Raw genomic sequence first — 53916 nt, 5'->3', positions numbered from 1 at the left:
GCCCAGTAATGTAACTCCTGTAGTGTCTGTAGCCCTTGGAAGACACAATCAGACATACACTTATGTGCCTTACTGACAGGATCCTTCAGGCTGCATCACTGAAAGTCTTAAACATACAGTACCATCCCCATCTGCCTGGGTAGGAAGGGCAGAAACCATGGTTTGTCTGCGCTGCTGTTTGTATATAGGGGAGTGAGATGGGCTTGAGCCCTCGTGCATTTATACCCTTCAAAGGAGTGCTGCTGGGCAATTGGCAGTGCAGATAATTCGCTGACAGAAGAGGGGAAGCTGCAGAAATTGCTCGGTTAGAATGAAAATGGTTCTAGGGTGTTAGGGCTTTAGCACACGGGCAGATTCGGGGAGATTTAGTCGCCTGTTGACTAATCGCCTCTTCTTCATGGCAACAATCTCCCAGAACTTCCTTCCCCCTGCTAAAATGAAAAATCGCCTGCGGCAATGCACTCGCGACGCTTAGAAATCGAAGAGCCGCAAGTGCATTGCCTTCTTTATAAGAAGGAGAACCCTAACTTATAAATAATGGGGGGGGTAGCACAATGTGTTACCAAAACATTCTTTTTCTGCATAGTTACTCACAGAACAGTGCAGTCTCTCTTTGGCCACCAGATGGTGTTGTTGTGTTGAGGTCTATTGGGGTGCTGCCAAACACTGGAATTAAATATGACCAGAGAAGTAATTTGTTTGAACAAGTCAGAAAGCAAAAAGCAGATTGGTTGCCATGGGCAACAGCACTGGTAATAATTATGTCCAATGTTGGTAAACGGGCCCCCGAGTGAGCTACAATTCTGCTTGCCATGGCATAGGCGGGCTTCATTTAATGTCCTTCTACAACGTACAGTAACCCAAATTAAAGAGAAGCACTACTTTATTGAGTTGGGAAGCAGAGACCCTCCAAACATAGTGAATTACAGCTCCCGTACTGGATGGCCACCTATTAAAGGATCACTCCATATTTGCTCATCTTTAAATTTCACTGCCAAAGGCTTCAGACACCAGCCCTATAAATCCTCAGGACTATAAAGACCCCACTCCCTAAAAATTGGAATCCTAAGCCTGTAGCTTCAAGGGTTTTCTGTGACCAGTCTCACTGGCAGAGAGTGGGGCAGAATGAAGATGGCACGTTGTGAGCCGCGTAGCCCTGTTGGCAAGTGGGCTTATAACTGTGCAGAGCATACCAGCAGAACTGAGGGCATAGGGACAAGGGTCTGGGACAGGTAGAACTGTTTTCTGAGTTTATCCTCGATGTGTATATTAAATTTCCCCCCTCTGCATACACAAAGATTGTAAATATATTTAGCAAAGTCTGTTCACATTTAAGAATGTATATCTCAAACAATAAAAAAAAGTTCAAAGTTCATCTCTTACACCCGCCGTGGTTTTCTTTCTCCTGCTTTATCATCTCTTTGGCTACAAAGTCGCGTTCATATTTAACATGTAATAATCAGGGGCTGGAGGTGGGGCTTATATGCTTGCAATAGACATTAACCATGGTATAACTTACCTCGATGTTATAGCCCCCAGCATTTCCACATTCTATTTGTTTCATTGGCCCACACCATGAAAGGTCTCAGCACTGCTTTAGCCTACCACAGTGATGAGTTAAAGGGGTTGTTCACCTTTGAGTTAACTTTTAGTATGATGAAGAGAGTCATACTCTGAGACAATTTGCAATTGGTTTTCATTTTTTATCATTTGTAAGTTATTTCGCTTTTTATTCAGCAGCTTTCCAGTTTGCAGTTTAAGCAATCTGGTTTCTAGGGTCAGATTACCCTAGCAACTATGCATTGGTTTGAATAAAAGACTGGAATATGAATAGGAGAGGCCTGAATAGAAAGATGAGTAATAAAAAGTAACAATAACAATAAATTTGTAGCCTTACAGACCATTGTTTTTAGAAGGGGTCAGTGACCCTTATTTGAAAGCTGGAAAGAGTGACAAGAAGACGGCAAATAATTTAAAAACAAAACTATAAAAATAATTGGAAATTTGCATAGAATTGACCACTCTATAACATACTAAACTTAAAGTGATCCACCCCTTTAAAGGAGAAGGAAAGGTTAAAACTAAGTAAGCCTTATCAGAAAGGTCCATCTAAATATACCAGTAAACCCCCAAAGTAGTGCTGCTCTGAGTCCCCTGTCAAAAGAAACACTGCATTTCTTTCCTTCTATTGTGTACTCATGGGCTTCTGTATCAGACTTCCTGCCTTCAGCTTAAACCTCATTGCCCTGGGCAAGAGCATGCTCAGTTTGCTCCTCTTCCCCCCCCCCCTTCTCTACTGTAATCTGAGCCCAGAGCAGGGAGAGACTCAGGCAGGAAGTGATGTCACACCACATTAATCCTGCAGCTCCTATCCTAAACAAACAGAGAGCTTCTAGAGCTTTTTACTCAGGTATGGTAAAACATTCTACAGAATAAATATAGCATTCTAGCTTGCACTATTGCAGCTAATCTATTGGCAATAAAATGCCTCCGTAGCTTTTCTTCTCCTTTAATAGCTAAAATATAGGAAGTTCTCTATCTGCCTCTACTGTGGGATTCTATTGTGCCCCACCGTATGTTTAGAGTTATTGTAAGCAAATAAGGATTTAGAAAACCATTCCATTTGCCACAAGGGAAATAATTTACTGAATACGATATCTGTAGAGCAGCCATGACAGCAGTCGGCACAAGATAACCCTAACCTTTTCTCTTTTATAACCGCCATGACTGAGACCTCATGCACTCACACATGTTATTGTATAGGTATGGGACCTGTTATACAGAATGCTCTGGGCCTAGGGTTGTCTGGATAACGGATCTTTCTGTAATTTCGATCTTCATACTTTGTCTACTAGAAAATCATGTAAACTTTAAATTAACCCAAGAGACTGGTTTTGCTTCCAATAAGGATTAATTATATCTTAGTTTAGATCAAGTACAAGGCACTGTTGTATTATTACAGAGAAAAAGGAAATAATTTTTAAAATTTGGATTATTTAATTACAACTGAGTCTATGGAAGGCGGCCTTTTGGATAACTGGTTTTTGGATAACTGATCCCATACCTGTAGTAAATAAGAGGTTTCATTGTTTATTTTTTTTATTATTAATTAGTTGCTTTTTTATTTCTTTATTAACAAAAAGATTGGGTTTAACAAAAATAATTATTTGGCTGACTGCAAGCTTGTTGCCCCAAAAAGAACATCCCCACCCACCATATCTATGGGGTGAGCTGTGATGAACGGCCATGGTCCTTCCGTGTGCAGAATGCTGGGAGTCAAGCTGCGCCTATGGAAAATAGCACCTTATTCTATAAATACTGGAGCACATCTGGAATGGGGAACACATACTACTTATTTAAAGTTGTGTATATTAAACAGCCAAGTCCTTAAACACCTGAAAAAGCCATAGGCCTTGACCAACTGTCATAAGTGTTAAGAGCAACCAACATTATTCTGCAGGACCTCCCTATGTTTGCTTCTTTGGACAGTAACACCCACTAGGACTCCATTGTAAATTTGAATCATTTCTGGCTAAGGCTGTAATATCTTATGTTCATGTTCTGTCGTCGTCCCCCATGGCTGTGTTCAGCACATGTAAGGAATTGTTCCAGTTTATGATTTAAGAAGTGCATCTAAGTGTATTTAATCCAATTTTCTGTGTCTGGGGTTTCTCCTCTTTGACATCCCACCATCCTCTGTGCAGAGTAGACGCGGCCGTGGTATAAAAGTACCGAGCTCTCATTAATGGCTCTAAAGCTCGGCATACACACATTACTAATATGAAGTTGTTCCTTAAAGGGACATACATGTAATAAGGGATGCACCGAAAACCGGGATTTGGCTTTTTTTAAGCAGGATTCGGCCAAATCCAATTGCCTGGCAGAACGGAATCTAAAAAAATCACATGCCTTTTCTTCACACAAACAAGGAATCCAACAATTCCTTAGCTGTACATGAGTCGCTTCCCCCCTCCCCTTATTTACTAATGCAAATTAGGGTAAGGTCACACTGGGAGACTTGGGGAGATTTAGTCGCCTGGCGACTAATCGCCTCTGCTATGGGGCGACATCTCCCCCCTGAACTGCTTCCCCCTGTCTTCCGCCTGCTACAATGAGAAATCGCCTGCGGCATGGCACTTGCGGCGATTCGTTTTCCCGAAGTCGCCCGTAGTTTCCACGTGAGTGCCATGCCGCAGGCGATTTCTCATTGTAGCAGGCGGAAGCAGTTCGAGGATACTAGTCGCCCCAAAGAAGTGGCGATTAGTTGCGGGGCGACCAAATCTCCCAGTGTGACCTTACCCTTAAAGTCCCTATAGAAGCAAAGATCTTTCGTCGATGAACGACCGAAAAATTATCGGTCCCGGTGAAATGTATATGTTTGCAGGGCCAAACGGGCAGCTACCCTTGGTTTTGCTGACAATATCGCCTGAAATGGTCTTTTTAGTTGATGGACAAATGGTACAATTAAACGATCGTTTCGAGATAATCGTGGTCTCACAATAACGAAAAGATATTTTAAAGATCTTTACATCTGTGGCCAGCTTTAGGGTTCAGTGCATCCCTACTTGTAGTATTTAAGATAAACTATACCATCTTTCTTTAAAAATTTACATTGCTCTTTAAAAGTTTGGGAAAGCTCAATTGAGACCAGTGTGTATTCTCTTGCTATAATTATAGGCCACGCCTGCTGAGGTCAGTGGGAGGAGCCAAGCAGCTTTTTCCTGTGATTTGATTGCTAATGAGCTGCAGTCAATACTCTGTATGCCACAGTCCTAAGGAAAACCTGAGTTCCTGATATAACACTATCTGTGCCACTCAGAAATGCCTGTGATTAGGCAAGAATGCTGATTAGGCCCAGCCGACGCTGATAATTAGCAGTCACAAGTCCATTTTACATGAAATAGAAACCTGAGCAGTAGGAATGAAAGGGACTCGAAGTCTGTTTCGCAAATAGATTAATTTATAATGAATTGTTCATTGTTACCATTGGGGAAAGAAACTGCTGTATTAAAGGAACAGTTCAGTATAGAAATAAAAACTGGATAATGGGCCGTTCAAAATAAAAAATGTTTCTAATATAGTTAGCCAAAAATGTAATGTATAAAGACTGGAGTGACTGGATGTCTAATAAAACAGCCAGAACACTACTTCCTGCTTTTCAGCTCTCTAACTCTGAGTTAGTCAGTGACTTGAAGGGGGGCCACATGGGACATAACTGTTCAGTGAGTTTGTAATTGATCCTCAGCATTCAGCTCAGATTCAAAAGGCAACAGCTATAACCCACGTGGCCCCCTGATTGGTTACTGCCTGGTAACAAATCAGTGGAAAGCAAGAGAGCTGCAAAGCAGGAAGTAGTGTTCTGGCTATTATGTTAGACATCCAGTCACTCCAGCCTTTATACATTACATTTTTGGCTAACTAACTATATTAGAAACATTTTTTTATTTTGCACAGCCTATCTGTTTGCCCAGTTTCTAGTTTTATACTGAACAATTCCTGGGATGGGGGCTTAAAGGGTCATAAAGCGTTCAGATCACATGTTGTGACTACACTGTGTAGAAGGCAATAAACTATCCCGTGTCCCTTAAAATAGAATCCTGACACTGTAAGAGAGTGTGCTGCTCAGCGAGCAGTTGCTTGCACTCCGTTGGCTTGCAGGCAGCAGGATTCTTGCTTCTAATGAGCCGACTCTGATAATGTTCAGTCAAATTCCCTAAATTAGAAATGTACAATAAAGCAATGGTGGGCAGGACTGGTACAGAATATTTGATGTTAAGTCAGATAGACATGATTGTGAGTCTGTCCCACTGTGCCCTTCCTTAACCTCAGCTTCTCATCAGACACCGCTGCTGCTGCTACTCCCAGAATGGCAACTCCCATGAGCCCTTGCTGCTTATGAAACACTTGCACCATGCTCTGTTGTTACTTTGGCCCATGGGACATGACTGCATCCAAAGCACTTGAAAGTGATAAGGCAAGATCATATTAACTCATTGCCTGCCTGTAACATCTGACAAATATATTTGTTGTGTATTAAAGGGATACTGTCATAGGAAAACATGTTTTTTTCAAAACTCATCAGTTAATAGTGCTGCTCCAGCAGAATTCTGCACTGAAATTCATTTTTCAAAAGTGCAAACAGATTTTGTTATATTCAATTTTGAAATCTGACATGGGGCTAGACATATTGTCAATTTCCCAGCTGACCCCAGTCATGTGACTTGTGCTCTGATAAACTCCAATCACTCTTTACTGCTGTACTGCACGTTAGAGTGATGTTACCCCCCCCCCCAGCAGCCTAACAACAGAACAATCAGATAACAGCTCCCTAACACAAGATAACAGCTGCCTGGTAGATCTAAGAACAGCTCTCAATAGTAAAAGCCAAGTCCCACTGAGACACATTCAGTTACATTAAGTAGGAGAAATAACAGTCTGCCAGAAAGTAGTTCCATCCTAAAGTGCAGGCACACGTCACATGACTGGGGCAGCTGGGAAACTGACAATATGTCTAACCCCATGTCAGATTTCAAAATTGAATATAAAAAAATCTGTTTGCTCTTTTGAGAAATGGATTTCAGTGCAGAATTCTGCTGGATCAGCACTATTAACTGATGTGTTTTGAAAAAAACATGTTTTTCCATAACAGTATCCCTTTAAGGGATTACACCAATAGTATGGAGACCCATAATTACCTATGACAGTCCAGCCAGCAGAGGCCTTGCTCTCTCCCAAACACACCCTTGACTGTCCCTAAAAAGTCCCCAGGCCCCACTCTGTTGACTACAAAGCTGATTAGCAGGGTTTCTGGATGCCATAACCAGTACTAGGGAGCCCAGTAACTTTTTGGAAAGGCACCAATTACACAGAAGGGTAAATACGGTTCTGGCTTGTGAATGATTTGCTTTATTAGTCAATTTAGGAGCCAAGTCAATTCACAGTAATTAAAACTCCTCAATAATTCTAATTCTAAAAGCTCACAGTAGCAGCTTCATTAACTTGTATACAGTATAATGGAGCTAATGGCTATGGCACACAAGATATACAAGTAGGGGGATCCGTTATCCGGAAATATTAACCAGAAAGCTTATATATTACTGGAAGGCCGTCTCCAATAGATTCCATTTTAATCAAACAATTCAAATTTTGAAAAATGATTTCCTTTTTCTCTATAATAATAAAACAGTGCCTTCTACTTTATCCTATTAAAATATAAAGGCTAAACTATCTTATTGTGTAAAGATCCCTTATCTGGAAAACCCCAAGCATTTTGGATAACAGGTCCCATACCTGTATTGTCTGCCACAGTCATCCAACAGAAACCCACACTCTGCCTGTTATCATGGCTACTACTAGTGAATACAACACTACCTATTGGATGTAAACAGAGCAGTAACAAGCAGAGAGGTTAGTTTTGGGGACCAGATAAAACATCCCTGTTGCCATACCCTTATTAATAGCAGTATCTGGCTAGCATTCTAGCTTGGTAGACTGAGGAACAGGGAGATGAAGTCAGCGCTGTGCGATGTGTTGGTGCTCTGAAAAAACATAATAATAATAATTAGCTGAAAGTAAATCAGGCTATATGCTGAGATCACACAGATAATGGTGTGTGGCTCCATTTCAATAAAAAAAATAAGCAAAAAGTGAAAAAATAAAGAGAGAAAAAAAAGTAAAGGAAGTACCAAGGAACCCCCCAGTACCAAAGGTTTGGCAAACATTTTTGCAATTTGTAGAAAATGTACATATAGGAAGAGACCTGCTTCATCAGTGGATCGTCTCTTCCTATACGTGAATTTTCTACATATACAATGAGATCCACTTGTTTGGCAAGGAAGTGGAACTCTGCCTGGTTTGGCCACCTGCAAATTGGGCCAAATTAGATCCCAGGTTGAGGGTAGGGTTGCCATCTTTTCTGGATAAAAATACCGGCCTTCCTACAGTATACATTTATCTTTTTTTCCCTATGGATAACATTGGGATCAACCATCATTTTTACCGGCCAGGCCAGTAAAATACTGACCAGATGGCAACCCTAGTTGAGCGTGACCATGATCTGGGCCCAGTTCATCTCCCATCTGTTGAGGAAAATCGGACCCAGTGAAAAAAAATACCGGCCTTCCAATATAAAAATCTTTTCCCCCTATTAATAACATTGGGATCAACCATACTTTTTACCGGAAAGGTGGCAACCCTAGTGGGTGGGAACATCCGGAGGATTTTTTGGCCAGATATATGAGTCAGGCCCCTCAAGACCAAGTGGACGGCTAATCGGCTGACAGGACCAGAATGAAGCATTTGTATGTGGGACCTGTCCTGCCAGTGCTATGTATATTCAGCAGACTGACTGTCCCATATAACAGCACTTTTCACTTACCTTTTCCCAAATACAGGGGAGATTATTGTGTTTGTGTATTGTATGCGCTGTACCAGGTTAGAGATAATGGCCCTGGGTATATACAGGGCCGGATTTACATAGTGGGCACCCCTAGGCCCACTGCCGTTCGTCCATCCCTCCAGGGGGACAGGAGCAATGAGGATTGGCGCACGGGAAATTAAAAAAATGATTGTAGCTCCAGTGCATCCCCACTGTTTTTGAACCAATGTGGGTGTGGTTGGGCAGCATGCCACCCCCTAAAATCCTGCTGCCCTAGGCCCGGGCCTAGGTGGGCTTTCCATAAATCCGGGCCTGGGTATATATATATATATATATATATATATATATATATATATATATATATATATATATATATATATATATATATATGGTTGCCACCTGGCCGGTAAAAAAGATGGTTGATCCCAATGTTATTAATAGGGAAAAACGATAAATATATAAGAAAGCTGGGGTCCATCACCTGTGCCCCTTCCGCTGTTACTGAACTACAAACTCCAACACCCACATGTTAATTAACCCCTTGTGTTTATTGGGATAATGACCCACTCAGACCTTATTTCTCATTACCGTTTAATGGGTAAAAAATGTGATTATTAAAAGTCCAGGAATGGATTATCCCCACAAAGATATCAGTGGGTTACAAAGGAGAAGGTGGCTGATAAAGTAAAAATATCACACAAGTCACACAATTGCAGTTCAGATCTCCCAAACGGTCCCTGAAATGTTAGTGGCCCAGGTAAACTGCTCCCTTTGTCCTGTCCAGACAAAAACTACAATTCCCAACATCGCACAACTACAAAGGCAATGGCTGTTCGGCCACTACCATTTACAGCTCTCCCTTTACAATACTACGTTTTGATGTGCAGCAGGCAAGAACTACAATTCCCACGAGTCGTCGCGCAATTTGCCTATTTGCGAGGATAACTTCCGGGTTGTGTTCCGTACGCATAGCTTGATGGGATATGTAGTTCGATTCCTTAACATAAAGCGTGACCTATTGCTCCCGGAAGCAAAGCTTCTGCCATGTATGTTCAACAGCGATGCCGGGGAACCCGGCCGTACCGTAAGTCTGTTAATACCCGTTTTGTGTTTTGGTGGCTTGTTGCGACGATGCCGTTGAAATAAAAGGGATATAGTGGTTCATCAGTGATTAGTTCACGCGACATCTACTACTGTTGGGTGTAGCAAGATGGCGGAGGTAGATTTCCGGATCTGTGGTGACACGTGCGTGTTTGTGCATAGTAAGATGGAGGAGGTTTTTGTGAGGTGGTTTGGTGGAACTGTGATAGGGATCGTTTAGAATGAGATAGAAGCTGCGTCCCTGTAGAGGTTGTTATTAAAGTTACAGTACCAATCCTAGTTACAGGTGTACTTAACATTTTACTAATTAGTGGAGCTGTCAGGGGCCATTGTAGCATTTGTAGGGACAATGTATGACAAGACCGAAACAGTCCAAACTAAAGCCTTCCTTCCAGCTGCTGTTGATATCTGTCAGGTGTTACAACAACAACTGGAAGGTTGGAAATTGGGCATCCTTGTCATCCATTATTATTGTTTTTTCCTTTCACATTGGGGCCCCTGCCTTCCTTGACCACGGGTACCAGTCACCCTGTCAGTCTTAAATCATCTGCTGACATTGAAAATTAAGTGGGACAACTTATGCCACAGCAAACCCCATCTGGGGTCATCATCATGTTTCAGACCTGCCAGAAGGCCTGCCCCAACCTTCCATTAAACCCCTTGCCCCAACCTTCCATTAAACCCCTTGCCCCAACCTTCCATTAAACCCCTTGCCCCAACCTTCCATTAAACCCCTTGCCCCAACCTTCCATTAAACCCCTTGCCCCAACCTTCCATTAAACCTCTACCCCCTTTTTGGTCAGTGGTACTGTCCCATTTAAATGAGGACCATAGAGAGGTATGTGGGAGGAAAGTTTCATTTTGGTCTCACCGCATTGCTGCCTACATTCCATTTCTTGATGGTTAGATTTGGTGTTGTAGGAGAAGCACTTTAATGTATAGGCGGAGAAACTATGATGAAGAACACCTCTAGTCCCATACAGAACCACCATCAGAAATCGCAGGGCAACATACGACAAAATTTCCTGGGCCCCCTGGGCTGCACCCACCACAAGCCCCATCTACAGGTCCGCCCCCCACCACACAGTAAAAAAAATATTGGTGGCTAGGGTTCCCACGTGTTAATAAAAAATAAAAAGATATTGGTGGTCAGGGCCCCCCATAAAAAAAAAATTGTGGCTAGGGCCCCCCCCATTAAAAAATATTGATGGCTAGGACCCAACATGAGAAAAACAAATTGGTGGCCAGGCCCCCCCCCCCACATTATGAGAAAATTGGTGGCCCGGGCCCCTTAAACGTCCATGCCATCCCAAAGTCAGCAGCTCTCAGAAAGATGGGGGGGCCGGCTAATCAAGTAAATGTTGCGTGGCCAGGCCCCCCTTACCCTCGGGCCCCCTACAACTCTCACCCCTGTCCTCTCCTGATGGCTGCCCTGGTCCCATAACCCATCACATACCCGGAGATTATATAATACTGCTGATTCACTGCCTTGATTATGGTGACATGAGTAGTAGTGGATCAGGACAGTGTGCATGGGGTGCTGCACGTGTAGATTGTTTCCATTCTGACCTTCCATTCTTGTACATCTTCCACATTATTTGTGCAGGAAACGATTATTGCCCTAGTCAGATAAGCCATATGTATATAAATGGAGCTATTGCATGATGTCGCTGGTGTATAATATGCTGGGCAGCCACTTCCATCCTGTGCTGCTCAGACCAGGCTGACTGGTTTTATTTTGAAGTGTGGACAGGTATCGTATGTGTTCTGGTTCTCCCACTTTCTGGGGTTGCTGCAAGCTCAGTATGACAGGTAAGAGACATTGCATTGGTGGGGGTTGTAATATCGATTTATCCATAAATCCTAGTATTATTATTATTATTATTATTAACATGTATTTATATAGCGCCAACATATTGAGTAGCACTGTAAAGTAAATGTGATTATACAACTAAATCACATGAATTATATACAAAGAACATATGGAGTTACATACATCACAATCAAACCAGTACAAAAGGTGAGGAAGGCCCTATGCAGAAAGAGCATACACTCTAAAGGGAAGTGGGCAAGATTGAATTAAGTGGGTGAGAAATGTGGTACTGTGTGGTATTGCATTTGGTAGTTAAGCAGAGTGAGGGTAGGCTTCTCGAAAGAAGTACGTTTTAAGAGATTTTTTGAAAGCAGAAAGGTTGGGAGAAAGTCGGACAGACCGTGGGAGAGAGTTCCAGAGGAGGGGTGCAACCATTGCAAAGCCTTGAATGCGAGCATGTGAGGAGGTAATGAGAGAAGAGTTGAGTAGCAGGTCAGTAGAGGAGCGTAGTAAGCGATTGGGTGAATATATAGAGATGTGTTCAGAGATGTAGGGTGAGGCAGAGTTATGAAGTGCTTTGAATGTCTGGGTCCTTAATTTGATTCTAAAAGGTAGCGGAAGCCAGTGCAGGGATTGACAGAATGGCGAGGCAGAGGAGGAGCGGTTGCTGAGGTGTATGAGCCTCGCAGCAGTGTTCATTATGGACTGGAGAGGTGACAGTCTCTGGAGGGGAAGGCCAATTAAAAGAGAGTTACAGTAGACTAGACTTGATATGACAATATAAATGATTTCTTTATTTTTTTGTCTTCTCCAGCTGTAACAACCTATAAATGTAAAGAATCATTCTCCATATTGTCCATTCCCAGAGTGGCTTACATGGGTTGTTTTTACCCAGAATGTTAGAGGAGATCTGTATGTTTTATTGGTTCTTGAGTTTTGGTAATACTGGGTCCTTACTGTTAAAATACCCATAAGTGACGGGCAGTAGGTTGAAACAAAAGGGCAATATCACACTGTCCAAGAAATGCCACATCCTAAACATAAACCATAACAAACAGTATCTGTGCATCATGGGTATTTATTGGTTTATCCAACATGGTGTATCAGCAGATCTGTCAGCCCAGACTAATGGAACAATAGAATGGTCTCTATACTATGGAACGATTTGGCAGATACCATACAGGATCAGCCAGTGTATAGCAATCTTCAGGGAGGAAAGGGTGGATATACAATTTAATAAGGTTACTTTTCCATCAGTCTTCTTACTTAGAGCAGTTGAATAACCAAGAGATCAACAAATCCCATTGCTCTTTATGTTATGTCATAGTCATAAGCTGAGGCCCTGCCTTCTGTCCATCCTCCAGAGTTGGCAAAAAGGGACTCTAATTTGGGCCACAAACTGCCCAATGGTAATATTGTATATTGGGCAGAAGGGAAACTGCTGAGCAGAATGTTGAGAGGTTAGTAGACAAAACATTGCTTTTATATAAACATAGCAGTAATGGCAGACTGTACACGTTTGATTGGCTCCAAAATGCAATGTAAGAAAATATTCTGGGTATTGGAACCATATGTTCAGATTTGCACCAAAGGGTCACTCTTGTATTTTCTGGGTCTGCAGGTGACCTGTGCCATACATATTACATGCCTGATTTTAAGTCCTGACACACCAACTGTGATCAGATTGGGACTGCAGGACGGTCTTTGTCTGAGGGGTTATCACATGGGGCAGTACCTGAGTAATTTGGACAGGACTGACAGAACTTCCCCAGTAAACTGTTTGTTTTGGCAGCCATGGGTTTGAGCAAGGGAACAAAGATGACGTAAATAGAAACAAGCAAAGCAAAAAAAAAAGAGAAATTTATGTTGTGTAGACAGAAAGAATTTTGTTTATGCTACCTTGGTGGCATTTTTTCAGGTCAACAGCATCCTATAAGTCTTAACCTTCTTTATCTGTTTTATGGTACTGATCATATGGCAGCACACAATCCTGAACAAACACAGAGCATAGAGATATCTGGGATAAAACCATAGTTTTTTCCCTATAGATCAGATGAAATAGTTTGCATAGGACTGTCCAACTGACCCGCCAAGCCATTGTTCTGGCCCCATCAGCCATAAGATATGTTGTTTGCTTAATATCTGTGCCACAAACATGCTCATTGGTTAAGCAAGCATTCCTTTCATCACATAATCTCTGATTATTCTGTGTTCTTCTTATTTGCTCTTTGTCTACTTTCCTTGAGTCCCTATGAAAAGTGCTTACCGTTCTTCCTAGCTACTCTCTCGTCTCACTTTGATTCTCCTTTATAGATCTGCATTTTCCCAAATATTCATTTTCACTTAATTCTGATGTGTTGGATCTTTGCAGGCAGAATTTTGCACTGCTCACATACTTCATATTGCTAGCTCGCAGGGCCCCAAGTCTTGTGAATTCTCCTTGATTCTTTTGTGATACCTTATACTGCTGAACTCAAACTCATTGACATTTCTACTGATTCACTGATCTAAAATACAGTCCTTTTTTTGGTTTCCGCCTGATCTCGGATCCCCTTTAGGTACTTGTTTCCATCGGTAACCTACTGTATGTCTCTTGGTGAATCTCAAGGTTCCCACCTAGGGCAGCTCTTGTTTTTCTTTACACGCAGTCCCTTGGGAAACGTTGTTCGCGTGGCTTCCAATATCATCTTAGCGCATCTGACACCCTATTCTGTCTCCACACCTGACTGGACACTCTCTGTCTCAGATGTCAAACCGTCTCATAGTGATTTCACAATGGAGAGGAGAAAAACATTAGAAGATGATCCTTCCAAATTCCAAGCTAATTCTTGTTGTTTGTAAATCATGCCTGACTGTAACTTTACCTCTTACTGTCGGTAATAATAAAACAGTAGCTTGTACTTGATCTAAAGTAAGATATAATTAATCCTTATTGGAAGCAAAATCAACCTATTACGTTTATTTAATGTTTACATAATTTTCTAGTAGATTTAAGGCATAAAGATCCATAACGTTATCCGGAAAATCCCAGGTCCCGAGCATTCTGAATAACGGGTCCCATACCTGTACCAAAACGTGCATGTTTCATCTAAGAGTAGGGTGCTGGCCTAACCTTGGAGGTAGTAGAACACTAGACTCTCTGGTGTGAATTAATTTGATGTTCAGGAGAGGTTTATGCCAAAGAAATTCTTTCAACAAAAATTGAAAAAGGCCCTTTATATTTATGTTGTGCCCATATGGCCCTAGTTGCATTGCAAGCTTAATCTTTTTCACTATACACATGCCCAGTCACACGTGTGATCTATTTTGCACAAGCCTGCTTATCATTTGATACTTTTGCATTTGACCTATTTTGCTCTAGAAAAAAAATGGGTTTCTTTGCTTCCCCAAACTTACTGGGTTCCTCCACAAGATTTCCCATTGCCATATTCATATGCCCTATAACCTTGTGTCCTAAGGGACATATTTCATCCTTGCAGGTAGCAGTAGCTGTAAAGACCCAGCTTGAAATAATGGAAGGGGATATATTTGCTACCATTACTATTAGAGGTATTTATTATACCCCAATGCTGCAAAAAGCCCAAATCCAAAAATCTGCCATCTCAGGTCTGTCAAGGTCAGTGGGAGAGGCACGAATCCCAATATGAGGATATTCTTGTTTGAGCTGGGTTTAGTCCGAAAATCTGGAAAAAATTATTTTTTGCCAAAAAATCACACCCTTTGGGTTCCCCCCCCCCCCGGTTTTTTCCTGATCTGATTAATTGCAGTTTTTTAAATTAAAGGGGTTATTCACCTTTAAACACTTTTTTTCATTTGGTTTCAGATCACCAAAAATAAATACTTTTTACAATTACTTTCTCTTTTCTATGTGTGACTGTTTTTTTAAAATTGAAGTGTAAATTTTCACCTTCTAAAGCAGCTCGGGGGAGGGGGGGGAGGTTTGCGGACTCTTTTTGACTGTTCTGAATTGAAAGTAATTGAAAAAAAAGTCTTTCTGGGGAACAATCTGAAAACAACCGAACTGAAAAAAGTGTTTGGCAGGTGAACAACCACTTAAATAAAAAAGTGTCAAATCAGGCATGGGAGTTTGGTTGTTGTTTTTATAATAAAAAAATGTGATAAATTCAGAGTTTAGTAAAGATCACCCTAAATAAACCTAATAAGGTTATCTGAATGTCATTATAATATAGTTTCTTGGTCCCATCGTCCGCTACAGCGCAGCTCCGAAAAGGCTTTAAGTATATGCCTATGGACTCTGATGAAACCTGTTTGTTATTTGTAGGCAGCTTTAGTCTGGTGGAAATAGATTGTTTGCAAGTGTGAGTATTGTGGCAGCGGAAAGAAATCAAGAAACTTTTTTGTTAGGTGGCAGACCACAATTTAGACGTAGTGGGGTTACCACTTCCTCCTGAGTGCCAGCAATCAGCTCTCCTGTTTCCATCCTATGCACAACCTGACTTGTAAACTTTCCCTAAGTGTAATGCAAGCAATGTGTAATAATAGTCTTACAGTTTAGGTGTGTTTCTGTAAGTTTTATAGTTGACGTACATCACTAATGTACGGGTCCCTGGACATCCATTACATATCATATCCTTAAAAGTTAACTTCCCCTTTAAGTCCAGGCAATGTAGCTACAACCTGTTCATTTTGAGCTGTTGCTGAATTACAACCTCCAGCCTTCTCCAAAAAAAAAATCAATGCTCAGCCTTGCTCTTCAATAACTGCTTACAGATCCCTGGGTAGTTCCTTAGACCATGGGTATCAAGCTGGTCGCTGTTGAACAATGCCCACAATCCACCTACAGCCCAGGGGTATCCATTTGGACATCCCAGGGAAAAGGGAAATGAAAAAAGGAAAAGATTGAGACTTTCAGGCAAAGTTTTGTTATTGTAGTTTAATCAGGTAATCTGTATCAGGGCTATGTCTGTGCTTTATTGCTTTTATCTGTCTGAGCCACAACGCTGGTTCAAATGTTCCTGTGTTCAGTCTGCAAATTTCTTTCTGAATGATTTCATTTCAGTACCTTATATAAATGCCACTGCCTTTTTATTTTAAAGTCCTAATGAGTGGTGAAAAAAGCAAAACTTTTTTTTTAATAAACAAAACAAATAATTGGGACTGTTTGTACCTAAAACTTATACACAACAGTTCCACAGGGCACAGGCAGAGTTCATATGTAAAACTTCCTTTAAAATCATATTTTCCTTTACAAACTACACAGACCTACAGAGGGCGCTCTTGTACTACTTTGTAAAAAGACTGCATGCCTTGGGTTAAGGAAATGTAAATTCCAGAATAATTTTTGTCTCATTAAAGAAAATGTAACTCTAAGCAATTTTCAATATACAGTTCGTTCATCCAAATTTGTGTCTGTTTGCACTGCTGGTTCGGACTCTTCAAACCGTTTAGCAGACATCAGCTCTCCTCAGTTGGCTTTTGCTAAAAAGTCAGAACCAACATAGCAAGGGACAGAACGCTTTTTCAAAAAGGGGTGTTTTACCTTTAAGTCAAATTTTAGTATATTATTATAAGCAACTTTTCAGTTGGTTTTAATTTTTTTTAAATAGTTTTATAATTATTTGTTTTTTTTGTCTGACACTTTCCATCTTTAAATGGGGTCACTGACCCCATCTAAAACACATGTTTTGTTTTTGCTACTTTTTAATACTCCACTTTCTATTCAGGCCCTCTCCTATTTATATTCCAGTCCCTTTTTCAAATCAATGCATGGTTGCTAGGGTAATTTGGATCCTACCAACCAGAACGCTGAAATGCCAAACTGGAGAGCTGCTGAATAAAAAGCTAAAAAATTTTAAAAAAAGAAAACCAATTGCAGATTGTCTCAGAATATTACTCAAAGGTGAACAACCCCTTTTAAACAAAGGTGTTTAATAACTTATAACCTATAATAACCATATATTAGAAAGTTGCTTTAAACTGGTGTCTTTTTACCTTGTACATTTGAATCAACCCCCCATTCTTCTGACATACGAAAGTCTAAGTGCAGAGACGCATGCTCAGATTTGGGGAGATTTAGTCGCCCGACGATAAATCGCCTCTTCTTCGGGGCGACTAATCCCCCCGAACTGCCTCCCGCTGCCTAGAATGTAAATCGCCGGTGGGATAGCACTCTGAGTGCTTCATTTTCCAAAGTCGCCCAAAGTTTCCTTGTGAGGGCAAATTCGGGCGACTTTGGAAAATGAAGCACACCGATTGCCATCCTGTCGGCGATTTACATTCTAGCTGGTGGGAGGCAGTTTAGGGAGATTAGTCTCCCCGAAGAAGAGGAGATTTGTCGCTGGGCAACTGATCTCCCCGAATCTGCCATAAAAGTAGCAGGCAAAGCTTGCTGAAGTATCAGGGGTGTTGGCCATTATGAGCTGTAATTCAGATGGAGAGATTAGTAAAGCCTTTCCTTTCTAACCCAAGAGATACATTAGCTTGTTCCCCAGTGTGCAATCCACTCTTGGTGGGATTGGTTCATACATTATTTAAATCCCCACTGTTTTATCTCCTCACAATCTGATAAGCGAGCAAGTCATTAAGTATAAATCTATCCTTCAATAATCAGACCATAGTCTCAATGATTTTTTCTTTTGGAGTTTATGCTGAGGGGCCAATGTGGTGCATTAGAATCAATCACTGTTCACTAGATCTGCTCCCATTATTTATATTGCATATTAGAATGCTGTGAATTGAGGCTGGTCGCAGGGAAAGGCCTTTTAAAGGAATACATGATTCTGTCATGCAGTTTTCCTTTTGGCTTTGACTTTTGGCAGCAACAAAATACCTGAAATTGTTTTTCTTCTGGCTTTCAGGACTTTAAAGTTCTAATACACTTCCACCACATCACAGTGGCTCCAAATATACTGTCCCTCGTATTGTCCACAGATCGGGTTGCCACCTGACCGGTATTTTACCACCCTGGCCGGTAAAAATTATGGTTGATCCCAATGTTATTAATTGGGGGAACAAAAAAAAAAGGAAGGCCGGTATTTTTTTCCAGAAAAGGTGGCAACCCTATCCGCAGAGCACCCAGTTATCCACAGTACCACCAGTAAAATTCCTGTGTGGTTCTCTTGAGTAGCTTCCATTGTTGGTGGGCAGTGGTGCATCTCTATCCCCCTCACCAGCTTGCTGCCTGCCTCATAGTTTTGGCTGTAATGGTGTTAACATAGATTGCAGCAGGCTGCCTTTTCATAGTTACATAGTTAAATTGGGTTGAAAAAAGACAAAGTCCATCAAGTTCAACCCCTCCAAATGAAAACCCAGCATCCATACACACACCCTCCATACTTTTAATTAAAATTCTATATACCCATACCTATACTAACTATAGAGTTTAGTATCACAATAGCCTTTGATATTATGTCTGTCCAAAAAATCATTCAAACCATTCTTAAAGGCATTAACTGAATCAGCCATCACAACATCACCTGGCATTTTCAACTCCTTTCAATAGCTGAGATTTTATATTTTTGTTTGCTTCCTTTGTTGCACAGGGCACATTGTCTGTAACCTCCCTAATGTCCCTTTTAAGATAGTTGTAAATAGTGTTTTTCCATATATTTTTTTTTTAGGCCGTGCCAGGCATTTTTCAGGTTCTTTTTATCTTGCACTTTATTTCGAAAAGTTGAAAAATTGTGTTAGGGCAAAAGCATAAATATAAAGGAGTGTGTATAGACAAAGACAAAGTCTGGACTAAGATTAGAAATAGTCCCAGGAATTTTATGTACACAAAGCGCAATACATAGTGACAGTAACAGGCCATCTGGCATTTGCCACAATCTACAGATTGCCAGTCCGAGCCTGTAGACGGTAGAAAGGACCACTAAATCAGTATTCGGGATCCTGTGTTAATTACGTTCAGTAGAAAGTGCCAGTCATTGGTTTGCTACAAGCAGTTGTGTTAGGGTAGAACTACACGAACGTCATCAACGCGATTCCGGCGGATCCGACACGGTGTCAAGTCGGATGCAACGAAAAACAAGGTAAGAAATACAAATGTCGGATGTTGTTGCTGCGTTCATTCGACACGTTTCGACTGTTGTGTTGTGTCTGATGAGCGCTGCGACACCATCTGACATTGCTATTGCTTGCCTTATTTTCCATGGCATCCGACTTGACACCTGCATTTTGGTGCACCACGTCGGATCCGCCGGAATCGCGTTGAAGATGCTCGTATTTCTACCCTAAAATCCCTACTGTAGCACAATAGTGATGTGTTGGTTGACCCAAAAGCCATGGGGTCCTTTGTACGATAATTTGTGCATGTGCGGTGGGAGACAAGGCGACCAAAATTGATTAAAAAGCCTTGGATATCGGTCGATTGGGCAGGACTGAAAATTTAGATCTGGCCTATGAAGGTGCCTAAACATCGTAACGTTAATTCTGAATTGTCAGAGCTAAAGAATTTTTTTTGTTCGACGATTCAGCTGTTAATGTTAGTAGAGTGGACGAAAGATCTTTTGTACGACTAATGGTTGCGGGAAAGATCATAATTGTGACGTGTATAGGCACTGATGAATCCGTAGGGTTGCCACCTTTACTGGGGGAAAAAATCCGGCCTTCCTAAATATTTATCTTTTTCCCTATTAATTACATTGGGATCAACCATCATTTTTACTGGCCAGGCAGCAACCCTAGAAACACTGAAGTAACTATATTTAACCCCAAAACATACAGAAATGGCAGTTTCAGGCCCTTCTTCTGTATGTTTTGTGGTTAAATAAACTTTGCACTACAATTTTCAGTGTGCTGCTGCTACTTCTTTCATCTGATATCAGGTACCATGATTTTGCTTGGCAAGCCTATACAATACAGCTACAGGCTAGACTGAAACCTCCATGGAAATGACTGTGGTGCTGCCAGTGGCTTAATGGGACATTTCTGCATCCCAGGACCATTTTATTACTTCACATCGTGTATGTTTTTCACTGCTCCTTGAAAGATTGTGTCAGGTGGTACAACCTCATGTATAGTGTATTCCTATTGGACGCAGATATTAAATTCCCGCGCATTTCTCCCTTATTTTGATTCGCTGGAGTTGGAATTGCTGCCCACAATGCATATGGCGCGTTCTCGCTTCTGCCCTTACAAAAGTCCTCGTTCCCTACACATCCGTATTCCTCGCCCTAGTAGTACTGATGCCGCAGAGTAGGCCTCGTCGTTATTTATCGATACAAGATTCTTGTTGCCCCAAAATATGAGCAAGGCGTGCTGAATGTTTGGAGGGAGAGTTTCCCAGCCCCGCCCACAATCAGCTGTTTTCGTCCCTAGCACGACTTGCACGCACGCCACTTCAAATCTACCGCGGAGGAATGTGGTCGTTGTAGTTTTTCCGTCCGAGCTCCCGTATCATGTGATCGATCACTTAAATCCCATGGTGCTTTGCGCGCGCTACCACGAATCAGACGCCGCGTGGGGACTTGGGAGTTGTAGTCCTGCCTGGAATTGTCTGTGACTTGTTGGGGGCAGCGCGGGCCTCGGATTCCCAGAGAGCCGCGCGTCGCGGCCTGAAATTCGGAAAGGCTGATTTTGGTGGTGGCAGTGACCGTAGGGAAGGCTCCCTAGCCCGGTATCATTCAGCGCTTGAACTTGTCGCTCCTCAGTATGAGCGCCGCCAACCGGGCCCGGGGCGAGGCCTTCGTGGAGCAGGGACAATCGGGGGCAAGTAAAGGATCTGCGTCTTCCGCTGCTGCATCTGGGGGAGCGGCCGTGCCTGGAGGCTTTATGAAGATTGGGAGTGAGTATATACCTTAATGGGGGCTGTTTGCTGTACAGGTGGGCTGCCTACATCCATATCTGCCTTAAAGGAACAGGAGACTTGATTTCTAAGTGCGACATTTTGTATTTGTGTCTTCCTATTAACACTATGAGGGAATGTTTTCACCAGTGTCTCCCAGGCTATGGGACTGTCCCTTCTTGGAGTAGAGACTTGGGGGCTCAGCTTGAATGTCAGTTAAGGTGCAATTTGGGGAGATTGAGATTTATTTCTGAAGCCTGGAGGTCAGTTAGGGGCAACTATTTGCCTCCCTATATATTCCTGAAACTGTGGCTGATAAACCAATGATTTCCTGTGTCTGGAACCTTGTTGGGACTAAGTGGGGCCCTGGCCAATGTTTCACCAACACTGGGAGCTTAAACTGATCACTACACAAACCACTGACTGTCCATTAATGTGTGAGAACTGATTTATCTGAAACTGTATGTTGTAAGGTCACCCTCTAAACGAATGTGTATACTTCCAGGAAAATATGCACAAGGGATCAGCGCCTGTGGCAACAGAAATTAGGAACTAACATAGCGTAATATGTTCACTCTAGATGATGAGTATCACCAAGTGCTTCTAATTGACTTATTTTGTAAGTGCTCCCCTTTCTCTGATATATATCTGGTTGGGGGGAACAAGCGTTAGAGGGGTGCAGAATCAGAAATGTTTCTTCAGTGGATCCGTATAACAAATTTGGAACACCTCCGCCGTTTGAATAAAATGCTTACTTACAAACCACTCCCGTGGTCAAGCGTGTTTATTAGATCCTCCTGTGCGGTCCTAGTTTAACCTCACATACTCCATGGACTCCAAAGGAGGGATATAAAAACCGGAAATAGTATAACGTTTTATTTAAAATACTTCTTAAAAACAATAAATACACTCACATTTTATTCTTAGTATGATCGCATTCAGTCCAAATTATTGTGGTTTACAAAGTCTCAGAGGATGGTGATTGCCAGCCGGATTCAGACCTCCTCGTGGTGCTTATACTGGACCGATGAGCGTTCTCCTTCACCTAACGCGTTGTTCACCGCTTCATCAGAGACAGCCGAAGTCACCCTCTAAAGCTGGTCATAGACGCCAAGATCTGATGGTACGAATCGACGATTCGTACGATTTTTAGACCACGAGTGGAGAGTCCCGACATTTGCTCGTTTGGTCGATCGGACAGGTTAAAAGATTTCTGTCGGCTGCCGATAATATCTCTGCGTTTATTGTCGATCGTACGATTTTTAGAGGGAGGCTGTCACCAGCTTTGGTCGGACATAACTTTCGTACAATTGCTGTCAGGGGCAGAACATCGGCTGATCTGTTCTTTTGTACTTTATTTGATCAGAATGGTTAGTGGCAGGTCCTGAGATGGGGAAGTCCAATCAGATCTTTGCGTCTGTGGCCAGCTTAACTCTATCCAGTGAAACTGTTGCCCCAGATTATCATAAAATCATAATATCGTAAAAATACTACTCTTGCGTTACTAGAGTTGCCACCTAATACAAAAATATCGGCCTTCCTATATATTTCTTTTTTCCCTGTTCATAACATTGGGATCAACCATCGTTTTTACTGGCCAGGTGGCAACTCTAAGCTTTACGGAGCTATATTTCTATTCCCAGTATGGTGATTGTTCGATTAAGCCCCTCTTTGTGGTCTCAACATTTGTCCCCTAGCTCATAACAATGTGAACATAAGAAAATTTGTTGCTATTTTAGCCTCAGTTGTATGAACATCTTTGTCAGGAAACAAGAGTTCACTCCAAATTATACTTTATTTAATCTTTAGGTTTGGCTCAAGTAGGAGAGGAAATGAGGATTCTTCTCCAAACTTAACTTTAACTATGATTCTCTCTGGCCCCATCTGCTGTTCTGTAAGCCCCCTAGAAGGGCCAGTCTGGGAGCCACCGCTCTAGTAGGACTAGCCATACAAACACATACGTCCATTAAAGGGACATCATACTAAACCTTATTGTAAAGCCAAATATAAATGTCAAGGCATATGTGATTTGCTTCTCCGACATGCCTGTAGCAGGTTATTGGAAATGTTGATGTTTATTATGTGGCATTTACCGGAGGGAAAATTGGTAAAATGATCTACAACTTTCAGTTCACATTTCTTATCAGCTGAACTATAATGGATGCCGACAAAGAACAGGATATACATTAGGGCAGGGATCTCCAACCATTTTTACCCATGAGCCACATATAAATGTAAAAAAATTGTTGGAGTGCAACATAAAAATGAAAAAAGTTAGTGGGGATGGCAGATATGGGCTGTAATTGGCTTTTGCTAGCCCCTATGTTGACTGGCAGCCTACAGGAGGCTCCTCTGGGCATTACACGTGGTTTTAAACAACTGAAACTTGTCTGGGAGCAATATCCAAGGGGTTGGAGAGCTTGTTGCTTACAAACTGCTGGTTGGCAATATTTAGCTTTATGTTGGATACCCACCAGTGTATGGCTGCATTTATACACCTGTAGCTGAAAGATTGTGAGCTTTACCTCCCTGCTGTAAGTATCTCTTGGCAAAGGTGTTCTTCATATTCGAGCAAGATTGAGGCCATTCTCATTTTGTGTGACATGTTCGTATTTATAGAGGGGAGCATTCGGAACTGAGCAACTCAACTTATGTGATGAGACAATTTAACCATTCAAAACTGCCATTTTACATTTCTGAGAGGAGGCAAATAAGCAGCTTACTAGTTTGGTTTATGGGGTTACTGGCTAAACCGTTCCAGCATGTCTGACTGGAATCTTATTGACCTAAAGCAAATCATGGTTGGAATTTCAGGTTGTTTAGAACTCACACACAAGCAGATGGCAGGTCCGTTTTGTCTAATTGCACAACTGCTGGCCTGTATGAGGCTACTTTATACAAGAGCTTAACCATTTCTAAGGAGACCTATACTAAAGTAGCCTATTCTATGAAATGAGTTCTTAACATTTAGTTGTTAAAGGAGAAGGAAACCCTGTAGAAAAAAACCCTGTGCCCACCCCCCGGGGAAATGCCCCATACTTTATACTTACCCCTCGTCGCAGGTTCTGGCAGCGGACTTCACGGCATCCATCTTCCGGGTCCTTGGTAAGCTGACTGGGAGATCAATATGTCGGCACCTGCGCAGTTGGAGAAATTTGCTGGTTTTCGACAACTGCACCGAAATTGACAGAGATTGGCGATCTCCCAGTCAGCTTACAGAGGACCCGGAAGATGGATGCCGTGAAGTCGGCTGCCAGAATATGCGACGAGGGTTAAGTATAAAGTATGGGGCATTTCCCCGGGGGGGGGGTTACAGGGTTTTTTTTCTACAGGGTTTCTTTCTCCTTTAATGAGGTTCTGAGCGGTAGTAAGGGATTTTTTTCCCCTAATCTATTTCAAACCATTGTTTATGCAGCCATCCCTTGGCTATTTGTGGCCCTCGTTTTTTTTTTTTTTTAGCTTACAAAATCTGTCTTTGCTGCAATAAATCCTTTCTTTTGTATGTATTTAGCAATTTCATCATTTCCATCAGTGCCTGCCCCAGCTGAGTAGTCGGTACGGGTTGAGAAATTCTTGACCCTCACTCGGGGGGCTGTTCCCCCGCTATTTAGACCCCCCACAGTAACGTCCTGGGCAAGGGTGAGCTTGACATTCAACAATGAACAATTTCATCAGGAGCCAATTAACCTTCCTGTATGTATTTGCAGTGTGGGGAGGAAACCGGAGGAATCCCACATAGACCTGGGGAGAACATCCAAACTTCTTGTAGACCAGAGCATAGAGATGCAAGGCAGGCTCACTGGGCATTGAGCTTTTATTAAACCCCTGTAAGAGGAACGTATACTACAAGCTAGTTATTGATTTCAATATTTGGCCAACATGGGTCACTCCATCAAAAATGACATGTCATTGGAGCTTTCACTGCCCACGGTCTTGCAAAGCAATTGCATCACATGAACTATTTTTGTGACATTGCTGAGTTTTGTAGGTGATCACCATGTGCAAAGCCAAGTGTCAGCTGGAGTGATGTAAAGGTAACAATGGATTTCTCAAGCAGTGGAAACGTGTCCATCTACTGGAACCTTCCCAGAAGTGTAGCTTTTACTGGACAAACTTCATATCAATACCTTTGTTTTGTGGATGAAATGTTGGAAGGATAGGTGTCCTGATGCTTTGGCCCAGGTTTGTGTAGCATCTAACCAAGGTGTTTTAGGGCAAGTTTTGTAAGGGTTAGGTAATGGATCTTTGCCCAAGGGCCACATTGTTCTGCACATGCTTCCCTTTAGCTGCCCATAGATGCCAAGATTTGCTCATACGAAACTGTGTGAACCTGTCTCAAGATTGGTGATCAGTCATCTGCATGTCTATGGCCAGCTGAACATGTTTGATGGTAGGGCCAAACAATGGGGCCAGTTGGAATCCCCAAATCTGGCAAATCCACTCCTTTGGTAACATCAATATACAAAAGTGGATCTTCTCGTCTATGCAAAGCTCAAGCGGCATATCCATAACCTTCCCTCTGTCTAATGTGCTGTGCCATATGTGCATCATTTATTTATATAGTGCCAGCCAGCAGCAATAGGAAACAGAACGCTTAAAGGGGTGGTTCATCTTCAAGTTTACTTTTAGTATGTTATAGAATGGCCAATTGTGAGCAACTTTTCAAATGGTCTTCATTTTTATAGTTTTTTTTTTAATTATCTGCCATTTTTTCTGACTCCAGCTTTCGAGAGAGAGAGAGAGAGAGATTGCTTATGGCTGACTGGGTGGTATGAATAGCCGGTGGCACGTATTTGTATTGGGGAGCCTTGCTGACGTTTACTCACTCACAGGCAGTCTGGACACAAATTGATTTACACCGGGTAGTTAATTGCGCTCGGGACATTAACAAAGGAAAAGTGGGTGACGCCTTTGGTGTTGATCTCACCTCACTATCAGCTGCCCGGCACCCAGTATTTGTCATGCAGGAGTAGCTGCTTTGAAAGATGTAGCTGGGATTTGAAAGCTCAATGGCAGGAACCTTCAAAGGACTCTTAATCACATCACCCGGAGTGTCAGTTTGTATGGCAGCTGTACAGCTTTGAGATGAGTTTTTATGCTTCCTGGCTCCTTTCTAATAAGAGATGCTCCTGGATCTGCTGATATTGCACACGGCTCTGTGTGATCTTTCCTCTGGATCTAGACTGTTTCTTCTGGCCTTCTTTATTACCATTGATCAGCTGTTATTCACTATAGTTATTCAGTAAGAAACAATGTTTTATATATGGCTGCTTGTTGGGTTGAGTGTAAAGAAATGTCCCTTCATTATATTCTGCAGTTATGTCGGTACCACAGGGAGAATTCAGACTTATCCTCGGTTGGTGTTTTTCGGAGAAGCACCTGGATGTGACCATGCCGCCATATATTTGCATTAAAGGGATACTGTCATGGGAAATTTTTTTTCCCCAAAATGAATCAGTTAATAGTGCTGCTCCAGCAGAATTCTGCACTGAAATCAATTTCTCAAAAGAGCAAACTGGTTTTTTGTATATTCAATCAATTTTTAAATCTGACATGGGGCTAGACATATTGTCAATTTCCCAGCTGCCCCTGGTCATGTGACTTGTGCTCTGATAAACTTCAGTCACTCTTTACTGCTGTACTGCAAGTTGGAGTGATATCACCCCCTCCCTTTTTCCCCTCAGCAGCCAAACAAAAGAACACTGGCAAGGTAACCAGATAACGGCTCCCTAACACAAGATAACAGCTGCCTGGTAGATCTAAGAACAACACTCAATAGTAAAAACCCATGTCTCACTGAGACACATTCAGTTACATTGAGAAGGAAAAACAGCAGCCTGCCAGAAAGCATTTCTCTCCTAAAGTTCAGGCACAAGTCACATGACTGGGGGCAGCTGGGAAATTGACAAAATGTCTAGCCCCATGTCAGATTTCAAAATGGAATATAAAAAAATCAGTTTGCTCTTTTGAGAAATGGATTTCAGTGCAGAATTCTGCTGGAGTAGCACTATTAACTGATGACGGTATCCTTTTAAAGGGGTCGTTCACTTTTAAATTAAGTTTTTGTAGAGAGTGATATTCTGATATGCAATTGGTTTTCATTTTCTATTTGTTGCTTTTGAGTTATCTTTTTATTCAACAGCTCTTCAGTTTGCAATTTTAGCCATGTTTGCTTGGGTCCAAATTACCCTAGCAGCCATGCATTGATTTGAATAAGAGACTGGAATTTGATTAGGAGAGGCCTGAATAGAAAGTTGAGTAATAAAAAATAGCAATACATCTGTAGCCTTACAGAGCATTTGGTTTTTAGATGGGGCCAGTGACCCCCATTTGAAAGCTGGGTAGTAGGCAAATAATTAAAAAAACATAAAATAAATAATGAAGTCAATTGAAAAAAATGGCCAGAATTGGCCATTCTTAAACATATTAAAAGTTAACTTGAAGGTGAACCTTCCCTTTAGGGCAGAGACATGCTCAGATTCGGGCAGATTAGTCGCCCAGCGACAAATCTCCTCTTCTTCAGGGCGACTAATCTGCCCCAACTGCCTCCCGCCGGCTAGAATGTAAATCACCGACGGGATGGCAATAGGTGAGCTTCGTTTTCCAAAGTCGCCTCATGAGGAAACTTTCGGGTGACTTCAGAAAACAAAGCGCTCTGAGTGCCATCCTGCCCTCGATTTAGATTCTAGCCGGCGGGAGGCCTTTCTGAGAGATTAGTTGCCCCAAAGAAGAGGCGATTTATCGCCAGGCGACTAAATCGCCCCCAATCTGAACGTGTCTTTGCCCTTAACAGAATCCTCCTGGCCCTATGACATTTACATTTCAGTAATACCGTTGCCAGGCTGCATTTATTTGCTTCCCTGCCTGGTATAAAGGCCAGAAGATTACCTGCCCCATGTGCTTGAGATTTGTGGGCTGGAGAAGTGGCAGCAGAAACCCCCCCCCCCCCAAGGAAACATTTTAATAGGCACCTTCTGATTGAATTACTTCTAAAAGAAGTGGGAGCAGCTAATTCTGAGTCACGTTGTGGTTTTCTGGTAATTTGCACTCATTTGGTCTGTAGTTATTTAAAGGGATTGATTAATTGTTCAGTCTCGCTTCATTGTTTCTGGACTACAAATATCTGCATGATGCTAATGGGTAGTAACTTCTTATAGTATAATTTGGTATTTGCAACAGATCGTCTTTTCTTCGGCTGTCTGGTTGCTGGAATTTCAGCCGCTAGCTGCTTGTTGGGGGTCCAAATAATCCTAGAAACTGAGCAGTGATGTGAACGAGAGACTAGAATATGAGAGGCAGAGTCCTGCACAGGTCTGTTTTTCCAGATCCAACCCATAGCCTATTACCCCTATTGCAACTCGCTTACCTGCATTTGTGGCCCATCGTGTAAACACCCGATGCTGGTACCACTAAACAGGAAGTGATGATGTTGTTTTCATAGAGAGTAAAGTGCAGTAAAGCAGATCAACGAACAGATGCGGCCGCGATCCGACGGGATTTTTAGTCCCATCCAATCAAGATCTGGCCGACTTTCGGCCAGATCTCGATCGGGGTGGCCCCATACACGGGCCAATAAGCTGCCGACTCGGTCTGTCGGCAGCTTTTATCGGCCCATGTATGGCCGCCTTAAGTCTACTAGAAAATCATGTAAACATTAAATAAACCCAATAGGCTGGTTCTGCCTCCAATAAGAATTAATTATATCTTTGGATCAAGTACAAGCTACTGTTTTATCATTACAGAGAATTTTTTTTTTTTAATTTTTTTTGGATCATATGGATAAAATGGGGTCTATGGGAGTCTGTTTGTAATTCAGTGCTTTTTGTATAATGGGATTCCGGATAACAGATCCCATACGTGTACCATAAAGAAATATCGAAGCCCAATTAATGTATCCAAGAACTGAACAAGTGAAAAGTTACTACAAAGAAGCAACTGTATAACCTACTAAAAGTTTACGTAAATTTGAACTACCCCTTTAACATATTGTCATGGCTTAGAGCTGCAGTGGGAGCTGTAGTCCAGCAACATCAGGGTTGTATACTTAAGACTTCTCTGTAAGTTCTTGGTTGAGTTTCTGTCAGGTGATCCCAGTGGTGTCTAATAAAAGGGCGGCCATATTTGGGAGTTTTAACCTTGAAAGCAGCAAGTACGTTGCAGGTAAAACTTAGTCCCTGTGTAAAATGTATAATGAAGCAATAGAATTCTTTTTTTTTTTAAGTTTTATTTAATGCTTTAACAGTTACAACAATTAGGTAAAGCAAGGAAAGAAGAGTAGAGATAGAAACAGTATATAGCTAACTAAGCCATTGTGAGTCATTTATACGGATTGAACATTCAACCAAGTGTGCATATTGCGTTGAACTTATCTCGGCATCCTCTTGACAAGAAAACCAACTTTTGTTTGGGTAATACACCATTTATTCGTTTTTTCCAGAGGGTAAATGCTGTAGCCGTTGTAGATTTCCAGGTCAACGAAATAGCTTTTTTCACATAAAACAGCTGGAGATAGCATAATCATTGGTATGATGATAGTCCCAAATCTTCCGACACTCCAAGTAAGCATACCTTTGGGTACTGAATATTAGGGAGAGCCAGACTCTCATTTAATATACTTTAACACAGCAGACTAAAATTGTTTAATAACTGGGCATTCCCAAAAAACATGAAGGAAGGTGCCTACTGCAAGATTTCATTTGGACATGTATCTGATAATTGGGGGTACAATTTAGCCAGCCTGGAGGTATTAGGTAGGCTTGGTTAATGAATTTAATTTGTATGAACCTGTCCCTAACGGATATTGTAATATCTGGGACTTGCTTAAAATAAAGCAGGCATGTCCAAAGTCAGGCCCAAATTTACACCGGCCCTCAGCCTCCATCATGAAATTAATAATAATGTGGCCCGCCAGCATAGTGCGATCAGGAATCGCGTAGACGTAGCAGTAATATTCTAGTAACCATTCCTTGTTTAAATGAGTTAAATGTTAATGTTTCAAAGAATTCTATAAGCAAAAGAAAAAAAGAACCCCAATTGCCTCCCACTCGTACCGCAGTTCCTCAGATATTACACTACTTATAAAGTATTTTGTGATTGCGTGAGGGCAATCGCTGAACGTTAAAAAAAAAAAAAAAAATACTAATGTGCTTGGTTTGCACAAATTACAATTTATATTAAAGTGCCAGTGCTATAAGAATTAATTCAGTTAAATGTACTTAGACTTAAAGGTTGATAGATACTCAATACAATTAATGCTTTACACAAATAAATAACCTTTTACACCAGTGTATTATCCAATACCTTATATTATCACCCACAATTAATCCAACCAGGAATTAATGAGAATAAAAATACTAAAGTGCTTTAAGTGCTAAAAGGTTTATTGTAAGGTCGCAATTACTAAAATTTCATAATTGCTTACAAATTAATTAGTTGTAAAGTGCTAAAAAGTGCCAAGTGATTAATGATCAATAATAAATAGTGTAGTTGATCTAAAGAGGACCGCAGTTAATGGGATAAATAATTTAAAAACACAAATTGCTCAGGTTAAAAAGGTTTCAAGTAGGAAAATAGAAAATTGGAGAGGGTGGAGCTGTCCCAAAAGCTGCTACCTAAATTGTTATCTATCCCTGGGACACCACAAATATAAGGAGGCAGAATACCCGGGACTTGTGGTCTTGAGTTATTAACTAAATCCTGTTCTATAAGAGAGCTAAATAAGCCTAAAAAAACCACGAATCCACGGGCTCTTGTGAGCTTTAGCAACAGAGAAAGGAGATACCCGAGCACTAATTAGAAATAGATTTCTTTTCCCACCCCTTCTATTCCGTTTCCCAAGGACTGAGAATATTCTAAAAGTTATAAGTTAAAAGGATTCCAAACGCCGACGCGCGTTTCGCAGTGATAGTGGCTCTTCCTCAGGTGCTTATAAGCACCCGAGGAAGAGCCACTTGGATCGAAACATGTCGTGCACCTTTTTGAATAAATGAATCACTGAATCAGCAGATTTGGTTCTCCACAGTCCTATTCTTGAAATGTGAAAGTCTGCAGGTCTTGCGGTGCCTAAACTCTGAAGTTGAACCCTACACTATAACGAAAAGGATCTCATCATCCATAAGAATACACCTTAACAACAGCCGATGTTTGGGTCCCTTCAAAGGCACTCAATCAAAATTTTCCGTCCAGCTCGATTGATGAGCCGACCGATATCCAAGTCTTTTGCAGATATCAGTCGGCTGTTTTCCCACCATACACGCACCGAATATAGTACAAAAATTTGTTTTGCACAATATTATCTGTGTGTCTATGGCCACCTTAAGTTTAGATAATGAAAGTACATGACAGGCGGCAGCCCAAACTCATCTCAAAGTTTTTAAGTTCTCCATCAGCTGTTATTTTGCAGTTTTCACTGAAATTTTTTTGTTTCTTTATTTTGTTGATTTAGTTTAGAGATTATGGGTGTGAACTCCAAAATGGGATCTTATTATGTATGTTGTTAGTCTGTTTGTCCCTTACACTTGCTAAAACTCATGCAGCATACAATAGAAATACAAAAGAAGTACATGACTGGCACACAAGCTGAAACTGTTTTCTTTGCATAGGAGACAATGGGAAAGTTACAACAGTGGTAGCAACCCCTGGTCAGGGACCGGACCGCCCACAGGAGGTTTCTTATACAGACATCAAAGTCATTGGCAATGGCTCCTTTGGGGTGGTGTACCAGGCTCGACTAGTGGCCTGTGGAGAAATGGTGGCTATCAAGAAGGTTCTGCAAGATAAAAGATTCAAGGTAAGAAAACGGTGGGTTAAAAAAAAAGACTGGGTGGCTTACTGTGTGAAAATCCCATTGCTAGTAGCAGGGATGGTATATTTGGCTTGTTACCTGCAATGGAGCATTCATGTTCTGCAATATGTAGTATTTAAGCAAGCAAAGCTCTTCCTGATTTGGGAACCCGCTTGTTGGGCCAAGCTGATCCAATAGTTTTTAGCCCCATTGCCAAGAATCCGATCATATAGGGGGGAGACTATAAAGGCAGTGGCATCCAAAGAGATTTTGAGACATTTTCTAGTTGTTAGGTGTGGGACGGAACAATCTCTCATCCTTTTATTTGAATGGTAAGTAACCAAAAACATCCAGTTTGTGCACCAACGTCCTTAAGGCTTGTGGGTTGAGCCGTTGGCTTCCTTCCTGTCATTGTCATTCTTGCTATTTTTACCAGGATGGAGAGCTGTGAAAACATAAATGTGATAGAAGTCATTACATAAGTCAATCACATAAGTATTCACTTTTCCCCCACTATTTGTGTAGCTATTTTGCAGCATTTGTACTCCTAATAATTATGTATAGTGGTATGGAGATTTCTCTCTTGGCTAAAAGCCCACAGCAATACAAAACCAGACATTTAAAGCAAATCCAGTAACTGCCCCTAACAGTGAGCTGACCACAGAAAGTCGTCTATTTGTCTACATTCAGATGAATTCAAACTGCACAAATGGCTCTTCTCAACCGGGAAATATTTATGAAAGTTTAGTGTATTTTTCTTTTACTGAGCAATGTAGAACACCCTATAGTGTCACATTATAAAATCACACAAAGCAGTAAACAATTCTACATTTCATTTGATGTTTCCTTGAGAAAAATACAAAGTGTACATAAGAAAATGAACGGAGGCTTTCTGTGGGTTATCTGCTTTTTTCTGCAAGCCATGAGAAGTGAACTGAGCCAAATGAGTGACTGCATCATCTAGTTAAATGTTAACTTTTCTCTTAGTTACAGACCTGGCAATTATGGGGCTTAGTTGTCTGTAGGGAAAAGTTAAAATTGCTCAAGGCTCGGGCAGCCAGTTAACAAGCTGGGACATAAAATGAGTACAGGACGGGTGTTGACTGAGCCATTATGGTGAATAAAACACAGGGTTTATATTGAAAAGAAGTAAGAAAAACAGTTTGTTATTCAGTATTTTCCACATTGTACCTTTTGGTATTCACATAAGAGGAGGAGAGTACATCTGCTTTTCTCCGAGTAGAAAACAAAGGTGCGGATCATCAGCCTGTGTGTCACTATCTTTAGTTGCACATTGTCTGTATTGATTTCATGCATGTTTATTACATATGGCTGCCTCCACGGTACGTATTTAACTTGTCACCTGCACAGGGATTAAAATAAGAACATTGAGACACTATTAGCCAAAACTAGGCAGTATGGGTCAGATCCAACTCCTTGCAGCCTGCCTTCAGCAAAATGATTGACTGAATCTTGTAAATGTCAAAGTTTGGATGGGGCGGGTTATTGTTTGCACTTACAGAGTTAAAGAAACGGTAACCTCAAAAAATGAAAGTGTTGCCCTGCACTGGTAAAACTGCTGTGTTAGCTTCAGAAACACTACTATAGTTTATATTAACAAGCTGCTGTGTAGCAATATTGGCAGCCATTCAAAGGAGGAAAGGCTCAAGTTACACATCCGATTGCAGATAAGCTCTGTAGAACATAATGGTGTTATCTGTTATCCACTATTGAGGGTCTGGCCACACGGCATGATTCAGGGAGATTAGTCGCCAGGCGACAAATCTCCTCTTCTTCGCTGTGACTAATCTCCCCAATCTGCGTTTCGCCGGCTAAAATGTAAATCGCCTGGGGGCAGGCACACGGAACGCTTCGTTTTCTGAAGTCCCCCGTAATTGCCTCACAAGGAAACTTCAGGTGACCTTGGAAAATTAATCGCTCCGTGTGCCTGCCCCCAGGCGATTTACATTTTAGCCGGTGGACGGCAGATTAGTCGATGCGAAAGAAGAGATTTGTCACCTGGCGACTAATCTCCCCGAATCTGCCAGTGTCGCCAGACCCTTAAAGGAAAACTATACTCCCAAAATGAATACTTGAGCAACAGATTATATCAAATAAGTGGCATACTAAAGAATCTTGTCAAACTGGAATATATATTTAAGTAAATATTGTCCTTTCAAATCTATTGCCTTGAACTGCCATTTTGTGATGGTCTGTGTGCTGCCTCAGAGATCACCTGACCAGAAATACTGCAGCTCTAACTGTAACAGGAAGAAGTGTGGAAGCAAAAGACACAACTCTGTCTGTTAATTGGCTCATGTGACCTAACATGTATGGTTTGTTTGTGTGCACCGTGAATCCTAGGATCCCAGGGGGCGGCCCTTATTTATTTATTTTTTTTAAATGGCAGTTTTCTATTTAGGATTACCCAATGGCACATACTACAAAAAAAGAATGTTGTTAGGAAAATGGTTTATTTACATGAAGCAGGATTTTACATATGAGCTGTTTTGTGCAATTGAGACCTACATTGTTTGAGGGGTATAGTTTTCCTTTAACCTGTGCCATATAGCCTTTTTTTTCTTTCAATTTCCACCATTGCTACACAGCAGCTTGTTTATATGAACTATAGTAGTGTTGCTGAAGCAAACACAACAGTTTTACCAGTACAGGGCAACACTGCATTATAATTTTATTACTTTAAAACCCTTTCATTTTCTGGTGTTACTGTTCCTTTAAGCAAGTTCTCCTTTCTGTAATTGCCACAGGCCGTGTATATATGGAATTGTTTAGGTACCACATGTAATAAACTCACATAAAAATAGACACTAAACAGGAGAGTGAGACTTAATTGCTTCCAACAATGCTTGCATAGAATACGCACGGTACAAGTAGCTGTTGGATAAATTCTTTTCAAGGTTAAGAATCTTTTCAAGGTTTCAGTTGTTTTCGTTAAATAAAATAGCACTACTTTTGCTCATTGTCCAAATATCTGTTCAGCACAAGGCCAACCCGATTGTTTCCTTTTTAATAAGGCTTAGGTTCAATGGACGTCTGATGTGTCCTCCAGTTCATTTGTCCCTTTCTTCTTACAGAACCGGGAGCTGCAGATCATGCGCAGGCTGGATCACTGTAACATCGTGCGCCTGAGATATTTCTTCTACTCCAGTGGAGAGAAGGTCTGCCTTTTTCTTGTATTCCCAGCAGACAGTCTGTATAGCAAATACAGTTCATGTTCTTGCACACGACCCCTTTGTTAACTTGTTCCTTCTGCCGGTATAGGAAGCTAATGGATTTGCGGCATTCCAAGTCACAGGTTAGAGTAGGGAATCCATTAGTTCTTTAAACTATTCTTTATTTGAGCCGGATTCATTGCGCCTCTGTCATAGTAAAACAATCCCTGTAACTGATGTTTATCAAATCCGCACAACTGCATAATGAGGGCAGAGTCATTGCTTCTACTGGCTGCCTTAACAGTATGACAGATTCCTCTTTCTGCAGCTCTCTCTAACCATGTGCTCCATCCTTTTATTTTATTTAGAAAGATGAGGTTTACCTAAACCTGGTCCTGGATTTTGTCCCGGAGACTGTCTATCGTGTCGCTCGTCACTTTGCAAAAGCCAAATCCTCATTACCGTCCATTTATGTGAAGGTGAGAAAACAATAAATAGCCTCCGCTAGTTAGATGCTAAATGTGATTACTGGCCTATGCAGAATAATTTGCCTTTTCTTGGATCTCTCTTCCTCCCCCCTCTCTTCTCTCTCTCTCTCTCTCTCTCTCTCTCTCTCTCTCTCTCTCTCTCTCTCTCTCTCTCTCTCTCTCTCTCTCTCTCTCTCTCTCTCTCTCTCTCTCTCTCTCTCTCTCTCTCTCTCTCTCTCTCTCTCTCTCTCTCTCTCTCTCTCTCTTGCCCTCTCTCTCTTGCCCTCTCTCTCTCTCTCTCGCCCTCTCTCTCTCTCTTGCCCTCTATCTCTTTCTTTCTTTCTCTCTTTCTCCCAACTCTCTTGCGCTCTCTTTGTCCCAACACTCTCTCTCTTGCGCTCTCTCTTGCTCTCTTTGTCCCAACACTCTCTCTCTTGCGCTCTCTCTTGCTCTCTTTGTCCCAACACTCTCTCTCTTGCGCTCTCTCTTGCTCTCTTTGTCCCAACACTCTCTCTCTTGCGCTCTCTCTTGCTCTCTTTGTCCCAACACTCTCTCTCTTGCGCTCTCTCTTGCTCTCTTTGTCCCAACACTCTCTCTCTTGCGCTCTCTCTTGCTCTCTTTCTCCCAACACTCTCTCTCTTGTGCTCTCTCTCTCTCTCAAGCAAGTTGGGTTGCATATGCCAATTGTTCTGTAAATATGTAAGGTTATTTATTATCTGCTAATGAGCTGCTTTCTCTCTTCCATTTAGGTATACCTGTATCAGCTGTTCCGCAGCTTGGCTTATATCCATTCTCAGGGTGTCTGTCACAGAGACATAAAACCACAGAACTTGCTGGTGGATCCAGACACTGCTGTACTTAAACTGTGTGACTTTGGCAGGTGAGTACTAGTTCCTTAAACGACATTCAAAGACTACATTCTCCTACCATGTATATAAGTTGGGCATATCTTCCCCACCCAAGTCACCCATCCACTTGCCAGCACCATCACATTTTCCTAAAACAAATTGCAGCTTTCAAAGAGGCTGTGCTCTTATCAATTTTTTTGGGGGGCTACATGTAATTTAAAGCTTAAAGGGATACTGTCATGGGGGGGAAGTTTATTTGTTCAAAGCACATCAGTTAATAGTGCTGCTCCAGCAGACTGCTGCACAGAAATCCGTTTCTCAAAACAGCAAAAACATTTTTTATATTTTTATTTTGAAATCTGACCTGGGGCTAGACACATTGTCGGTTTCCCAGCTGCCCCAGTCATGTGACATGTGCTCTGATAAACTTTAGTCACTCATTACCGCTGTACTGCAAGTTGTAGTGATATCATCCCCCAGCAGCCTAATAACAGAACAGTGGGAAGGTAACCAAATAGCAGCTCCCTAACACAAGATAACAGCTGCCTGGTAGATCTAAGAACAGCACTCAATAGTAAAATCCAGGTCCCACTGCGTCACATTGTTACATTGAGTAGGAGAAACAGCCTGCCAGAAAGCAGTTCCATCCTAAAGTGCTGGCTCTTTCTGAAAACACATGACCAGGCAAAATGACCTGAGATGGCTGCCTACACGCCAATATTATAACAATTAAAAAATAGAATTACATTTTATATTGTAGAGTGAATTATTTGCAGTGTAAACCGTGTTATTTAGAAATAAAAAATACATCATAAAAAATCATGACCGAATCCCTTTAAAAATTAATCTAATGCAGATGCTGTACATTCAGATAAGAATTATTTTTTCTCACTTTCAGTGCAAAGCAGCTTGTTCGTGGGGAGCCAAATGTGTCCTATATATGTTCGAGGTATTACAGAGCCCCAGAGCTCATTTTTGGAGCCACAGACTACACTGCAAACATTGGTAAGCCGAGCTTTATGGTCGGAATTTAGCTCTAACATTAAGGTTTTTATCTAATTTTATTTTCCCCCCTGTCCTTAGACATCTGGTCAGCAGGTTGTGTCCTTGCAGAGCTGCTACTGGGCCAGCCCATCTTTCCTGGAGATAGTGGAGTGGACCAGCTGGTGGAAATTATCAAGGTGAGTAAAATCCTACAAGTTGTTGTATCTCTATACAGTATGTGACCTATTATCCAGAATGTTTGGCACCTGGGGTTTTTCCAGATCTTTATGTAACTTGGTTCTGCATACTTCATCTACTAAAGGATCAATTAAACATTAAATAACCCCAACATAATTGATTATATTTTAGTTAGGATAAAGTACAAGGTACTGGTTTATTATTACAGAGAATAATTATTTGATTAAAATGGAGTCTATAGGATGTGGCCTTCCCAGAATTCTGAGCCTTCTTGATGAACAGATCTCATACCTGTAGTGTTTGATCTGTAGGGATTTTTTATGTAGAAATGTAACTGCCAATTCTTAGATTCTCTCTTGACCCAGTAAGTAGTGACCCTGTTTGTTCAACAAGACCCTCCTTCAAGGTAGTAGATACAGTAGGTCAGGTTGCAGGAAACAACTGCTGAAATGAAATCGGTAGTGATGGTGCCTTTTTTAGAAAAAGCAAAAGTAGTGAATTGTTAAAGGAACAGGTCAGTATAAAAATAAAAACTGGGTAAATAGACTGTGCAAAATAAAAAAATGTATCTAATATAGTTAGTTAGCCAGAAATGTAATGTATAAAGGCTGGAGTGACTGGATGTCTAACATAATAGCCAGAACACTACTTCCTGCTTTTCAGCTCTTTAACTCTGAGTTAGTCAGCGACTTGAAGGGGGGCCACGTGAGACATATCTGTTCAGTGAATTTGCAATTGATCCTCAGCATTCAGCTCAGATTCAAAAGCAAACCGTTATGACACATGCTGCCCGCCTAAAGTCTCTAATTGGTTACTGCCTGGTAACCAATCAGTGTAAACCAAGAGAGCTGAAAAGCAGGAAGTAGTGTTCTTGCTATTATGTTAGACATTCAGTCACTCCAGCCTTTATACATTACATTTTTGGCTAACTAACTATATTAGAAACATTTTTTATTTTGCACAGCCTATTTATTTACCCAGTTTTGATACTGAACAATTCCTTTAGGGCTGCCAATAGAAATCCATATTCTCCTGCATCAAGTGCTCTGTGTGCCATACAGACAGTGCGTGTTGTTAGTAACATTATAGAAAATATTGCTATTTATGGGCCCCAGCAATAACTTCCCCCCTGATTGTCTGATCTCTATGTAACAGGCTGACTGTGCTGAATTTAGTTACAATGTAATCAATTGCCCTTTTTTTTCTAATCTAAATAAATCCGCACATTGGCATTCAGGGCAAAGACACACGCTCAGATTCGGGGAAATTAGTTCTTCGGGGCGACTAATCTCTCCAAACTGCCTATAACCTGCCAGTGATTTACATTCTAGCCGGCGGGAGGCAATTAGTGGCCCCGAAGAAGAGATTTATCGCTGGCAAATCTCCCCCGAATCTGGGCGTGTGTCTCTGCCCTTAAACACGCTGCCCTTTTAATCTTATCTGAGTTCCTAATCTCTGTCAGTTGTAGGTCAGAGTGCAGTTTGCACAGCTGGTTATAACCGGCCAAGGCTTGTCCTGTAGCATGAAGTGCTGGTCATTAATCTGATCAATACACAGTGACTGTCGTACATAGTTGGCCAGTGGCCACCATTGCAGTGTACAAGCCTGATGGCCACGTAGTGTGAGAGGTGGATGGAAGGCCTCGTTGCCAGGGTAACCATTTCCACAAGCAGCACATGTGTTCCCTGAGGCCCAAATTCCTTGTATTTGTCTAAGGAAATGAACAGGCTGCATTCCTTCCCTTCCCAAACACCTGCACATTATCAGATTCAAGTGAATAGGAGAAACCCCCTGCACCCGACCTATTGTAACCACAACAAACAATAAGCCTGCCCTGTAGATTTGACAAGGTTTTGCTTCACCTGTAGCCGGAGACATGTTAACAGGTTTGTTCACCTTTTGAGTTAACTTTTAGTATGATGTAGAGAGTGATATTCTGAGACAATTTGCATTTGATGTTCATTTTTTTTTATTATTTGTGTTTTTTTTTTAGTTATTTAGCTTTTTATTCAGCAACTGTGCAGTTTTAGCAGTCTGGTTGCTAGGGTCAAAATTACACTAGTAACCATGCATTTATGTGAATGAGACACTGGAATATGAAAAGGAGAGGCCTGAATAGAGTCGAGTATCAAAAAGTAGCAATAACAATACATTTGTTGCCTTACAGAGCATTTGTTTTTAGATTGGGTCAGTGACCCCCATTTGAAAACGAGAGCCAAAAGAAGGCAAATGGTGTATAAAAAATAAATAAATTACAAAGACACCAATTGGAGTTTCTTAGAATTGGCCATTCTATAACATACTAAATGTTAATTTAAGGGTCAGGGCACACAGGTAGATTCGGGGAGATTAGTCGCTAGGCGACAAATCCCCTCTTCTTCTGGCTCCCCAAACTGCCTTCCCATCGGCTAGAATGTAAATCACCGGCGAAATGGCGGAGCGATTCGTTTTCCTAAGTTGCCTCATGAGGAGACTTTGGGTGACTTCAGAAAACAAAGCGCTCTGAGTACCATCCTGCCGTCGAAGTTTCCTTGTGAGGCGACTTCGGAAACAAATTGCTCCGAGTGCCATCCCGCCGGTGATTTACATTTGCGCCGGCAGTTTGGGGAAATTAGTCGCCCGAGGAAGAGTGGATTTGTCGCCGGGCAACTAATCTCCCTGAATCTGCCTGTGTGCCCTGACCCTGAAGGTGAAACACCTGTTAAATTGGAGATCCCTGGATTAGGAGTTAATGTATTTTTGTTTGTGTTTGATGCACTTTTGGACGTTTTCTTTTTCTCCAGGTTTTGGGGACTCCCACGCGGGAACAAATACGAGAGATGAATCCAAACTACACAGAGTTCAAATTCCCACAGATCAAAGCACATCCTTGGACAAAGGTAAACAGAGGCCATGCATCTTGCCATAGTCCTTCGATCTGTTCATAAAATCAGCCTTCAGTGCCTGAGATGTTGTAGAACTACAGGTTCCAACATCCTGGGAGTTGTAGATTTGATTGAAAGATGTTTCTGTTTTTGTTTGCCAGGTCTTTAAACCCCGTACCTGCCCCGAAGCCATAACATTGTGCAGCCGGCTACTGGAGTACACGCCAGATACTCGCCTCTCCCCACTTCAGGCCTGCGCACACTCCTACTTTGATGAGCTACGTGACCCCAACACACGCCTCCCTAGTGGCCGCGAGTTACCCCCAATCTTCAACTTCAGCTCTGTAGGTGGGTGTCTGATATAGACTGGAAACCAGTGACACTGCAGTGATGCAATGGGAGGTAGTGAGAATTACAAGACTAATATTTACTACTTGTCCCTTTCAGAGCTCTCCATTCAGCCTTCGCTGAACTCCATCCTCATACCCCCACACCTTCAGTCCTCTCATTTGCATGGTAAGTACGGTGGAACCCTAAAAGTTCAATTATAAAGCCACTGGTCTTTCTAGGGCTTTCACTTAACTTGTAGAAATAGATTGTGTTATATAAGACTTTATATAAGCTGTTGTATATATTTAGCACTACACTAATAACGTAGGCATGATTAAAGGGGTGCTTCACCTTGTTCTAGAATGGCCAACTCTAATCAACTTTTCAGTTGGTTTTCATTATTTCTTTTTTTATTGTTTTCGAATTATTTGCCTTCTTCTTCTGACTCTTTCCAGCTTTCAAATTGGGGTCACTGACCCCATCAAAAGATCAAACGCTCTGTAAGGCTCCAAATTTATCGTTATTGCTACATTTTATTATTCATCTTTTTATTCAGGCCTCTCCTATTCATATCCCACTCTCTTATTCCAATCAGTTCATGGTTGCTAGGGTAAATTGGACCCTGGCAACTGGATTACTGAAAAAACTGCAAACTGGAGAGCTGCTAAATAATGGCAAATAATCAAAAATGAGAACCAATTGCAAATTGTCTCAGAATATCACTCTCTACGCCACACTAAAAGTTAATTTAAAGGTGAACAACCCCTTTAAGCACTTGGTATAGCACAAAAAGTGTAAGGCAACTAGTATGGTTTTCAATAGGTTTTGTTGGCTCCTTGCTCTATCCTAAAAAAAAAATAATTGATGTAATCAACATGACCTATATGTAACTTTTAATGTAGATTAATATTTTGAAAATAACATTTTAAGTGTCCGTATCACTTTAAGATATGGAGTGTTTGTTAGACTACCAATTTGACAGCCATTTAAAGGCACAATCACTATGCAACGTTACGTTCTTCGTCTCTATTAGGTTGCATCTATGCTGTATTCTCATTTTTCCACACATATATTAATGTATTCTTTCCCCTCCCTGTTAAGGTGACGTGAGACCTGGATCAGACAGACTGAAAAGCAGTGAGGTGTCGGAGCTGAATAGCTCGTGAGGAGCGTGTCCTCCTCCCATCCCCCCCATTTATCTTCAACGGACACTTGACCAATGTTGCTCCCACCAGAACTTTTATTTAGTGGCTCCCAACTCTGGGGCTGCTCAGCTGATGGGGTCGGTGGGGTTGATGAACACATTAGGGGACAGTCACATGACTCACTCCAGGTTACCTACAGCAATGGATCCTTGGAATGTGCGGAGGTTTGGAATCGATACTTTGTGACTTTCCCAAACTCTGCTTCACACCCCACATAACTCCTACCAGTCTGACTGTTCCACTACTCTGAGCGACTCCATCTGCCCCAGATACAGGCTTTTCTGACAGCAGCAATCCAATGTAGCTTAACTGAAGATCATTTGGTATATATGTTGCATTTATGAGCCTTTCTCATTGGGTAGGGAGAGTATAATATGTTTTCCAATTTAAACTTCTACCAACAGAACCCATTAGGCCCCAATATGTGTAGTTCAGCGAGAGCTTTAGAGCTCCATTCGCTCTTATTTTGCTTTATAAACCAACCGGGTGACTAAATAATTCAGTTGTTCACAAATTCTTTGTGGCTTAATCTTTGCTTCAAATGCAAGTGCTGCCTTCTAGAAGCGTAACCTGGATTCAGTCTTCAGATATTGATAGAGGGGAGTCTTCATCACTGCAAGGCCTCCAGCTGAAATCGATGGCTGTCATAACTCCCGTCTGACTGTCACCTTCATAATGCAAAGCTCCCTATTGGACAGACATAGAGCGGTGACAGACAAACTATAGGCGTTATATTGTATAATTTACACTTTAGTGCTGCCCCCTAGAAAGCTGCATTTAGGGTTTTAAATTTGAACCCTGCTGGGAAGCATCATGTGACCCGACTTGGCTTTATCCTGTCTGAGCCTTGAATATGGGACAAAGCTGAGCTTAGTAGGGCAGAGACTGCTGCTCTGGGGTTCACACGACTCCAGCAATTATCTTGGGGTCGGCCGTGTCTTCAGCTTTACAGGGGACATAAAATGATATTACGCAGCTCACTGGGAAATCTGAATAATATTATCAGTAGTAGGACTTGAATGCAGTTCTTTCCCTATGCCCAGCTGATTGTAGCCATCAGAAACTCTCCCGTTTGGATCTGGTAGTGACCTCAGATGGGTTATACCATTTTTGACATTCAGAATAAATCAAGGGCTTTCACGTATAACATATCTTTCCCTATAATTGAGTTGTATTGTCCTCCTTCACTTCCTGTGAATCCCAAAGCCTTGTTTTCTGTTTGTTTCACTAGAAGTGATGGTGGAATATCCAGTGCGTAGCCAGTAGTTTGCCCTGCGGCAGCCATTTTGTTCTGTGTTGCACTTGGGCAGCTGGAGAATAATTGGCCAGACAGACACACACTGGCCAGTGGTTAATCCCTACTAAATTGTAATTGTACTTGTAATTGACTCTCTAAGGAAGTCGGCCTGGAGCTTACTCCAACTTGTAGCCTGGGCGTTGCTTATGTGATGTCCGATGGTCTCATAGAAATACTAACGGAGAGGGGACCAGCGAGGTGCACAGAGAATTGAAAAGTGGGTAGAACCTTAAATGGAGCGGGCGACTGTCCTGTCAATACATATAAATGTGCATCACATACCCTTATACCCAAGGAAGGTGTTTTTAACTTATTTTTTAAATCCCTTTAAACGCTATTTTTAATTACCCCCCATATTTTTGGGCAACAATCTTGTGTTCTCCTGAGCTGTACCAGGAAATGTCCCTGTTCTTTTGCTATTGTATATTCTATATTGTCCCCTAATAACCAGGAGGGAGAGCCGATTGTGTTGTATTCTCATCTCTCATAGGGATGTAACCCTTTCTACCCTACTCTCAATCACTTTGCATCCAGGCTCTCTGTCTGGGGTCGGGAGAGTGCTGTCTGTCTGTCACCTCACTGCAGAGCACACGGCCATTTCTTATCCCCCCCCCAACAAAAATATATTTAATTCTCCCCATTCCCCTTTGCTGGGTCAGGTTTGGAATTTTGTTTGTAAATATATATATTTTAGATCTTTTTTTTTTTTTTTTTTGGCCTCATTCTACAAATTCTTGTATCTAAGGAAATGTAGCGAATGATTTCTCTGTAAATATGTTCATTTTGTTTTTCTTAATGAAAAAATGTTGAGTCCTTGCTGATTTACCCTTTTTTTTTTTTTTCTTTTTTGTACCCACCTTCCCCTTTTTAACCATTTTATTTCTCCGACCCTTCCCTTTTTATTCCTGTTTTAGAATCGACAAGTGAATACTGTATTGTTAGAAGCAAAAAGAAAAAGAGCCAGGATGTAGTTTGTTAGGAGCCCGGCCTCTGGCTTCTGGTTTCTGAATGTGTACAGCAAATCTTGAATAAATTATTGGCATGAAGAAGAGCCGTCTGACCGTCTCCTCGTTCTTAGCTCTGGGTTATAGGGGGGTCGGGGAGAGGAGAAAAAACTAGGCAAATTTGCCCCTGGTAACCAATCAGATTGCAAAAGGCTAAAAAGGAAGGCAAAGTACAGGTATGGGACCTGTAATACAGAATGCTCGGGACCTGGGGTTTTCTGGATAACAGATCTTTCCGTAGTTTGGATCTTAATGCCGTAGGCTACTAGAAAATCACCAAAACATTAAACCAATGGGCTGGTTTTGCTTCCAATGAGGAGGAATAATTTCTTTGCGCCTTGTACTTGATCCAAACTGGACCGGCCTGCACATCATTATTCTAGAAGAGTGGCAGTCACCTTAAAGGTGAAGGAAAGGCTTGCAGCACTTGGGGGTGCCAGGTAAGTCAATACAATCACTTGGTGCCTAACATTTGGCACCCCCAAGTGATTGTATTGACTTACCTGAAACCACAGGCCAGTGCTCCTATCAGCAGAAAACTGCACCAGCCCGGAGTTATACCAGTGAGCACCACGGATCGACCTTCTTCCGGCTTCTTCTTTCTTCAAATTTCCCGGGGCAAACGCATGCGCAGTAGAATGAAATAGTCGACTTTTTAGGTTAAGTTCAGCTTTTCCTTCTACAGCAGCACAAACAAAGAGGAAGACGGAAGAGGATGGCTCCATGGTGCAGTCACATTACAAGAGAAGGAAAGGCTTTCAGCACTTGGGGGTTTCAGGTAAGTCCATACAATCACTTAGGGGTGCCTAACATTTGGCACACCCAAGTGCACCAAGCCTGAACCTTGGCTTATTTTCAACTGCCCTCTCCCTGCAACATCTGTTCTGCTGAAAAGTTACCCTGTGTGCCAACCTGCCAAAAATCTGCACAGGCACAAAAAAAATACAACCCCCCCCATGCACAAAGATTGTGGCTGAATTGAACAACCCCCCCCCCCAGCAATGTTCCAACATGTAGTGGAATCTTCCCATAAGGGTGCAGCAAAGAGAGGTTCAACTTGATATTTGTTTGTTTTTGAGAATATAATATTGGCCAGAGATGTGAGCAGATCATTTTGCTTATACAGTGCCCTTAGCATTTATTTACCATGAGACATGATTTATAAACACTGGGCAGTAACCAGAGCAATCCGTGAGACTTTTTATTTTTCCCCAGTAAGCCATAGACACACAGATCTGATAATCGTATGAATCCTCGATTCGTATGATTTTCGGATCGTGTGTGGCGTGTGCCAAAATCTTTCATCTGGCGGAGATCGGTCGTTTGGTCAGGTTTGATTTTGAATCGCCAGAGCCCATGGCACATTGTAATCAGATTGTTCGGCCATATGGCCGAACAATCTGATTACCCCCGATATAGCCATGCTCGTTAATGGCATATTGGGGAAAGATCCACTCGTTTGGCGATGTTGCCAAACGAGCGGATCTTTGCGTCTATGGCCACCTTTTTTAGGTGCAGAAAGAGAAATGAAGACAAACATGTTCTCTGCACAAATGACTGGAAAAACGGAAGCTGTAACTATAGCCCGTGTGACCCCTTGTGTGTTCTATGGCTGCTGGGCCCATGGGCTCATCTGCTGGAGATGGACCAGATTAGCCCCTGTATTGCCCCAAAGCTGGCCATAGACTGTCACCAGCTTTTGTCAGACGTAACTATCGTACGATTGCTGTCAGGGGCAGAACATCGGCTCATCTGTTCTTTTACTACTTTATTTGATCTGAATGGTTAGTGGCAGGTCAGGAGATGGGGAAGTCCGATGATTCGTACAATCGGATCTTTGCATCTATGGCCAGCTTTAGGCAGGTTTCAACCTTTTTCACCTGTGAGCAACATTCAAATGTAAAAAGAGTTGGAGAGCAACACAAGTATGAAAAATGTTCCTGGGCTGGTGTAAAATAAGGGCTGTGATTGGCTATGTGGACTGTCAGCCTACAGGAGCTTTTGTTTGTCAGTACATCTGGTTTTTATACAACCAAAACTTTTTGTTTAGTTAAAACTTGCCTCCAAGCCTGGAATTCAAAAATAAGCATCTGCTTTGAGACCAGAGAGCAACATCCAAGGGGTTAGGAAGCAACATGTTGCTCATGAGCTCCTGGTTGGGGATCACTGCCCTAAGGGAACCATTGCTCTAAAGGTGCCATAGACACATAATATCTAACGACACACATTTTGTATGATATTCAGTGTGTATATGGTGGCAGATGAGCTGACCTATATAGACAGAAGACTTGGATATCAGTCGGCTCATCTATTGGACCGGCCAGAAAATTGATTGGGCGCTCGAACGTCGGCCATTGTTAGTGCTCAATCGTCAGTGCTGAATTGTAGAATTCTATTGTTTCTATCAGTAAATCTGACAATTCAGCTCTACACGTGGGTATTGAAACGAACGCTCTTGGAAAGATCGTAATTGAAACATCTATGGCCACCTTAAGGGCATGTTTATCATGCTGTGTAATAAACAGTGGGATAATATGCCAGACTTTGATGTGTAAAAAAAACACATTTTTTCTTAGAAATGTAAATTAACAGCGGCAAATCTGGCGTTCACATGGAGCAAAATTATACACGCCTTGATAAATTTGCCATTTATTTTAAACCACTTTTTACACAGTTTTTTTTCCTGAGAATTTTGTTTTACACAGCATAATAAATATGCTCACGTGCCATTGCCCTTAAAGTGATACTGACGCTAAAAAGACAACTAATTATCCCTGTACATTACATGTCACCTATAGGCCATGGTGGTCATTTTCACTGATCTGGACTGAAGTTCCTAAACCTGAATGTTTTACCAACCTCATTGTCCCTTCTCAAACTGTCGCACGACTACAGCACAAATATGGCAGCCCCATATGAGGGATCAGAAAGAAGCAAAATAATAAATAGCGTGTAAACAGTGTTATGATACAATTTAAAAAAATGAAGGGGCTCATTTATAAACAATGGGCAAATATGGCCATGGCCAGTAAGCCATAGCAACCAATCAGTGATGAGCTTTTTTTCAGCCTTCTACGGGTGGAACAATGAAGCAATTTGATTGGTTGCCGTGTCTTACAGCCCAGTGTTGATAAATGACCCCCCAGAACATATCTAAGACTCAAGCACAGAGGCAGGGGAGCCTAATAGTCCCACAAGACTGAGGGTGCAACTGAATTTTTCACTCACTGGGGTAACAATCACATTGTCTGAGGTTTATATAGTGAATAAAGTACCCCCTCCTGTAAATTATAAGGATATTATAAGTTACTGAGGAGTTTCATGACCATATAAACATGAGGCTAAAGGCCGAGTATTTTTATACAGGTCATGGAACTCTAAGGTGACTTCTAATATCCTCATATTTTGCAACAGGGTTAATTTATTTATTATAATTCACAAGTGTCAGTGAGTCATGTGACAGAAATGACATCAGAACTCACCGTTTATAAGGATATAATTTACAGGATATTCATGGCTCTTGTGTATTATACAGTGAATAAAGTACCCCCTCATGTAAAATATAAGGATATTATAAGTTACCGAGGAGTTTCATGACCATATAAAAACACGAGGCTGAAGGTAACTTCTACTATCCTCATATTTTGCAACAGGGGGTACTTTATTTATTATAATACACAAATTTCTGTGAGTCATGTGACAGAAATGACATCAGAACTCACCGTTTATAACTGATGACATCAGAACTCACCGTTTATAAGGATATAATTTACAAGATATTCATGGCTTTTGTGTATTATAAATAATATAATCTTCACAGTTTAACATTTCTACCTTGATCTGAAGCCAACAGGCCAGTGAGCCCACACTCTGTTGAACAGAAGCCATTCTTTCCTCCATTCTATTGAAACCAGTGACATTGATAAAAGCAACAGAAGTGTATCCTTATAAGAAAAATGCGTTTCCCGAAGAACCAGGGGGTTTGTAACAGTCTGGCAATGCCCACACCTTTTATTATATTATAGAATGGCCAATTCTAAGCAACTTTTCAACTATCCTTAATTTTTTCTTTTTTTTTTATAGTTTTTAAATTCCGACTCTTTCCAGCTTTCAAATGGGGGTCACTGACCCCATCAAAAAAAAAAATGCTCTGTAAACCTACAAATATACAGTATTATTACTTTTTATTACTCCTCTTTTTATTCAGACCTCTCCTATTCATCTCCCAGGCTTTTATTTAAATCAATGCTTAGTTGCTAGGGTAATGTGGCACCTAACCACCATATTGCTGACATTACAAACTGGAGAGCTGTTAAAAAAGCAGGAATAAAAAGCTAAATAACTCAAAAACCACAAATAATAAAAAAAATTAAAACCAATTGCAAATTGTGTCAGAATGTTACTCTCTAAATCATACTAAAAGTTAATTTGAAGGTGAACTACCCCTTTAATAGCAAGGATCATTTATAATAATAATAGTAGTAGAGGATAAAAGTCTTATTTTAAGAATTAATTTGATTATAATTTAGTAGGGATGCACCGAATCCACTATTTTGGATTTGGCCGAACCCCCGAATCCTTTGTGAAAGATTCGGCCGAATACCGAACTGAATTCGAACCCTAATTTGTATATGCAAATTAGGGGTGAGAAGGGGAAAAAAATGTACTTCCTTGTTTCGTGACAAAAAGTCACACGATTTCCCTCCCCACCCCTAATTTGCTTATGCAAATTAGGATTTGGATTCGGCCGAATCCTGCTGAAAAAGGCCGAATCCCGAACCGAATCCTGGATTCGGTGCATCCCTATAATTTAGTTGGTGGCTTTGTGCTTTTGTATCGTTACCATGTCAGTGCTGGTAGCCTCATACTATGAATTCATGCACTAAATTATAAATATATTATTAGGGATGCACTGAATCCACTTTTTTGGATTCGGCCGAACCCCCGAATCCTTTGCGAAAGATTCGGCCGAATACCGAACCAAATCCTAATTTGCATATGCAAATTAGGGGTGGGAAGGGGAAAACATTTTTTACTTCCTTGTTTTGTGACAAAAAGTTACGTGATTTCTCTCCCCACCCCTAATTTACATATGCAAATTAGGATTCCGTTCGGCCAGGCAGAAGGATTCGGCCGAATCCCGGATTCGGTGCATCCCTATATATTATGAACTTAATTATTATCATATTGATTATATCAGGTCCAGTTTCCAGAGAGACAGCCAGATCTCACCCAAAAGCAAATTCAGTTTTAGTCTGTATGGCAGTTCCAACGCTTTGAAGTTCCACTCTTTGCTTTTGTCATTGTAGAACCCAAAGATATGACAGACTAACATAATGGGAGCCTGAATAACTTGCTAGGTAGTCTTTACTGCACGCACAGGGCTCAGGCTGTTGCATACAGGTGCTTCTTCGGCTATAAAGCGCACGCTAAAGGTGACAGCGTTAATGTTGCGTGCAAGGGAAGAGATTTGACTTTGCTTTATGGTTTGAAATATTTATGGGCACAAAGTGTAGCAGGACAAGCGTGAATTTTATATGAATGAGACGATGATGGGCTGCGCGTTTCACGAGATCAGGGACAGCAGCTTTACAATGTGGAATTAGTGACGGCTATAAGCTCACTTTTTATTTATAGTCCAGTGGAATTGGGGGCACTATGTAACTTTAAAGGGGAAGGAAAGGCTAAAATTAAGTACATTTTATCAGAAAAGTCTATATAAATACTCAAAGTAGTGCTGCTCTGAGTCCTCTGTCAAAAGAAACATAGAATTTCTTTCCTTCTATTGTGTACTCATGGGCTTCTGTATCAGACTTCCTGTTTTCAGCATAAACCTCCAGAGCTAGGGCTTGAGCATGCTCAGTTTTCTCCTCTCCCCTCCCTTCTTTGCTGTAATCTGAGCAGGGAGAAACTCAGGCAGGAAGTGATGTCACACCAAGCTAATATGGCAGCTGCTATCCTAAACAAACAAAGAGAGCTGGGGTACAGAGTGCAGAAAAGTATACTGCCCCACTCTTACTCACACGTATGGAATCTACACCCTGAGTGGAGCCTGTCATTGCTCTGTTGTCTCATTCACAGACAGGTGATTGTTATTGGTGCCTGGCTCTGTGACCCTGAACACTGTGTGCCAAACAAAGGTAGTGGCATTGCACAATGATGCCCCTCCCCCGCTCTTCTACTCCCATAAATCCCACTGAATGATTTCCAGACCAAGGTCTGAAAGTATCCCGGCCCCATCAAAGATATGCCTCAATGCATTTGTCAGTTTCTGCACTGCTTCTTCACAGATCTGTTGGCTTCTGCTACATTGTTTCAATAGTCAGATTCAGCAGTGCAAAATCAAAAATGGACAGGAAATAGCACTTTCAACAGCAAAGACCAGTGAAATGGCTCATGGATGAATATTAGAAAGCCGACATGTGGATACTTATGTTTACCTATATTCCCATTTGAAGGGCAGGCTGTTAGACTCCCCCTGATACTGGGTGCCACTGGTCCCTATTGGTTTAATTAGAAGGCATTAGAAGGTACTAAACAGGCAGAATCTTATAAATGGCAACTAATCGGGGGTTACCAAGGACCTACTGGGACCTGTTGGTAATTTGCTTACCAGAACCTTATTATTTTACAAGACTCCCAACTAATGCACAGTATAAAAAAAAACCCTATTATTTTGCTGTGGGGTCCCAAAACTTCTAGCTATACCTCTGTATCCAAGCAACTTGCTTTCAGTGCATTTACAAATCATTTAGTCATTCACTGCTATAAACGACATGCCCCAGAATCCTCAGACAGACAGTGTAGCTCAGCAAGAGACTCTCTGTCCCAGTTCTACTCATAAAGGAGGGACCGCTGGCTGCTGTTAAACAGTTGCACCCTTGAATTCCCCAGGTATGAAAGACTTAAGATCTAGGAATAGAATTTGCATATTTAAAAGGCAAGCGACAATAGCTACCATATCCAAACGCTTTAAAGGAATTGTTCAGTATAAAAATAAAAACTGGGTTAATAGATAGGCTGTGCAAAATACAAAATGTTTCTAATATAGTTAGTTAGCCAAAAATGTAATGTATAAAGGCTGGAGTGACTGGATGTGTAACATAATAGCCAGAACACTACTTCCTGCTTATCAGCTCTCTTAGTTTCCACTGATTGGTTACCAGGCAGTAACCAATCAGTGACTTGAGGTTGGGTACATGGTCATAACCGTTGCTTTTGAATCTGAGCTGAATGCGGAAGATCAATTACAAACTCACTGAACAGATATGTCCAATGCGGCCCCCCTTCAAGTCACTGACTAGTTAGAGAGCTGAAAAGCAGGAAGTGGTGTTCTGGCTATTATGTTAGACATCCAGTCACTCCAGCCTTTATACATTACATTTTTGCCTAACTAACTATATTAGAAACATTTTTTAATTTTGGACATACTATCTATTTAGCCAGTTTTTATTTTTACACTGAACTGTTCCTCTAAGGAACATTTGTTATCGTTAAAACCAGACATACCTGGTGGGAGATTTCAGATGCCAGAAAATATGTTAATCTATGACTACAGCGTGTCTTTGTTTCTTTAAGAATCATGATTTTGACAGGCCACTGCTGCACAAAGTACAAAATGATAGAAGCAGAATGAGTGACGTGTCCAGATATTAGGATTGCCTCATGCTCTATCCTTGCGCTGCAGAGGGACAAAGCTCCAGTTCTGAGCTTCAGTGTAAAGCCAAGTACTCAGTTCCCTGAGTCACACAGAATGGTCAAGTCCTTGGCCAAACCATTGGATCATCTGATTTGGCCCAGTGAGTGGGTGGCAAATCGGCAAAGATCTGCTGTTATGCAATCTCCATTCAGTGTTTAAACAGGTCACAACATACTCACCTCCCAGTTACTGGAACTTACTTCACAACTTGTACTATGTGTAATCACAGTTCAACCTCAAAACTGACTTCAAATCAGCTGGAGTCAGATCCAATCACAGTAATAGCAATGAGACCATCTGCAATTGTTACAAAACCACGGACCTTTACACTAGGGCCAGACATCAGACTGCTAAAATCCCCAGGCTGATTTCAGCCCCCGACCTCTAGCTGAATCTTCTTGTCTGGTCGAGTCCGGAAGCCTTGTGTCTGCTCTGGTGCAAACAGACTCGGCGGATTTTGTCTTGAAATGCAAAGTATTGTGTTTCCTTGCCGAAATCCACCTGTCTGTTTGCGCCGGAGCCGGCACCAGGTTTCCAGACTTGACCAGACAAGATTAAGCTAGAGGTCGGGGGCTGAAATCAGCCTGGGGATTTCTGGCCCTAACCTTATATGTTGGCCATTTAATAAATAAAATCGCTTCAGAAACTGAAGTGTTTGTTTAAAGGAGAAACAAACCCTTAATTAAAAAAAATCCTACCCTGACTAGCTCCCCTAATGCTTTACTTACCCCTCCATGCAGATTCTGTCCAGCGGAGTTCACGGCAGCCATCTTCAGCCGCTTTGGTAATCATTGGAATGAGACCGGCGCTTCGGCAATTTGAGTGAGTTTCGGCGCATGCAAAGTTGTCACGAAAACAGAAAATTGCTCCAACTGCGCATGTGCCGCTTCACCGGTCTCATTCCAAAGATTGTTAAGAGCCGTGGCTGCCGTGAACTCCGCTGGACAGAATCTGCACAGAGGGGTAAGTAAAGAGTTAGGGGCATTTGCCCAGGGGGGCAGCTAGGCTGGGGGAGGAGGGAGCCTAGGTAGGGTAAGGTTTTTTTTATTAGGGATTTGTTTCTCCTTTAAATAGAACAGTACAGGAATAGGTAGTGCCATATTTAGATTTTTCTAGTTTTGCAGCTGGCTCAATCAAGGATACCCCTAAAATTACACTCACAGTGGCTTTGATTTCCTTACAAAATCATATGAATGAATAAGTGCCCAATAACTGATAAACTGGAATAGCCACATGCTGCAAATCTGTAGAAATCCCAGAGCTGGAAGCATCCCAGTGTCACAGTTACTTTAATTAACGTGGGTTACTTTTATCCATCTAACTGGACTGCCTGACTAAAGCTGCCCATAACGATTGGGTCCAGATGGAAATTTCTCTCAATAGGCTGAAAAGAAGTGACGAGGAGGTGCAACTCTTTTTTACTTGCTGCTGTTTTGATAGCTACTGGGCATGAACATTAGAAGTGTGGCCATGCAGGTGCAGGGATCATTATGTCTTTGACATTTGACATGTACACAATTTAGATTGTAAGCTCTTGCAAGTAGGGCCCTCTGATCCTATTCTTCTTGGTAAACCCTTGTTTGTTAAAATTATTTGTAAAATCCTTGGTTATTATAAGTTAATGTAATGCGCCATGTAATTTGCGCTATGACAAGACAATCAGTAATTTTTTTCTGCAAAGGAGTAACTCACATAAATTATAATTTTGTTCAAACAGACCTTAGCGTAGTTGACCAGACCACTGTTTAGGCTGCAGGAAAACAATGCATTGATGGCATTGGTGGTGTTCTTTCCTTAAAGAAAGAAACCCTGGGGAAATACCCTATACGTTAGGCTTACCTCTCATCACAGATTCTGGCATCCATCTTCGGGGTCCTCAATTTCGGCGGATGTGCAGTTTTCGAAAACTAGCAAATTGCTCCAACTGCGCATGCGCCAAAATTGACAGAGATTACCAATCTCCCAGTCATTTTACAGAGGACCCGGAAGATGGATGCCGTGAAGTCCAATGCCAGAATCTGCACCTAT

General features: G+C 41.6%; 1 protein-coding gene across 2 annotated transcripts; it reads left to right on the top strand.

The window, feature by feature from the left end:
• Window positions 1-9326: 9326 nt before the first annotated feature.
• gsk3a.L (glycogen synthase kinase 3 alpha L homeolog) lies at window positions 9327-44236 on the top strand. Of its 2 annotated transcripts, none has more exons than XM_018226296.2 (11): window positions 9327-9461; window positions 31638-31825; window positions 34915-34998; window positions 35361-35471; window positions 36209-36339; window positions 37206-37312; window positions 37391-37488; window positions 40273-40368; window positions 40515-40701; window positions 40801-40869; window positions 41785-44236. In XM_018226296.2, exons 1-11 carry the CDS (start codon window positions 9422-9424, stop codon window positions 41847-41849), a joined length of 1176 nt encoding a protein of 391 aa, XP_018081785.1. In that variant the 5' UTR covers window positions 9327-9421; the 3' UTR covers window positions 41850-44236. The 2 variants fall into 2 exon arrangements, with proteins under 2 accessions (XP_018081785.1, XP_018081784.1); XM_018226295.2 differs by lacking the exon at window positions 9327-9461 and adding an exon at window positions 20438-21036.
• Window positions 44237-53916: the final 9680 nt, after the last annotated feature.

This window comes from Xenopus laevis, chromosome 7L, assembly GCF_017654675.1.
Source record: "Xenopus laevis strain J_2021 chromosome 7L, Xenopus_laevis_v10.1, whole genome shotgun sequence".
Lineage (NCBI taxonomy): Eukaryota > Metazoa > Chordata > Amphibia > Anura > Pipidae > Xenopus > Xenopus laevis.
Note: the sequence above shows the minus strand (reverse complement) of the source record. Positions and strands in the feature narration are given on the sequence as shown.

Bases quoted from the DNA above. Each gene is read 5' to 3' on its own strand.
- gsk3a.L (XM_018226295.2), top strand. From the start codon at position 20,904: ATGAGCGCCGCCAACCGGGCCCGGGGCGAGGCCTTCGTGGAGCAGGGA. The intron at 34,999-35,360 runs GTCTGCCTTTTT...TATTTTATTTAG, and splicing joins TCTACTCCAGTGGAGAGAAG to AAAGATGAGGTTTACCTAAA. The intron at 36,340-37,205 runs GTGAGTACTAGT...TCTCACTTTCAG, and splicing joins AAACTGTGTGACTTTGGCAG to TGCAAAGCAGCTTGTTCGTG.